This window comes from Zea mays, chromosome 4 (genome assembly GCF_902167145.1).
Source record: "Zea mays cultivar B73 chromosome 4, Zm-B73-REFERENCE-NAM-5.0, whole genome shotgun sequence".
Lineage (NCBI taxonomy): Eukaryota > Viridiplantae > Streptophyta > Magnoliopsida > Poales > Poaceae > Zea > Zea mays.
Genome location: NC_050099.1, coordinates 27,447,834 through 27,519,922, shown reverse-complemented (window position 1 = coordinate 27,519,922; position 72,089 = coordinate 27,447,834). Strand labels below are relative to the sequence as shown.

The 72,089-nt window shown below is 47.5% G+C and overlaps 1 protein-coding gene across 1 annotated transcript; it reads right to left on the bottom strand.

Annotated features, from left to right (window-relative positions):
• Positions 1 to 43,042: 43,042 nt before the first annotated feature.
• Positions 43,043 to 47,563, bottom strand: LOC100273418 (uncharacterized). The gene is made up of 6 exons (NM_001360248.1): positions 47,273 to 47,563; positions 46,076 to 47,141; positions 45,662 to 45,970; positions 44,407 to 44,697; positions 44,207 to 44,320; positions 43,043 to 44,099 (listed from the first exon to the last, which is right to left on the bottom strand). The coding sequence occupies exons 2-6, from the start codon at positions 46,925 to 46,927 to the stop codon at positions 43,371 to 43,373; spliced, it is 2,295 nt and encodes a 764-aa protein (NP_001347177.1). The 5' UTR covers positions 46,928 to 47,141; positions 47,273 to 47,563; the 3' UTR covers positions 43,043 to 43,370.
• Positions 47,564 to 72,089: the final 24,526 nt, after the last annotated feature.

Sequence of the window (72,089 nt, the reverse complement as noted above, 5' to 3'; positions counted from 1 at the left end):
GCTCCTTTCCCCTAGCCGATTTCCCTGCGCGCGCTACTCCTTCTAGCTCTCCCATGGCGGTCGCCGTGAAGCTCCCTGGAGCCTCCTCGCCACGTGCCCAGCCGTCGAGTTCCCCTGCGCGCGGAGCTTTTCCCTTCCTGCTTGCTCCTCCACTGCGTGCGCCGCTCCTTTTCCCCCCGCGCGCAATCTCCTCTGCTGGCCGTCCCTGGTGCTCCCTGTTCGGACCGCGTTCTTGGCTCCAGCTCGGCTCTGTCTTGTGCCGACGTCCTCTACTCCATCTTTTTCCCCAGCGCGCCCTGGTATTCGCTCGCTGCTGCACGCGCTCGTCCCTGCCTGCTCGTCGTGGACGCGAGCTGCCAATGCCGAGTTCCCTGTGCGCACAGCCATGTCCCTCTATATGCTGTGGCCGGTTCCCTACTCGCGCCACGGTTCTATCCTAGCTCCCTGTGCGCACCTCTGTTCATGGTCGTGGTGAGGTTGTGGCGTGGCGACATCGTGTGAGTTGCAGCAGCCGTCCTGGCCGCGGGGCAGTCCGCGCCATAGAGTTCGCCCGACCGCGACCTCGCTTTACTCCTCGCGTCGTTGCTCGCCGAGTCTTTCCCTAGTCCGCGATATCTCTCTGCCCGTCGTTGCGTCGTTCGTCGTCGTGTGTGCATCAACGTCGCTGATTCCTCCATGGTGCCTATCAACGAACTTCGCTTCATCAGTTTCTCGCCTTCGGTTCGGCTCATGTATGCCTGCCGAACACGTTCGCCGCTTAACCCTGTGTCGTTAGAGCTCATGATCTCGCTGTCGTCGGAGTTCTCACTGGATTCGTGTCCTCGCCAGCTCGCTCCAGACTCGATCTCGTCATCATTCCATGCGTCATCAAGAATTCCAAGAATCGGGTGAAGATGAAGCTAGCAGCGTGATATTCACCAAGTGCTCGACAAAAAGCTCGAACAAGTCATCGATCGTCATCCTCGTCTACACCAAGATCCGAGAAGATTAGGCGCGGAAGAAAATAAATCAGTACACGACCGGAGAATTCTCGATGTGGATGAAGATGAAGCGTGATTCGACGCAGCACTCACCCTATTTTCGGTGAAATGCTGAGCTAAAAGGCGTCGTCGATTTCGTGGTTTCAAGTCGGATTTAATTGATGGTGAGTTGATCTGTTATTCCCGTCAACTAAATAAATGGTTGGATTAAATAGATGCATCATTTGGGATGATTCTCTTGTCTATTATTTGATGTGGGGGGTAATGTTAGATTTCAGGGTTATATGGTAAGTATATTGGTAAAAATATATGTTGTGTAATGATTCTCTACTTGATAGAGTAAGTATAGTGTGATGTTTTATTAGTTAGGATATTTTAAGGATTAATTCAAAAGAGTGGTTGTTGGAGACTTGTTCTCAAATGCTATGAATTAAGAACAAGACAACATAAAATGTTAAATGTTAATGTTCTTCGTCCAACAAAGCATTACTCCCTTGGGGATTAATGGGCTTTGGACGAAGGTTGATGGCAATACAATTACGAAGGTTAAACCTTCGTAATTAAATTCTAACAGATTGTATACGATGACATAGAATATAAAATATCAAAGGTAAATGAATCACAAATAAACCATATTATATCCATTCAGTATATTTAAATGTTGAATACAATTATACCTCTGCCTTGGCAAAGGTTGGTTCCCGAATAATGCGATTGCAAATATAGGGATGCGTGAACAGTAAGGGAATACTGTTCACTATTTATAGGCACGGGACACAGCCTATGAGAAATTACAATTATGCCCCTCATAAGGGATTACAACAGCGACCTAAGCATTTATGGACTAGAGGGTCATTCTACTTTTAAGTCGGTTTGTAATACCGAAGCTTCATGAAGAGGAACCTTCGGTCATCTCATACGAACAGCTTCAGCTGAAACTGCTTCTTCCTACAAGACCTTCGGCGACGAAGCATAGTCCCAACAGTAGCCCCTTTCGCGGCGCTAGATCGTTTTTCGTAACGAGCTTGATCCGTGAAAAAAGTCTCTTAAGCTTCGGGAAGCCGAAGGTCCAAAAAACACCTTCCCTGAGCTCGTTGTCGAGAAACGATTCAGTTTCCCAGCGCGTAGCGGTCCCACCTTGCAGAGTTACTGTTTGGTCTCTGCGGTCCACCGCGCAGCGAGTGCAAGCGGCTGTCCGCCTGGTGTAAAAATCCTGGCGCTTCGCCTTCTTACCTGCAGCACTATATAAACAGACGAGTAGGTGTGAAGTTACCACAGCATTCATTGCTATTTGCACTCTTTTGCTGCCAAAATTTTTAACCATAGCCGAAGCTTGACTCTTGGAATCAAACGAAGCTCCAGCTTGAAGCCTGCTTCGTCAGAAGAAAAACTTTGGAAGAAAAAGTATTTAATTCCCACAAATTCAAAATTAAATGGCCAGAGTGCGTTCTACCGCTAGGGTTGAGCGTGAGGGAGGCGAAGCTGAAGGTTCGGAGACTATTCCCATCTCCGAAGCGATGCAACGATCCGGGCTGGTAACTTCGGAAAAAATCCCCAGTGCTGATGCAGAACAAGCAGAACAAGCAACTGCCGAAGCAGAAGAAGAAAACATTGAGGAAACTGATCCCGAAGATGATTATCGTATTGCCATGCCAAGTAAGCCCAGCCACTTGGACTTCGGAAAGTCTACTGTTTTGAAGGCTGATCTCTCCAAGATGGTAAAGTCGGGTTATTTCAGTGAAAGTCAGAAGAAGCTACTACACTTCGGGGGGGGAAGAAACTACCCCAAAGCCGGAGAAGGATGAAATAGTCATTTTCAAGAGCTTTCTAAAGGCTGGATTAAGATTCCCCCTGCATGGGATTATTGCAGAGGTATTGAAGAGGTTTGGTATCTACTTTCATCAGTTGACTCCTAACGCTATCGTTAGGCTTAGTGTTTATATCTGGGCCCTCCGAAGCCAGGCGGTGGAGCCGTTTGCAGACAGCTTTTGTCGAGTTCACGAGCTGCACTATCAGACGAAGGCTAGAAAAGATGGACTGCATGATAACTTTGGTTGCTATAATTTTGCTTATCGGAAAACCACAAAGTTTCCTGTAATCAGCTACCGAAGCAAATGGGCAGCAGGCTGGAAGTCGGAGTGGTTCTATGTCAAGGTTGATGACGACAAGGAGAAGCTTGTGCAGAGTCCGCTTGAACTAATCTTCGGAGAAACCCGACCTCGTTGCAACATGACACCAGAAGGTCCAACCCAACAAGCGTTGGATGAATTCAGAATTATTGCAGAGCATATCAGTACAAGAGACCTGGTTCAGGAGTTTTTGGCTTTCAGGGTTTTTCCTAGTTTAAAAGAATGGGAAATGTCGAAGCTAGAGGGGGAGAAGAAAGAAGGGGAACTTGTGCGGTTACCTTACTATTACAAGTTTAAGAAATACTTTAAAACACCTTGCCAAGAGTGGCTAGATACAATTGAAATAATGTGCAATGAAATACTCGACAATTACTCCAAAAAAGAAGATCAGTTGATGACTGCGGCCTTCGGCACCCGTCCGAAGCGAAGACTGAATCGAGTGCTGGACGCCTTGGGTTTTGAATACCCTGACTACGAAAATCTGAATAAAGGTTTCGGAGGCCGGAAAAGGAAAAGGATAGCCGAAGCCTTAAATGAAGATGAGAAAGAACCATCAAAAGAGAAGAAAATTCCGAAGAAGAGGAAAGTATCATCTCCGAAGCAAAAAGTATCCGATGAAGAGGAGACTCCCGCATCACGCTCTGCCACTGACGTGGAAGAAATTTTGAAGGTAATGACTGAATCCCTGCCTGCGAAGCTAAGTCCATTGGGGCCTCAACTGACAAAGTTTTTTCAGAAGGAAAAGGAACCCGAAAAAACGAAGAAAACGACTAAAACAAAGAGACAAAGAATCATCGCAGTGACAGAAGTCATTGACAAGACACCACCGAGAGCTTCAGCTCAGAAGATACCAGCGGCTGAGGAAATAACAAATATTGAAATCACACCTTCGGAGGTCGCGGCTGCCGAAGCTACCTCAATTGAAGATTTGAACTTGGAAAGCACAATCGAACACATCGACAAAATGCTGCTAGACATGGCCACAGAAGAAGCTACTACTGCCGCCGAAGAGGCCATGGCCGCAGTGTCTGGGAAAGAAAAGGAAATTGCTAACGAAGCTTCAGAGGACGAGGCCTTCATGTTTCAAAATTTAGTTGGAGAAAAATTGTCAAAAACCGAAATAGAAGAGCTTAAAGAGTATGCCAAATCTTGTGGATATAAACCAGGAGCACTCCTCTTCGGAGGTATTGATGATGAAAAATTAGACTGTATCCGGGATCAAACTGGAGCTAAGGTTATCGGTACTCTGTCAAAGAGTATCGGTTTTCCGAAGCTGGAAACGGACATTAGCCGCTACCGACGACAACATATCGTTGGTAGTTTATTTTATTCCAATTTTAAGGTGAACTACTTTTCCCTTGACTTTTATTGTTTTTAATAATGAAGACATGTCTAACGAAGGTTGTTTACGTGCAGAGTATGCTGTTGAGCAAAGCTTTGAAAATGCAGCAAGATCTGGAAGACAAAAAACACGAGGTTATAATTGAAAATTTAGAAAGCAAAATAAAAGAGCAATCAGCTACTATTGAAAAGAAGAACTTCGAGCTTCAGGCAACTGAAGGCTTATTGGCAGAAGCCGAAGCTAAAATAACAGAATTGAATACGAAGCTTCTCTACCAATCTGAACTGTTTGAACAAGAAAAGCAAGAACTTAATGCAAAACTTGAAGCCGAAGTTCAACAAAATTCAGATTTGAAAAAATTATTGGCAAGCCTTCAAGACAAATGTTTGGAATTTAGCAACAAATGTATTCAACGACTGAGAAAAATCTTCCACTCAGTTGGAGCTAGCAGTGAGAAATTCACCCCGTCAGCTGAAGATTTACCAAAGACCTTCGAACATATTGATGGTGAAATTGATGAGCTTGACGAAGTTATAGCCGGGCACGGTGACTTCTGCGCCTGGGTAGCTTCTCGGGGCACTGCTGCAGCTTTCCTAAAAGCTGGCTGCGATCATGGAAAATTTGTCAATAGGCCCAATTTCACTCTATCACCATCAATTCTAGATGACATTCCTGATCTCGCCCGAAGCATTTCTAATAGATTTGTAAAGATGATATGGACAAAAGGCGGGCGAGAAAAGGCTGGAGACGAAGCTCGGAGTCATCTTGAACCAGTAAGAAATCATACCTTGTGCTTACCTTTTCCTTCAAGCTTGGTTTTGACCTACAACAACTTAATTCATGTAGGATGACGAAGCCGAGACCGATGCTTAAAGAGAATGACGCCGAAGCTGAGGCCTCATGAAGATCAAATAGGAGTAGACTGTAGACAGACTCAAGAAACTTTTGAGATAACTTTTGTAAATATGACTAAACTTGTTCTTAATGAATTTTGTTCATTCCTTGTAATATGCTCTTACCCTTCCATTAATGTATGAGAGGTGCTTTGATGTGGACGAAATTATCTTTTTGAGCCGAAGGCGAAAAAACACCTTCCCTTCTTTTCGTACACAGCGAAGCATAAAAACAACTTTTCCCTTTTTTCCGAAACTCTTCTTTTCGTACACGACGAAGTACAAAAGACAGTTTTTCTTTTCCTCTTTTGCCGAAGCAGCCACTTATGCTATGATGATGGTTATCCTACATATGCCTGGATGAATGTTTATGAATGCAAATGTTATGATGTAATGTGATGTGCAAATGAATGTCCAAACACATATCCGAAGCCATAATCACAACCGTTATTTCCTTAGAAACAATCACATATCAGCGCTGACTTTTCGCTGTAAGCTCTGCATTCCCTTAGGAACGACTTTGGAACTTCTTCGCCTTTTACTTTCGGCGGAATCAGCGTTGACTTTTCGCTGTAAGCTCTGCATTCCCTTAGGAACGACTTTGGAGCTTCTTTGCCTTTTACTTTCGGCGGAATCAGCGTTTATTTTTCGCTGTAAGCTCTGCATTCCCTTAGGAACGACTTTGGAGCTTCTTCCCTGTTTTCTTTTCGGCACTCGATGGTGCGTTCTCAGCTTTTACATTTACATCCTTGGGGGATTTTGGTCTTATGGAGCTAAAAAAGGAAATTACATATGATGGCCCCATTAAAAACCTTTCTCCCCCTTCAGAAAGGAAAAGGGTGCCATAAGAGAAAAAATAAAAAATATATAAAAAATTACATCAAGTTATACATAATATCGCCGAAGCTCATCCGCATTCCAAGATCTAGGAATGTCGTTGCCGTCCATATCCTTCAATCTGTATGAACCGGGTCTTGACGAAGATACTACCAAAAAAGGTCCTTCCCATTTCAACTGCAACTTGCCGTTGGAAGACTGCTGTCGCATGGCGCACCGGACAGTCCGGTGCGCCACCAGACACTGTCCGGTGCGCCAGCCACGTCAGCCGGCCGTTGGGTTCTGACCGTTGGAGCTCTGACTGGTGGGGCCTCTGGGCTGTCTGGTGGTGCACCGGACATGTCCTGTAGACTGTCCGGTGCGCCAATTGCGCGTGCTCTGACTCTGGCGCGCACTGTAGCGCATTGAATGCGTTTGCAGTCGACCGTTGGAGCGAAGTAGCCGTTGCTCCGCTGGCACACCGGACAGTCCGGTGAATTATAACGGAGCGGCCTCCCATTTTCCCGAAGGTAGCGAGTTCAGCGTCGAGTGCCCTGGTGCACCGGACACTGTCCGGTGGCACACCGGAGAGTCCGGTGCGCCAGACCAGGGTGCCTTTTGGGATGTCATTTGCTTTTTTTGTTTGAACCCTTTCTTGGTCTTTTTATTGGCTTATTGTGAACCTTTGGCACCTGTAAAACTTATAGACTAGAGCAAACTAGTTAGTCCAATTATTTGTGTTGGGCAATTCAACCACCAAAATCAATTAGGAAAAAGGTGTAAGCCTAATTCCCTTTGAGTGGCGCCCGCGGGCGTCACCGCTGTCCGCCCGCAGGCGGGCATGGATTTCTCCAGAGGCCCTCCCACCACACACCCCAACGCACGGAGCAAGCCGCCCCTGTAGAAGGCACTGCTGACAGCTGTAGATCCGGCGACGGCCAACGCCCCCAACCTAGGCAAGCACAGGCAAGCCACGCCACCGCCACAGCGGGCCAGCCGCACGCGTGGGTGTCGACGCCGCTGGCCAGCCACGGCCACGCGAGCGCGCGGGCACCGCCGCTGCCACCACGGCCGCAGCAGCCACAAGGCCACCCGCCCATGCTAGACCACACTGAAGCCCAAGCAGGCAGCAGCAGCGCTGCGACCGCACCGCCAGAGCTCCACCGCAGTCACCACCTAGTAGTCTTCCTCGCCGCAGCCAGCGCACCGGCTACGCTGAGTCGCCCATGCCGTCGTGCGCCGACCCTCGCACAGATCTGCCCGGTGACACACACGTCAACGGCCTCCGCCTCGAAGAAGCACAGCTCGGCGTCGCCCTAGCCCCCACCGATAGCGCACGACAGCGGCGACCGGAGCAGATCCTCGAGCGAGGCGCGGAGGCAGGCCACGGCATCCTCATGGTGACGCCCTACCATGCCTGGCCGCCTGGGCCTCAGCCGCCGCCCGGCGAGCTCCGCGGCGCGTGCCACGGCGTGCCCCAACACGGCCACGGCCACCCATATGTACCGTGTCGCGCGCGCTCCACCACCGATGTGCTGTGCTAACTCCCACTAGATTCGCGCGAAACACCCCGCCGTCGCCATCCTAAGGGCCGAGCCGGCCTCCGGCAGACCCCTCCAGCGGCGGCAAGGGAAGGGGAGAGAGGATTTGCGGGCGACGGCGGCAAGGGGAGCGGGGCGCCGCCCGTGTCGCCCAGGCGGAGGCGACGCAGGGGCCAAGATATGTTCTGTGACGAATGAACTCAGAATGGATGGTTTTGTGGTGAAGATATGCCTGATAGTGGCTGGGTTCATGATGATGAGGACATGGTTGATGGTAAGTATTGTGCTTTTCTTGTTCTACATTTTTGTGCTAATGTAATAACAACATTTATATGTCTTACTTTGCATGGGCCGATGCATTTAGATGTATTTATTTCTAATTATGGTAAAAACAAGGCTCTTTATCGATACAACTTGGTTTGCCTACTGTTTCTTCTACACTTTCTCTCACATTTTCCTTCCTCAACCTCAAGGTTATAGGATTAATATCACTGGGTGACTTTCTGGAGTTGCATCGATGGTTCCTTTTGGTGAGAAAAGGTCTTACCGTTGGTCGAGAATGTAACTTTTGTAGAGCATGATGTTGAATCGTGAAAATTAGTTGATTACTTTTGATCTAACAAATAGAAGGTTGAATTGGGAAAGGAAATACTAAACACTTCAACCATTTTTCCAGAGCATCAAAATACCAACAAATTCAACTTAATTTTTTTAGAGCAGCGGTGTTGAGGCCTTCCTCTTCCGAAGGTCCTCAAAAACACATCTGACCATTTGTTTCTAGCATAATGTTGAGTATTACAGAGCTTCATCACAAACAAAAATTCATGATGGGAGTCTCCTTCAATGCCGAAGGTCTTCAAGACAAAGATATACCCTGAAAATAACGACAATGAACGCCGAAGCTATAGCCGAGGAATATCAGCTTCGGCTTAAAGTGGTGTCGAAGAGCAAGCATGATGCTGAACTGAAGAGGAAAAGACTAATTAGTTCCTAATAATTTATGTTACAGAACAAATGTTAATGTCATAAATGTATTTTTACCCGGGCTGCGTCCCGTGCCTATAAATAGGTGAACAATACCACTGCATTGTTGACGCTGGATTGTAATCGCTCTCGTATCAACACATTCGAACAAGCCGAATGTATCAATGTAATATAAATCTTATTAATATTCATATGTTTATCATGAAATGAATATATGAATCGATATATGAATGGTTAATATTTATCATTTCTATTAATGGTTATTCTTGCGAATGGGGAAGGTGCGTCCTTCGTGACCTTCGTCTGAAGATCATTATATCCAAAAGGAGATAATGCTTCGAAGGACGAATGACTCTAATCTTTAACAATTGTGTTGCCTTGTTCTTGATCTACAACATTTGAGAACAAGTAACCAACAAGCGGGTCTTTTAGATTTGTCGTAGGGTTGGTACGAGCATCTTACTATATGATTTATGCCGTCGCAACACACATATATTTAGACTTTATTTTTTCTGATATTCACATTGTAGTATAATTTGATTTGTATCAGTTTAGTTTTGTATTGGTTATTGCCAAAGAATTTGTGAAATATTGAGTTCGATAATATATGTGGTGTTTATTTTATGTAATTGTTATGCACTAACATTTTGTCAAATTGATTGTGTGCCGTTGCAACGCACGGGCACCTAACTATCTATGTTCAAATGTGTCTTTTTTTTAAAAAAAACAAATGTGTAATTCCATCGCCACTCTCTGTTGCAAACTGTAAATAAATTAATAATGTGGCATTGGAATCAAAGAATAGAGATGACAAATAAGAAACTATGTTAATACAAGAAAAATATGTAATTAGACAAAAATTAAAAGAAACTAGCTGTTGAAATTATAGTTTCTATATATAATGTCTACATAGTTTATAGAATTTCTAGCATTGAGAGTTCTAGCAGAGAGTGCTAGCTCATAAATGTTAGTTGTTATTTGTTAGTACGTATTAGCTAACAATTAGCTACACTAATAGTTAGATCTATTTAGAAAACGTCGACTTGCATGAGTGAAACTGTCACATGTATTATATCAAAGAAGACCTCCTCACGCACGTTTAGAAACCTTTCAAACTTTTGACCTACCCATACACCACCCGATTCACCCATACACAACAACATTGTAGTCTATGTAAAAACAACAATAACTGTGTATTGATAAAACCTTCTCACACATGTCAAGAAAATCTCCAAACTCCTAGTCCACCTATACACAACGACATCGTAGATCATGTGAGAGCGTTCGTGGCTAAGCCTTAGACTTGTGATTTAACGTGGGACTTGCTCTCGCAGAGAGTCAAACTCAGGATCTAAAGAGTGCTAAACAACTAAGCTAAAGACTCTTTCGCTAGAACTATTTAGATTTAAAGTAACTAATTATTAGCTTCATGGATTCAAATACGGCTTCGGGATCTGAGTTGATCTTGAAAGTTGCATGTTTGCACAAGCGTAAGATCTTTAATTTACATGTGACTCTTGTTTCCTTTTAAAACATGCTTTAACAGTATTTAAGCAACCTAGAAAGGGCTTATGAGGAGATTTTTTTTAAGAAAAGGAAAACGAAGAAGTTGTTTAAATCGTATGCGTTTGGTGGCATATTCTCACCACGTTAAGTGAAAGAACCAAATGATCCAAGAGAAAGTGAATTGAACTCTAAAAATTAAGGGGTTTTTCAGATATATACCATTATGAAAACTGAGTATTTAAAATGATGACATTAAAATTTGTTATATCCAGTGCAAGCCATTATTACATCAAGCAAATTGGTTCGTGCCATTACTTACGCTCACTGGTACACTGTAGATTCATATTGCCCATTTCACCCCTGGGTAATGGTCAAAACGGGCGTGTTTCTCCATCGTCTGCTTTCTTCGTGTTCTTCTCCTTCCTCAACGATCTTCTCAGTTATCGGCGTGCTTCTCCATCATCAGCGTTCTTGCAGAGTCTAAGGTGCATCTCCCTTCTTGTTTTTTGTGCTTGCTTCTCAATTGTACCTTACTTTGCTCGTTGCTACTCACTCTAGGGCTAGGGTTAGGGTACGACCGCAAGTCGAGGTAAATTGAGCTGGACGTCAGCTAGCAAGACTAACCTTCCACTTATTGGTTGCCCCACTTGTGGTATTCCTGTGGTGAGGCTACACAATAAGTAGCCGAATCAGTGGCGGATCTAGGATTTTAAGTTAGAGTATGCCGAGCTAATATTTTCATATACAATTTAAAAAAACAGATAAAAAATCGGTAGATAACTTCAAATTGCCAATCAATTCGGTACACATATATAAAATAGCTAGAAACCAGCACAAATTACAATATAAGTGGAGTTTGAACATATTTAATCTAAAACGTGCATAAAATAAGATTGCACACCTGTAGTAGATCAATATATAATCACTTCTTATCCTTCTTGTTTGGTCGGCGCCTTCTAATGGCCATAAAATTCTTGATTATATCATCTTCATCAATCTTGAAAAAAATATCTCTTTCAATGAACGTGACAAGACAATCATCCAAAAGACTATCACTCATCTTATTTCTTAACTTACTTTTGACTAAACTCATTGCAGAAAATACCCTCTCAACACTAGCTGTTGCCACAGGTAGAAGCAATACTAATTTGAGAAGCATGTAAACCAAATCATAAACTATATGTCTCTTTGTTTCAACGAGCTTAACTGAGAGATCAACAAGATTCCCTAGGCTTTTGAAGCTATCATCTTGTCTTATGTCATCAATATAGTTATCAAGTTGCAACTCAAGCTTTTGCAAATTGGCATTTGAGATGATGTCATTAGGATAGAACTCAGCAAGCCTACGTATCTTTTGGGCATCAAAGGAAGCAAATGAATTGATCGGGTTGAAGGCTGACATACAAGAAAGTAACTCCATATTAACCTCATCAAATCGATTATCAAGCTCTTGCTTAACTTGATCAATGACCGCAATAAATACTTCTCTTCTAAAGTGATCATCATTTGTTTGGTTTCGGGCAAACCGTGTTGATCTTCCATAAGGCACGTAATTACCATCCATATCTGGAACTTGGACACCATGTTTATTGCAAAACAAAGTGACCCTTTCAAGGAATTGATTCCAACCATCAGACCTCAATTGTTGCATTCTATTCTTTGCCACGGTAACAAGTGAGATTGCATTGAGGATATCTTGCTCTCTTCTTTGCAAACACTCAGATAAATCATTTGTGTATCCGAGAATCACAAGCATCAAGTGTGCACTGAAAACAAAGTCAAATGACTCAAACACTCCAACCATCGTATGTATTTTTGGCCAATCTCCCCTTTGTGAAGCATCATTACCAAGAGTGATGAGCACATCACGGATCGAGAGATACATAGCAATAATGTTGACAATGGTTTTGTAATGAGAGCCCCACCTAGTCTCACCGGGCCTAGGCAACCCCATCTCTTGATTTAATCCACTCCCAGTTTCAAGTTCACCACAATCAAGTGCTTTCATGATATTCTCAAGTCTAGCATTTCGAAGCATGCCGTAGCGCTTGCAAGAAACCCCAACAATATTTAGCAAGAGTGATACTTGATCAAAAAACCACACACAATCATTATTTCCCTTGGCAACAGCAACAAGAACTAATTGGAGTTGATGTGCAAAACAATGGATATAATAAGCAGACGGTGACTCTTTCATTATCAATGTTTTCAACCCTTTAATCTCTCCTTTCATATTGCTAGCCCCATCATAACCTTGACCACGAATTTGTGTTATAGTCAAACCATGACTAACAAGTAAACCTTCAATTGCTTCCTTAAGTGATAAAGAGGTAGTATCATCTACATGAACAACTCCAAGAAAGTGCTCACATGGCCTTCCCATTTTATCAACATAACGCAAGCAAAGAGCTAGTTGTTCTTTATGTGCTATATCACTAGATTCATCAGCTAGAATTGCATAGTGCTCATCACCAAGTTCTTCAATAATTTTTTTTCTAGTTTCTATGGCACAACATTGAATAATTTGCTTTTGTATATCCGGGCAAGTTAGGGTGCAATTACCTGGAGCATTCTTCAAAACATACTTATTCACTTCTTCACTATTTGCTGCAAGAAATTTCAAAAGCTCAAGGAAGTTACCTCTGTTGCTAGACTCTTCACTTTCATCATGTCCACGAAATGCCAATCCTTGATGCAAAAGAAACTTTAAACATTTAAGTGAATAAGTCAACCTGATCTTATAAAGACGAAGATCCTCATCACTCCATTTCTCAATGTGATAATCAATTGCTGCAGTAGGATTCACAAAGCCATTGTATCTCTCTTGAGCTGCTTTGTGTGCACTAGAACCCACATGTTTCAGTAAGGCTTTATTTCCTATATTCCAATTTCTCCAACCATCTGTAATGAATGTATCTGCACCCTTGCCCTTACATTTGTTATCTCTGAACAAGTAGCATACAAAGCAAAACACGGCATCCTTTTTAATACTATATTCAAGCCAATGATGATTTGCAAACCATACAAAATTGAATTGACGATCTCTATTCCCAATTTTCCTCTTTGGAAAATCATGTGCATATGGTTGCAATGGACCTTTGAGAATATATGCTCTTCGAATTGCATCTTGATCGTTAACATCATAGCTTTGAATAGCCTGTCTTTCACCTGGATCTTGTGGAAGACGATTAATATCATATACTGGTGGGGCTGATTGTGGCGGTGGTGAGACATTATCAAGTGGAACCGAAGGAATAGGAGGCGATATAGGATCCATAATTTTTTCCACTATTGTCTCTTTCTCTTGAGCCGCAGGCGAAGGAGATGAAGCAGCAGCAGCCTTCTTTGCTGCATGGTTTTGAAAAAGTGATGCAATATCGCTATTCCTCTTCATAGTTCAGCCACTGTAAAAAAAAATCAGCGCATCAACAAACAGTTCTTTAATATCTAACTAGCAAAGTAGCAATTATATTTGTTTCTAATATATATATATCATTTGGTACTAGTAGTATAGGCGTATAGTACTCTGTACTCATATGCTATATACGAACCACACATGAAACTAATTGTAAACTATTTTTTGGCATCACGTAATTTATTTGCAAGCCAATAAAGTCATAAAGAAATAAGTAATCAAATAATACGGTAGTATAGTACCTGACAGGCTGCCAAAGCCCAAAGACCAAACAACGAGCCCAATCGGCGGCGGCAGGCAGCCGGCAGTAGATGAAGATGAGCAGACTTGGCGCTTGCGGCGGTCGGTGGCAGTCAGATTAGCATGAGCAGACACGGCGCTCGGCGGCGGCAGAAACAGAAAGACGAGCGGACGGAACGGAAGTCGGACGATCGCAGGCTTCGCAGCTAGCCTACGCCTATCGCCCACGTCTGGAACCAATACAAGCTGGACTTTTTTTATTTTTCTTCATATATGGGCTGGTTTGGGCCTAATCTACAGGGTATGCCGTGGCCCACCCGGCATACCCTGTAGATCCGCCCCTGAGCCGAATTCGTATAGACAATTTTTCTACAAGTGTGAGAACAACTTAAGGGTGAGATTTCAGTTCTTATATTCTGTGGTCTTATATTAATTATGATCTAAATCTGCCTATTTTTGTTAACAGAACAATCACAGGTGTGTTTTTTTAAGGGGGAAGATGATTATGAACAATTTTTGTGACGTGCTGCTGAAGGCAACTTGGGGGGAGAATATGTGAATATGCGTCTTCTAAATGAGATGGAACAAATGAAGATGAGATTGAATGAACTAAAGGAAGATTTAGACCATATGAAGCATCAGTTGTCAAAAAATTAGTGTATGGATTTGTAGGTGTTGTAATAGTGTTAGGTATTGTGCTAGTTCCAATGCATGCGTCTTCTAAATGAACGGAAGTGAATCTGTATGTTTTTGGAATGAACTGAATTTGTGAAATTCCAATGCATGTGTTCTAATATGGACCAACTGATTTTGGGCAACTGAAATGCATGTGGTTCATCACAAATGTGTTTTTGCACAATTGAAATGCATTTGAGAATAGGATATGTACATAATAGGTTCATCACCAATCGCAACAGTATATATTACCCAAAAGTTTACCAAATATATTCATCATGAAAATAGTTCATCACCGGATCCATTACATGTAACTAGTCCATCACCAAAAGCATTACAAAGAACTAGTTCATCAACAAAAGCATTACAAGCAACTACTTAATAACGCTTGTTCCCAGATTTGATTACAACCAAATTACTGGTTCCTAGAAAGCCAGGAAGATAGCTTCCTAGCAACTTCGACAGGTGGTGGAGCACTACTAGATCCTTGAGATTCTCTGTTTTCATGTGTCTTCTTTTTTATTCTTTGAAATTATCTTCCTTCTTGGTGTGTTATGAGCAACAAGAGCAGATCCATGTCCCACTGACTGACTAGGACCACCAGTAGCTGTTGCATGTCCCACTGACTAACTAGGACCACCAGTAGCCATTGCATGTCCCACTACCTGACTAGGATCACTAGTATGAGTAGAACTAGTACCAATAGCAGCAATAGTAGTGGAACTAGGACCATCATCATTTGCTCTTTTTCCCTACAACCAAAACCATAACATTATTAGAGATCCTTGGACCAAATTTGAAGTATAAAATCTATTGTTACCTTTTATTAGGTTCAGTAGGTGCTTCACCATCTAAGTTAGCCTTTTGGGCATGGTTACATGTCTTCTAAAAGTGCACATCTTCTGCATCTAGGCCTTCTAGCTCATAGTTCAAGTGAACTCATTATCCTCTAAACTCTAGGCCTCACAGGTCCTGTTTTCTATATAGGTGGATATAGGTGGTACCCTAGATCCACATGTGGCCATTCAGTTCTACCTCTCATGGGTGATATCCTACCAGCATAAGCAAGTCTACTTGTGCACAAAATAGTAATCACTCATATAATCTTCAATTTTAACTCCTGTGTTAGCACAAATCCAACCTAGAGCATGGTTGCAGGGCTTCCCTGTTACTTGCCACACCCTACATGAGCACTTATGGTTTACTAAGTCAATTGTGTGTCTCCTTGTGATGTTTTCACTGCCATAAGAGTCACTTCAACAAAGCCTGTATCACTTCTTAAAACTTTGACAACTTTCAGTGACTTGGTTGAAATGATCAAGGCTGCCATGACAACATGAAGTATGGCCTCACCTGCCAATTTTGCTCCAATCTCCTTTCTTTGAGCAAACTTCTTCATAAACATTACTCTTATTGAGTCAACCAACTCATGGAAATGTAGGCTCTTGTGTTGCTTAATTTGATTGTTGAAGCTCTTACAAACATTATTTGTTAAGTAGTCACATTTGTTTTGTTTAGAGAATCACACTTGTATCAGATCCTTCCATGGTGCTCCTCCAAATAAGCAATTGCATCTAGACTTTGCTCATAAATCTATTACATGTGCCACTTGAACCTTTCTTCAGTATAGCTCCTAGCTATAGGGTATAGGTGACGAGTGAACACATGCCTTTATAATGCTTCATAAAGTTGGCATACTCCTCCGCATTAACTCCCATATACTCCTTGTGATGTCAAATAAGTTAGGCTCATCTTCAACATTTGTTGTTCCTCTGTTTCACCATTTGAGCACTTCCTGTTGTCATGGGTTGGAAGAGGAGGTGGGTCTGACTCACATGCAAGTGAGTCATATACTCCAACAATAAGGTCAATTTTTTGTCAACCTTGTACATTTCAAACATAAGTGCAGTTTGCCCATCACTGTTTAGTCTAATAACATCCTCATACACTTCTCTATCAAAATACCAAAGAGAAGGGGATTGAACTGGACCCCAACTTATCTTAGCCCTTAAACTAGACAACAGGAACTCCACTGTAAAGCTATCAACAACAACCCATTCATGGGTCAGCCCTTTCGTATAGCACTTCCTAGCTACCATTGCTATCTACCATGGCAAAGCCTTGTGAACAGGAATTATAAACTATGGTCTACAAATGCAAACCAAAACACAAAGATGAGAAAATCAATCAAAACTATCATAATAGTAGGCACTACATACTGCTCGAGGTCTAAATCGTAGAACTCAAATCGATAGTTGTCGGTTTAGGGTTAACTTACATTGCATCCAAAGAGTTGCTGAGTGGGGACACCATCTCCAAATCTGGTAAAAGTGGTGGGGAGCTCTAGATCCAGCATCAATGCATCGCTAGTTCACCGGTCATCATTGGTGCTCGCCGTTGCCGCCACCATGTCGACATCAAGAAAGGGAAAGAACTAGAGTAATGTCCTAGTAAGGGGACGGTGTTAGAAATATGACCTAGAGATAATCATAGAGATGAGCATATTTCTTTGTATCCATGATATATATATTGCTTAATTGAATATCCATGGAAGGCACCTTGTATTGATTAGCAATTATGTGAATTGTTTGTGAGATTCTTTACTTATATGGTTATTCTAAATGATGTCCCTAGTCAGAGTCGATGACTAGCACATGTATTAGTTGATGACTACATTTCACAAGTCATGAACATGGAGATGTTAAACTAATAATGTGGGCGCATGTATGACATGAGGCTGGACCGACCCAACGTGAGATATTGTAATATATTTCTCTTCTTGCAACATGAATACTGTATCCTTAGACCTGAGATTGTCGCATGTTCTCAAGATGTGAATTGACTTACTTAGGGACTATCAAACGCTATCCCGTAACTGGGTAGTTATAAAGGTAGTTTTGGGTTTGTCAGGAAGCATGCTGTGAGGCATGGTCAGTCAAGATGGAATTTGTCCCTCTCTTTGTGAGAGAGATATCTCTGGGCCCCTCGAGTGATTGGATCAAGAAATGCATGGCCGTGCTAGGGTTAAGAGTTAACCATTGAAAGGATTCCAATTCACAGTATTGAGAAAGAGAGGTCAGCTTAGAGCCAGACCAAATATCGTGAGACAAAGGGAACAGCATGTACGTAATGTCGCAATGGTTCGTCTGATATGATCTTTACGTACACATAGGAGTTGACATGTCTTGCTAGAGGCCGCTGTCAATTATTGGGCCAAGTAAGAGTACTCGGGCTATGTCTATTTGTACGTGAACCTATAGGGTCACACACTTAAGGGGAAGGAAGCCTAATTCGGATTAGATCCGAAATTAGACTGGGCTTTAGGGTTAATGATGGGCCTCGGCGTCAGAAGCCCACCATAACACCTATATAATGAGGGGCGGGGGCGCGGTTAAGAGATAACCTAATTCGCCACCTGCAAACCAGCAGCCGCCGCTCGCCTCTCGCCCTCGCCAAGCCGCTGTCGCGAACCTAGCAGTTCGGTATGCGGCGCTTCCTCCCTGTACGTGTGGATACCTCGGAGGTGCTGCATTTGGAGCACTTGGATGAACCGTGCGAGGACGTGAAGGACGTCGGCGACTGCACGGCACTGCTCGACGCGTTCGTCTACATCGAGACGTCTTCCGCTGCTCTGCGCGTCTAGTGGTAATCCCATGACCTATAACCGCAGTAGTTCTTGGTATTATGGGGTTGAAAATTTTGTTTTGCGCTAGTGTAGCCTCCCTGTAATCCTACAGTGGTATCAGAGGCAGGTTCTGCGTAGTTTTAGGTCTGGATCTAGGTTCATGAGATGGATCTACTTGATGCACGGTTTGATTAGATCAATTGGTAATAAAGGGTTGAAGTAGATTACATCGGATATGACTGGAGAGATCAGTTCGTCCTTCTCTGTTGTATGCGCGACTTGCCCCTACCGGCTGGAACCACCATCGGGGCTAACTGCGTACACAACCAGCAGATTGACGTAACAGATCAACGTCATGAGTGTAATCTCCTTCGGGTCGAAAGTCTCGGATTTGGGTTGATTTGATCAACCGCATGAGATTTCCAGTGGAATTTCCATACATACGATGCATGGAATCCTGTGAGGTTTTCAGGGCGCTACAATACATGTGAGGAATTTCCATACATACGATGCATGGAATTTTCAGGACCGCCGTGGCTATCTGCTGAAGTGGCGAACGTATAGAAACGTGTTTGTCTAACCTGTTTTTGCAGGACATCTTGTGATCGGTATGGCTATTGTGTATATGATGCATGTTAATAAATTATTCATGACCTGCGTGTCGTGACCAGGGCAATACGGCTGGAGCCACATGTATTGTCCAAATTTAATGTAATGACCTACGTGTCAACATGTGATGATCCAAAGCGTATATGTAATTTGTTTACCAGCATACGTTAGATAGGTCTTGAAGGACTCATCACCTGGAGGATGGCATACCTATATCATGGAGATGGAGATCATCGTGATGGATAGATTATTGGAGATGGGGATCACCATGTGACAGCAAGCCATACCGAATCACAACTGTTGTGTGAATGCCATTCTTATTGTTCTACTTGTTTATATTGCATATATGTCCTTGCGTGCGATGTTATAAGTAGGACGATCCCTCATAAATGTTTAAGCTTTAATGCCTCTCCAAACCTTGCACTATCATAAGTCTTGTACAATTGGTGGTGGGTCTATGAAATTAGGGTGCCACCAGTTTTCCTTGACTAGATAGGTTTGTATCGGATACGAACTGCAGAAAGGGTTGGTTAACTTAAACAAAGTCATCTTAATGGTTAAGGACTTTGAGGCATAAGGTTGGGAGCCGAGACATAGAGATGTCACCCAACAACAGGAGTCATATATATGATATGATTAGCAAGGAGTTGCTTACCGATCTACCTTGTCTTCTAGCGGTGATGCTAAAGCTCACTAGTAGACTTGTTAGTTGTGGGTTCTGAATCACTAAGTATCAATCGAGGGATATTGATTTTAGTGGGAGTAGACTATTAAATGTTTAATATGATTTACTCTGTCATGGATATTTTTGTCTTAGTATTTTGCATTATTTTGTTGTAGATAAATGGCACCTAGCACACCAACATTTACTTTGCGATCAATTCTTGAAAAGGATAAGTTAAATGGAACAAACTATACGGATTGGATCCGTAACCTGAGAATTGTTCTCAGGGCTGAAAAAAAGGAAGACGTTCTAGACACCCCACTGCCAGAGGATCCTGGTGAAAATGCAATTGCTGCAGCTAAAACCGCTTACAAGAAAGCAATGGATACTAATCTTGAAGTGAGTTGCCTAATGCTTGCTTGCATGGAGCCTGAGCTGCAGATGCAGTTTGAGACAAACCATGAGGTGCACGATATGATCGTGGCGCTCAAGGATATGTTCCAGACTCAGGCTAGGACTGAAAGGTTCAATGTGTCCAAAGCCTTTCTGGAATGCAAGCTAGCAGAAGGCGCAGCAGCTGGGCCACACGTAATCAAAATGGTTGGTTACAGTCAGAGGTTGGAGAAGCTAGGCTTCCCAATAAGCCAAGAGTTGGCCACTGACTTCATTTTGGCATCTCTTCCGCCCAGCTATGGAAACTTCATCACGAACTACCATATGCATGGGGCGGAGAGGGGCCTCAATGAACTATGTGGCATGCTGAAAACTGCAGAGGGGGACATAAAGAAAAGTGCTGGCAGCAGCGGCCATGTGATGGCGGTCCAAAACAAACCCAACTTTAAGAAGAAGGGTAAATCTCAAAAGAAGAAGGGCAAGGCAAAGGATACAGTATCCAAGCCAAATCCCAAGGCTGGACCAGCTGCAGATGCAGAGTGCTTTTATTGCAAAGAACTTGGTCACTGGAAAAGGAATTGCAAGCAGTACTTGGCCTCTATTAAGGATCGCGGCGGTAAGGGTACAACCACAGCAGGTACACTTTCTATTCACATTACAGAAATTTTTCTTGCTGATTCTTATATTAATTCTTGGGTATTTGATACCGGATCGGTTGCCCATATTTGCAATTCGATGCAGGGAATGATAAGAAGTAGAAGCGTGAAAAGAGGAGAAGTTGATTTCCGGGTAGGCAATAATGCAAGAGTTGCTGCGTTGACCGTCGGGACGATGCAACTCCACCTCCCATCAGGATTTATTTTGGAGTTAAATAATTGTTATCTAGTTCCTAGTATGAGTCGAAACATTATGTCTCCTTCATGTTTGATGAAGGATGGTTATTCATTTGCGAGTGAAAACAATGGTTGTGTGATCTCTAAGAATGGCATGTTTGTGGCTTTTGCATCCATTATGAATGGGTTATTCATTTTAAATCTTGATGATGCACCTATCTGTAATATTAGTGCTAAAAGGCCTCGGCCTAATGATTTAAGTCCTACCTACATGTGGCACTGTCGTTTGGGTCATATAAGTGAGAATCGCATGAAGAAGCTTCATTCTGATGGGCTTTTAACTTCGTTTGATTTTGAATCATACGAGACATGTGAAGCTTGCTTACTTGGTAAGATGACCAAGGCGCCTTTCACGGGTTTACCGGAGAGGACATTAGATTTATTGGAACTCATACATACTGATGTGTGTGGACCAATGAGTACGACAGCTAGGGGAGGATTCCAATACTTCATAACCTTCACTGATGATTTTAGTAGATATGGGTATGTCTACTTAATGAAACACAAGTCTGAATCCTTAGAAAAGTTCAAAGAGTTTCAGAATGAAGTAGAAAATCAGCGTGGCAAGAAAATTAAAGCACTGCGATCAGATCGTGGTGGTGAATATTTGAGTCATGAGTTTAGCAATCATCTAAAGAGTTGTGGAATTGTTCCATAGCTTACGCCGCCTGGAACGCCTCAGAGGAATGGCGTGTCTGAGCGACGTAATCGGACTTTATTGGATATGGTTCGATCAATGATGAGCCAGTCGGACCTACCTTTGTCGTTTTGGGGATACACTCTAGAAACAGCAGCTTTCACACTAAATAGGGTACCGTCTAAGTCCGTAGTTAAGACACCATATGAGATGTGGACTGGGAAGACTCCCAGTTTGTCTTTTCTGAAGATTTGGGGTTGTGAGGTTTACGTCAAGCGACTACAGTCGGATAAACTCACTCCAAAATCGGACAAGTGCATGTTCGTGGGATATCCAAAGGAAACTTTAGGATATTACTTTTACCACCGGTCAGAGGGCAAAGTGTTTGTCGCCCGGAACGGTGTGTTCTTAGAGAAAGAGTTTCTCAAAAGAGAGAAAAGTAAACAAAAGGTGTATCTTGAAGAAGTTCAGGATGAGCCAGTGGGACAAGATTCAACAAGTGATGCTAATGTAGCAGAACAAGTTGAGACGTCTATGGCAAGAGAATCACCACCACAACCACGAAGGTCAACAAGGCTTCGCGAGGCACGAGGAGAAGTGCTATTGTTGGGCAATGGGGAAGTGTTGTTGTTAGACAACGACGAACCTGCAACATATTCAGAAGCGATGATGGACCCAGATTCCGAGAAATGGCATGTCGCCATGAGATCCGAGATAGATTCCATGGGAGAAAATCAAGTTTGGAACTTGGTTGACCCGCCTGATGGTGTTAGACCTATAGAATGCAAATGGATCTATAAGAAGAAGAAAGACATGGATGGAAATGTTCACATCTATAAGGCTCGACTTGTTGCAAAGGGTTTTCGACAAGTTCAAGGAGTTGACTATGACGAGACATTCTCGCCAGTAGCGATGCTTAAATCTATTCAGATCATTCTAGCTATTGCCGCATATTTCGATTATGAGATTTAGCAGATGGATGTCAAAACAGCTTTCCTTAATGGAAACCTAGATGAGGACGTGTATATGATACAACCCGAGGGTTTTGTCGATCCGATCAATGCTGGAAAGATATGCAAACTTCAGAAATCCATTTATGGGTTGAAGCAAGCATCTCGGAGTTGGAACATTCGTTTTGATGAAGTGATTAAAGGGCTTGGTTTTCATCAGAATGAAGAAGAAGCTTGTGTTTACAAGAAAGAAAGTGGGAGCACTGTTGTATTTCTGATCTTGTATGTGGATGACATATTATTGATTGGGAATGACATTCCTATGCTGGAGTCCGTCAAGGCTTCACTAAAAAAGAGTTTTTCTATGAAGGACTTAGGGGAAGCAGCATATATTTTGGGCATAAGGATCTATAGAGATAGGTCGAAGAGGCTTATAGGATTAAGTCAAGATACGTACATTGACAAGGTTTTGAAACGGTTCAACATGGAACAGTCCAAGAAAGGTTTCATACCTATGTCACATGGTAAACACCTTAGCCAGATGCAATGTCCTGCGACGGCTAATGAGCGGGAGCGCATGAGTAAGGTACCATACGCCTCAGCGATTGGATCAATCATGTATGCCATGATAAGTACACGCCCAGATGTTTCATACGCTATAAGTGCTACGAGTAGATACCAGGCTGATCCAGGTGAGGATCACTGGACAACGGTAAAAGGCATTCTTAAGTACTTAAGAAGGACTAAAGATATGTTCCTGGTATATGGGGGTAAGGAGGAGCTCGTTGTAACTGGTTACACCGATGCTAGCTTCCAAACTGACCCAGACGAGTTAAAATCGCAATCAGGTTTTGTGTTCACAATAAATGGTGGTGCTGTTAATTGGAAGAGTTCCAAACAGGAGACTGTGACTGATTCTACAACAGAAGCCGAGTACATTGCAGCTTCTGAATCTGCGAAGGAAGGTGTTTGGATAAGAAAGTTCCTCATCGAGCTTGGTGTGTTTCCTAATGCATCTAGCCCATTGAACCTCTACTGTGACAACAATGGGGCTATTGCGCAAGCTAAGGAGCCAAGGAACCACCAGAAAAACAAACACGTACTGCGGAAGTTTCACCTCATACGGGAATTCATTAGGCGGGGTGAGATAAAGATATGCAAAATACATACGGATTTGAATGTTGCTGATCCTTTGACAAAACCTCTTCCACAACCTAAGCATGAGGCACACGTGAGATCTATGGGTATTAGATATCTTCTAGATTAACTCTAGTGCAAGTGGGAGACTGTTAGAAATATGCCCTAGAGATAATCATAGAGATGAGCATATTTCTTTGTATCCATGATATATATATTGCTTAATTGAATATCCATGGAAGGCACCTTGTATTGATTAGCAATTATGTGAATTGTTTGTGAGATTCTTTACTTATATGGTTATTAAGGTAGTTATAAAGGTAGTTTTGGGTTTGTCAGGAAGCATGCTGTGAGGCATGGTCAGTCAAGATGGAATTTGTCCCTCTCTTTGTGAGAGAGATATCTCTGGGCCCCTCGAGTGATTGGATCAAGAAATGCATGGCCGTGCTAGGGTTAAGAGTTAACCATTGAAAGGATTCCAATTCACAGTATCGAGAAAGAGAGGTCAGCTTAGAGCCAGACCAAATATCGTGAGACAAAGGGAACAACATGTACGTAATGTCGCAATGGTTCGTCTGATATGATCTTTACGTACACATAGGAGTTGACATGTCTTGCTAGAGGCCGCTGTCAATTATTGGGCCAAGTAAGAGTACTCGGGCTATGTCTATTTGTACGTGAACCTATAGGGTCACACACTTAAGGGGAAGGAAGCCTAATTCGGATTAGATCCGAAATTAGACTGGGCTTTAGGGTTAATGATGGGCCTCGGCGTCAGAAGCCCACCATAACGCCTATATAATGAGGGGCGGGGGCGCGGTTAAGAGATAACCTAATTCGCCACCTGCAAACCAGCAGCCGCCGCTCGCCTCTCGCCCTCGCCAAGCCGCCGTCGCGAACCTAGCAGTTCGGTACGCGGCGCTTCCTCCCTGTACGTGTGGATACCTCGAAGGTGCTGCATCTGGAGCACTTGGACGAACCGTGCGAGGACGTGAAGGACGCCGGCGACTGCACGGCACTGCTCGACGCGTTCGTCTACATCGAGACGTCTTCCGCTGCTCTGCGCGTCTAGTGGTAATCCCATGACCTATAACCGCAGTAGTTCTTGGTATTATGGGTTGAAAATTTTGTTTTGCGCTAGTGTAGCCTCCCTGTAATCCTACAGACGGTAGGTACAACAAAGTCAATAAGGGCATTTACATCTTCTCAGGTGAGTCCTATATGCATGCACGTAGGTAATGGCATCCACCACATATAACAAATTGTAATGTCATGTTTAGGATACTCAGTTTTCATAATGGTATATATCTGAAAAACCCAAAAATTAAAGCAACATTCTTTGTTTTTAGAGATCTTTTGGAAATATAGGCACCATGCTTATCAAGGCGTCCATTAAGCATCACCTTAGCATCGCTTTAGCGCTAAGGCATGCTCATAGGCAAGGCGTCTAGCTCTCATTGCGCTGGGGAGTAAGGCGTCCGCCACGGCGTAAGGCACCGACGGGGCGTCGGCAGGGTGTTCTTGGGGCGTCGGTGGGGCGACGCTTAGGGGATATGTAGGGTTTTGAAGGGATGCGGCTGGAAATAGAGAAGAGGGCTTGACCTATGTGGCAGCTGCATCTGCTACCTCCTTCCTCGTCAGCGCGTAGTGCTCCATCCATCGAAGGTGGGAGACTGCAGTGGAAGAACCAAGGGAGAGAGAGAGGAGAGCTGGGGGGGGAGAGAGGGGACTGGAGAGAGATGTAGCATGACGGAGAGATAGAGGATGGCGACTGCTACTAGGTTGTTGGCGGTTGTGACCTAAAACTGTGTTTTGGGCTGAGCTGAGCTGAGTTGGACTGGACACACTTGTTGTGAGGTTCTTTCTTTCCTTTTTTCTACTTCTACAAGGCTGAAATTGGATCTATTAGACCTTATAAAAGCGCTATCTTGCTTATTAACTTTAAATTAGTGATATATAAATAATGTTTGATCTATTTTTTTTATATTTATCTATATAACTAAGGTGTCACCTCGCCTTATGCTTTATCGTCTAAAAGATAAAAAGGGGGTCAGTCGCCTTATGTCGCCTTACCGCCTTAATAACTATGATAGGCACTCTCTTCTTCAGAAGATAATAGTCATGCTTCAGAGCTATAATATACTCCTCCCACCAGAAAAGATCATGGAGTTCAACTCAAGACTAGAGGAGCTAAAACATTTAGCCATCAAGCCTCTAAGACTACATGTCTAAATCAAGTCGATGAAAAATAGAAGAAGTTCCTATACTCGAGTGCAACATCTTGAGAGTTGATGGAAGTTCCGGTTGGAGCCAAAATTTCCGTGCTGGAGTTCTTACCTTTGGGGAGGTGGTTTGAGAGGGAAATGGGTTGGTTTTGTGAAGTTGGGTTCTAAGTTGGGCATGTTCAGATCACTGCCAAGCCAGATATAGAGGTAGCAGAGGTATGGTTGGATGTACAATGGTTGATTCAACTTAGAAGATAACTCAATGATAGTTTGTTGGTAGATTACCAAATCACTAATGGGGCCAAGCTCAACCAAAAGGGGAAAAATAAAAACACTAGGACAGGAAAGAGATAGGGTTGTTTGCATATTTTTTATCCATATGATTAACTATTTAATTTAGTTCAATGTGAATGTGATTACTTATTCTCAGATTAGAAGAGCTATTTAATTTGTTTATGAGGCCTCTACAAAATTGTCTTTAAGCAATAGAAGAACGCCAATATAACTCTAGATGCTGCTCGTATATCTTATGTTGGCTACTTCCAGCAACCTCCTTATCATACTCCCTATTTCAAGCTTTGCTCTATAAACAGTCCTACCGTGCAAAATAGTGGTTTGCATGCGCCATATGCACGCTCTGCTGGAGACGGCCTTATACTACCCTTACCTTTTTGTTTGTCGCTCGCTGAGTTAAAAATCTAAATGCATAGCATCATATGAAAAGTCTGACGTAATAATTAGCTATACTGTTCTATCACTAATTCATGTTCTATTTGTTTGACACCTTCTTTTGCTTCAATTATTATTTGGTGTATACTCTGTGACTTTTCTTTCTTTAAGGTAATTTTTGATAATGTCTTTGTTTTGCACATTTATTTTAATCTTAATGTAATGTGTGGATATAGTTCAAATCATTGACATATCTTGTTTCTCAAGCGTCCTCCGCCACTGATTATACCCCACTTGTCCCTTCAATTATGTCTCGACTAGGTCATATATCTGTTAATGACTTGTATGCACAAGCTCTTGATTTTGATAGTCAGCAGTCAATGCTTCTACGATTTGACCTGCAGTACATGTCCTCTGTTAACTTGGCTGCACAAGGACAAAGTCGAGGTAGAGAAAACTAAGGAGGGCACTTGAGCTTTTCACATCGTCGAGGTCATGGTCGTGACCAGGGATACATTAGTCATAGAAGAGATCAGATCAGGTGTCAAATCTATAACAAGCCAAACATCAAGCTTCTGAGTGTTGGCAACATTATGATGAGGATTATTAGCCAAAAGACAAATTCCTTGGGGGCACTATGTCATCCTCATATGGTGTTGATACAAATTGGTATGGAGATACATAGATCATAGATCATATCACTACATAACTCAACAAGCTAACTACCAAGGTTAGGATTAGGCGCATACGACCAAATGGTCATCATCAACATCATCAACATAGCCTTTTAGTCCTAAGCAAGTTGGGGTAGGCTAGAGTTGAAACCCAACAAGAAGTCACCAAAAAGAGAAAGACACGGGAGGGGAAAAAGCTTTTGAGAAAACTAAAAGGGAAAAGACCTAATCACGGTTCGGGCACGTGGATATCTTCTTTCCGAGCACTTCTATCCAAACACAACTCCTTTGTGATATTTCATTCCTTCAAGTCCCTTTTGATTGCCTCCTCACATGTCAAGTTTGGTCGCTTTATACCTCTCTTCACATTATTGTCCTATCTTATAATTGTCGGGGACCACAATTAGGGGTACCCTCAAGACTCCTAATTCTCAGCTGGTAACCCCCATCAGCACAAAGCTGCAAAGGCCTGATGGGTGCGACTAAGTCAGGGATCGGTCCATTCGAGGGACGCGATCGCGCCTCGCCTGAGCCCAGCCTCGGGCAAGGGCAGCCGACCCTGGAGGATCTACGTCTCGCCCGAGGCCCCCCTCCAGCAACGGACACGCCTTCGGCTTGCCCAAGGCCCATTCTTCACCAAGAAGCAACCTTGGCCAAATCACCACGCCAACCGACCAAATCGCAGGGGCATTTAATGCAAAGGTGGCCTGACACCTTTATCCTGACGCGCGCCCTCCAGTCGACAGAGCCGAAGTGACCGCAGTCACTTCGCCGCTCTACTGACCGGTCTGACAAGAGGACAGCGTCGCCTGCGCCGCACCGACTGCTGAGCCACTCGACAGAGTGAGGCTGACAGCAGCCAGGCCCGACCTCAGGCGCCATAGGAAACTCAGCTTCGCCAGGCCCCAGGGCTCGGACTCGGGCTCAGCCCCGGAAGACGACGAACTCCGCTTCGCCCGACCCCAGGGCTCGGACTTGGGCTCAGCCCTGGAAGACGACGAACTCCGCTTCGCCCGACCCCAAGGCTCAGACTCGGGCTCAGCCCCAGAAGACGACGAACTCCGCTTCGCCCGACCCCAGGGCTCGGACTCGGGCTCAGCCCCGGAAGACGACGAACTCCACTTCGCCCGACCCCAGGGCTCGGACTCGGGCTCAGCCCCAGAAGACGACGAACTCCGCTTCGCTCGACCCCAGGGCTTGGACTCAGGCTCAGCCCCGGAAGACGACGAACTCCGCTTCGCCCGACCCCAGGGCTCGGACTCGGGCTCAGCCCCGGAAGACGACGAACTCCGCTTCGCCCGACCCCAGGGCTCGGACTCAGCCCTGGCCTCAGCCGACGGTCTCCGCCTCGCCCGACCCAGGGGCTCGGACTCGACCTCGACCTCGGAAGACAGACTCGACCTCAACCTCGGAGGAGCCTCCACATCACCCAACCTAGGGCACGGACCGACCACGTCAACAGGAGGCGCCATCATTACCCTACCCCAAGCTGACTCAGGCTACGAGGAACAAGACCGGCGTCCCATCTGGCTCGCTCCGCCAGACAAGTAATGATGGCGCCCCGCACGCCCTATGACGACGGTGGCTCTCAGCCCCCTTACGGAAGCAAGAGGACGTCAGCAAGGACTCGACAGCCCCGACAGCTGTCCTTCCGCCAGGCTCCGGCGCTCCTCCGACGGCCACGACACCACACGAACCGGGTGCCAAAACCTCTCCGGCTGCCACGATGGCATGTACTTAGGGCGCTAGCTCTCCTCCGCTAGACACGTTAGCACACTGCTACACCCCCCATTGTACACCTGGATCCTCTCCTTGCGCCTATAAAAGGAAGGACCAGGGCCCTCTTACAGAGGGTTGGCCGCGCGGGGAAGGACGGGACGACGCTCGCGTGAGGCCGCTCGCTCCCTCCCGCGTGGACGCTTGTAACCCCTACTGCAAGCGCACCCGACCTGGGCGCGGGACAAACACAAAGGCCACGGGATTTCCACCTCTCACGCCCGTCTCCCTCCGGTTGCCTCCCCCCTTCGTGCTCCGTCTCGCGCCGACCCATCTGGGCTGGGGCACGCAGCGACAATTTACTCGTCGGTCCAGGGACCCCCCGGTCTCGAAACGCCGATAGTTGGCACGCCAGGTAGGTGCCTGCTGCGTGCTGACGAACAGCTTCTCGTCAAGCTCCAAATGGGCAGTCTCCAGCAACCTTTCCAGCCCGGGACGATGCTCCGTTTTGGGAGTCTTGAGTTCATGTCCCTCGACGGCAGCTACGACATGATACTCCTTCCCCTGCCGTACGACAGCGACAATGGCGGTCGACAGCCCGCCCGCCGGCGGCGGAATCGACGACGTCTTCCCCGCGTGGTGGAAGAACAACATTCGAGCTCACCCCGTCTCCTCCCCCGCCGACGGAGGAGGAGGCGGGGCAACCAAGGCCAAGCAGGAGGCGGCACCTCGTCGGCTGTCGAGCGAGCCGATGGCGCCGGCGCCCCGACGGGGGGCACGCCGAGCATCGACCTCGCGTCTGAGACGAAGACGAGCGTCGTCTCCCCGCAACACGCCAATCCCAAGCAAACGGACGACGCTAGCACGCTCGCGAAGGACTTGCTAGGCGTCACCCTCGTACCTGACACGATGGTGCAGTCAGTCCCTGACGTGACTTCGTCACCGCCCGTCGACCAAGAGGTACCAACCGATTCCCATCTCACGCCTTTTGAATTCAGCCTCGACCCGCCAAGCGGCTTCGCTTTGGCGGGCGCTCTCGTAGAGGCGAGTCCAAACCCTCTGGGGTATCGTATGCGGTCACCCTGGGATCGGCAGACGGACGTCTCGACCTACGGGCCCTCGGGGTCCGAGGAAGATGACGAGCCCGACTTCTGTTGGGATTTCTCCGAACTTGGTAACCCAAGTGCCATGCGGGACTTTATGACCGCGTGTGACTACTGCCTTTCCGACTATTCCGACGGTAGCCAAAGCCTCGGCGATGAGGACTGCGGCCCAAGTCGTGAACGTTTCCACGTCGATCTAGGGGGTCCCTCCAAAGGCAACCATCTTGGTATGCCGAAGAACGGTGATCTCCCTAGGCCTGTGCCTCGCGTTGACATCCTACGGGAGCTAGCTGTGGTCCCCGTTCCGGCGGGGGGTCATGACCCACAGCTCGAGCAAATCCGCGGGGTGCAGGCCAGGCTCGACGAGGGAGCAGGAACACTTGAGCCGATCTGCCGGGACGTCGGGCAGGAATGGGCGGGCCAACCTCCGGCCGGAGAAGTGCGTCATCTACCCTAGGGTATCCAGCACCGCATCGCCGACGATGTCAGGGTAAGGTCGCCACCCACTTCCAGTGGAGTCGGCCAGAACCTGGCTGCAGCGGCAATGCTTCTCCGCGCGATGCCGGAGCCATCAACCACCGAGGGACGGCGAATTCAGGGAGAGCTCAAGAATCTCCTGGAGGACGCCGCGGTCCGACGGGCCGAAAGCTCCGCCTCCCGAAGGCAGAGGTACCCCTCGGAACATCGCGCAGCGACTTCCCGATTCATGCGGGAAGCCTCGGTCCACACCGGGCGCACGCGCAACACAGCGTCTGCGGCCCCGGGTCGCCTCGGCAACGAGCACCATCACCGCAACTGTTGGGCCCACCTCGACGAGAGGGTGCGCCGAGGCTACCACCCCAGGCGTGGGGGACGCTACGACAGCGGGGAGGATCGGAGTCCCTCGCCTAAACCACCTGGTCCGCAGGCTTTCAGCCGCGCCATATGACGGGCGCCGTTCCCGACCCGGTTCCGAACCCCAACTACTATCACAAAGTACTCGGGGGAGACGAGACCGGAACTGTGGCTCGCGGACTACCGGCTGGCCTGCCAACTGGGTGGAACGGACGATGACAACCTCATCATCCGCAACCTCCCCCTGTTCCTCTCCGACACCGCTCGCGCCTGGTTGGAGCACCTGCCTCCGGGGCAGATCTCCAACTGGGACGACCTGGTCCAAGCCTTCGCCGGCAATTTCCAGGGCACGTATGTGCGCCCTGGAAACTCCTGGGACCTCCAAAGCTGCCGACAGCAGCCGGGAGAGTCTCTCCGGGACTACATCCGGCGACTCTCGAAGCAGCGCACCGAGCTGCCCAACATCACCGATTCAGATGTCATTGGCGTGTTCCTCGCCGGCACCACCTGCCGCGACCTGGTGAGAAAGCTGGGTCGCAAGACCCCCACCAGGGCGAGCGAGCTGATGGACATCGCCACCAAATTCGCCTCTGGCCAGGAGGCGGTTGAGGCTATCTTCCGGAAGAACAAGCAGCCCCAGGGCCGCCCACCGGAAGATGCCCCCGAGGCGTCAACTCAGCGCGGCACCAAGAAGAAACGCAAGAAGAAGTCGCAAGTGAAACGCGACGCCGCCGACGCGGACCTTGTCGCCGCCGCCGAGCACAAGAACCCTCGGAAACCCCCTGGAGGTGCCAACCTCTTCGACAAGATGCTCAAGGAGTCGTGCCCCTATCATCAGGGGCCCGTCAAGCACACCCTTGAGGAGTGCGCCATGCTTCGGCGCCATTTTCACAAGGCCGGGCCACCCACGGAGGGTGGCAGGGCTCGCGACGATGATAAGAAGGAAGATCACCAGGCAGGAGAGTTCCTCGAGGTCCGCGACTGCTTCATGATCTACGGTGGGCAAGCGGCGAACGCCTCAGCTCGACACCGCAAGCAAGAGCGTCGGGAGGTCTGCTCGGTAAAGGTGGCGGCGCCAGTCTACCTAGACTGGTCCGACAAGCCCATCACCTTCGACCAAGCCGACCACCCCGACCGCGTGCCGAGCCCGGGGAATTACCCGCTCGTTGTCGACCCTTTCATCGGCGACGTCAGGCTCACCAAGGTCCTCATGGACGGAGGCAACATCCTCAACATCATCTACGCCGAGACCCTCGGGCTCCTGCGTGTTGATCTGTCCTCGGTCCGGGCAGGCGCTGCGCATTTCCACGGGATCATTCCCGGGAAGCGCGTCCAGCCCCTCGGACAACTCGATCTTCCCGTTTGCTTTGGGACGCCCTCCAACTTCCGAAGGGAGACCCTCACGTTTGAAGTGGTCGGGTTCCGAGGAACCTACCACGCAGTACTGGGGAGGCCATGCTACGCGAAGTTCATGGCCGTCCCCAACTACACCTACCTCAAGCTCAAGATGTCGGGCCCTAACGGGGTCATCACCATCGGCCCTACGTACCGACACGCGTTCGAATGCAATGTGGAGTGCGTGGAGTACGTCGAGGCCCTCGCCGAATCCGAGGCCCTCATCGCCGACCTGGAGAGCCTCTCTAAGGAGGTGCCAGACGTGAAGCGCCACGCCGGCAACTTCGAGCCAGCGGAGACGGTTGAGTCTGTCCCCCTCGACCCCAGCAGCGACGCCTCCAAGCAGATCCTGATCGGCTCCGAGCTCGATCCCAAATAGGAAGCAGTGCTCGTCGACTTTCTCCGCGCGAACGCCGACGTTTTCGCGTGGAGTCCCTCGGACATGCCCGGCATACCGAGGGATGTCGCCGAGCACTCGCTGGATATCCGAGCTGGAGCCTATCCCGTGAAGCAGCCTCTGCGCCGATTCGACGAAGAAAAGCGCAGAGCCATAGGCGAGGAGATCCACAAGCTAATGGCGGCATGGTTCATCAAAGAGGTATTCCATCCCGAATGGCTTGCCAACCCTGTGTTTGTGAGAAATTAAGGAGGGAAATGGTGGATGTGTGTAGACTACACTGGTCTAAACAAAGCATGTCCGAAGGTTCCCTACCCTCTGCCTCGCATCGATCAAATCGTGGATTCCACTGCTGGGTGCGAAACCCTGTCTTTCCTCGATGCCTACTCAGGGTATCACCAAATCAGGATGAAAGAGTCCAACCAGCTCGCGACTTCTTTCATCACACCCTTCGGCATGTACTGCTATGGCACCATGCCGTTCGGCTTGAGAAATGCGGGTGCGACGTACCAACGGTGCATGAACCATGTGTTCGGCGAACACATTGGCCGAACGGTCGAGGCCTACGTCGATGACATCGTAGTCAAGACGAGGAAAGCCTCCGACCTCCTTTCTGACCTTGAAGTGACATTCCGATGTCTCAAGGCGAAAGGCGTGAAGCTCAATCCCGAGAAGTGTGTCTTCGGGGTTCCCCGAGGCATGCTCTTGGGGTTCATCATCTTCGAGCGGCGCATCGAGGCCAACCCGGAGAAGATCGCGGCCATCACCATCATGGGGCCCATCAAGGACTTGAAAGGTGTACAGAGAGTCACGGGATGCCTTGCGGCTCTGAGCCGCTTCATCTCGCGCCTCGGTGAAAGAGGCTTGCCTCTGTATCGCCTCTTAAGGAAGGCCGAGTGCTTCACTTGGACCCCTGAGGCCGAGGAAGCCCTCGGGAATCTGAAGGAGCTCCTCACGAACGCGCCCATCTTGGTGCCCCCCGCTGCCGGAGAAGCCCTCTTGATCTACGTCGCCGCGACCACTCAGGTGGTTAGCGCCGCGATTGTGGTTGAGAGACGAGAAGAGGGACATGCATTGCCCGTCCAGAGGCCAGTCTACTTCATCATCGAGGTACTGTCCGAGACCAAAATCCGCTACCCACAAGTTCAGAAGCTGCTACACGCGGTGATCCTGACGCGGTGGAAGTTGCGACACTACTTTGAGTCTCATCCGGTAACTGTGGTGTCATCCTTCCCCCTGGGGGAGATCATCCAGTGCCGAGAGGCCTCGGGTAGAATTGCAAGGTGGGTGGTGGAAATCATGGGCGAAGCGGTCTCGTTCGCCCCTCGGAAGGCCATCAAGTCTCAGGTCTTAGCGGACTTCGTGGCTGAATGGGTCGACACCCAGCTCCCCACGGCTCCGATCCAACCGGAACTCTGGACCATGTTCTTCGATGGGTCGCTGATGAAGACGGGAGCAGGCGCAGGCCTGCTCTTCATCTCGCCCCTCGGAAAGCACCTACGCTACGTGCTACGCCTCCATTTCCCGGCGTCCAACAATGTGGCTGAGTACGAGGCTCTGGTCAACGGGTTGCGCATCGCCATCGAGCTAGGGGTCCTACGCCTCGACGCTCGCGGTGACTCGCAACTCGTCATCGACCAAGTCATGAAGAACTCCCACTGCCGCGACCCGAAGATGGAAGCCTACTGCGATGAGGTGCGGCGCCTGGAAGACAAGTTCTACGGGCTCGAGCTCAACCACATCGCCCGACGCTACAACGAGACTGCGGACGAGCCGGCTAAAATAGCCTCGGGGCGAACAACGGTTCCCCCGGACGTCTTCTCCCGAGACCTGCATCAACCCTCCGTCAAGACCGACGACACGCCCGAGCCCGAGAAGGCCTCGGCCGAGCCTAAGGCGCCCTCGGCTCAGTCCGAGGCACCCTCGGCCCAACTCGAGGAACCCTCGGCTCAGCCCGAGGCACCCTCGGCCCAGCCCGAGGCACCCTCGGTTCGGCCCGAGGTACCCTCGGCCCCCGAGGGCGAGACACTGCGCATCGAGGAGGAGCGAAGCGGGGTCACGCCCAATCGAAACTGGCAGACCCCGTACCTGCAATATCTCCACCGAGGAGAGCTACCCCTCGACCGAGCCGAAGCTCGGCGGTTGGCGCGGCGCGCCAAGTCGTTCGTCTTGCTGGGAGATGGGAAGGAACTGTACCACCGTAGCCCCTCAGGCATCCTCCAGCGATGCATTTCCATCGCCGAAGGCCAGGAGCTCCTACAAGAGATACACTCGGGGGCTTGCGGCCATCACGCAGCACCTCGAGCCCTTGTTGGAAACGCCTTCCGACAAGGTTTCTACTAGCCGACGGCGGTGGCCGACGCCACTAGAATTGTCCGCACCTGCGAAGGGTGTCAGTTCTACGCAAGGCAGACCCACCTGCCCGCTCAGGCCCTGCAGACGATACCCATCACCTGGCCTTTTGCTGTGTGGGGTCTAGACCTCGTCGGCCCCTTGCAGAAGGCACCCGGGGGCTACACACACCTGTTGGTCGCCATCGACAAATTCTCCAAGTGGATCGAGGTCCGACCCCTAAACAGCATCAGGTCCGAACAGGCGGTGGCGTTCTTCACCAACATCATCCATCGCTTTGGGGTCCCGAACTCCATCATCACCGACAACGGCACCCAGTTCACCGGCAGAAAGTTCCTGGACTTCTGCGAGGATCACCACATCCGGGTGGACTGGGCCGCCGTGGCTCACCCCATGACGAATGGGCAAGTAGAGCGTGCCAACGACATGATTCTACAACGACCTCAACAAGTTCGGCAAGCGATGGATGAAGGAACTCCCCTCGGTGGTCTGGAGTCTGAGGACAACGCCGAGTCGAGCCACGGGCTTCACGCCATTCTTTCTAGTCTATGGGGCCGAGGCCATCTTGCCCACAGACTTAGAATACGGTTCCCCGAGGACGAGGGCCTACGCCGACCAAAGCAATCAAGCTAGTCGAGAAGACTCATTGGACTAGCTGGAGGAGGCTCGGGACATGGCCTTACTACACTCGGCGTGGTACCAGCAGTCTCTGCGACGCTACCACGCCCGAGGGGTTCGGTCCCGAGACCTCCAGGTGGGCGACCTGGTGCTTCGGCTGCGACAAGACGCCCGAGGGTGGCACAAGCTCACGCCTCCCTGGGAAGGGCCGTTCGTCATCGCCAAAGTTCTGAAGCCCGGAACGTACAAGCTGGCCAACAGTCAAGGCGAGGTCTACAGCAACGCTTGGAACATCCAACAGCTACGTCGCTTCTACCCTTAAGATGCTTTCAAGTTGTTCGTATACCTCGTTCCCACGCAAAGTTTAGTCATCAAGGAAGGGTCAGCCTTGCCTCGGCAAAGCCCGACCCTCCCTCGGGGGCTAAAAGGGGGGAACCCCCTCTGCGTCGAAATTTTCCTCGAAAAAAGATCTTTTCTGCCAGAATGCCTTTCATGCTTTTCGACTACTTCGAAAGTGGATCCTGAAAACGACGGAGTACACGTAAGCAGCCAAGGCTGACCGAGCCGAGGGACTCCTACGCCTCTGGGATACGGATACCTCACTCATCACCTTCTGCGATAAGTAACTCGCGTTCGGATAGGTGATTCTGCGGACCGAACAAGTCTTCACGCTCGAAAGCTCCTCTGCCGGAACGATTCTTCGGGCCTTCTCGACTGCGTCGGTGACAGAACCCTATGGACGGGTAAGAGTGCGCATAAGCGGCAAGGCCGACCGAGCCGAGGGATTCCTACGCCTCCGGGATACGGATACCTCACTCATCGTCTTCCGTGAAAAGCAACTCTTGCTCGCACAGACAATTCTGTTACCGACAAAGAAGTCCAGATACTCGAAACAAGGGGAAAAGAAACGTAGCTTTACAACACGACGATGGTGTGTTTGGGCCTCGGCGGCCGCAGAAAACACACGCTACAAGATAATCCGATCCTGCAGGCTCGGATCTTGACAGTTGAAGGGAGCAGCAGCACCCTCGGCGTCAACTACACCTTCGGCGAGGTCCGACCTAGCCTCGGACGGCGACGCGGTCGGAGGATCTCCACTCTGAAGGACGACATCATCACCACGCCCAGGCCATCGCCGCCAGGGTCTTCTCCAGGAATCCGGCTCGAGCAGACGGCTCGGCCGGTCACCCCGAGGCCTCGGCCAGCTGTCCCCCGAAGACATCAGCCCGGCCCGAGGCCTCGGCAACTCAATTCCGGCGTCGGTCCCGCCAGTGGACGACCCGGCCAGGCTCTGGCCGACCAAGTCTTCTTTTCGAGCCAACTCTGCCTCTGTCCGTGCTGACACCGCTACCCCTGGCTTCGGCTCATCGAAGAGCGGTCGAGGGGTTCCTTTAACTAAGCAAGAGAAGCCTCGAACAGCAAGGCCGACCGAGCCGAGGGACTCCTACGCCTCCGGGATACGGATACCTCACTCGTCACCTTTGCACGGGGCGACTCACGCTTGGTGAAGCGGTTCAGATAACTAACAGACTAGTCTTAGTGCTCGAAAATGAGGAAAAAACACGGCCCCATGCCAAAAATACATACATGTTCAGGCCCCGACAGCCACAATGAACAGAAGACCGGCATTCAAGGTGCCATTACAAACGGAACTCCGGTTCCACCTCCGCAGGCACGAACAACCCCACACGATTGGGGGGCCTGCGGAGCAACAGAAGGCCGACGAACGGCTCGCCGTCGCCCGCTCCAGCAGCGGCGACGACGACGACTTCTGCTCCGGGGGGCTGAACAGCAGCAGCGATGACCTCAGGGCGGATGCTGCTGCCATGAGGCCCTCGCCCATGCCCTCACTCGAGAGGCAAGGATGGGCAGAAGGCCGTAGAGTTGGAGGTCAGTCCGTGGGCGGCACCAGCTATCTCGTCGGCGGAAGAACCTCTTCCAGCTGCCGTGGCGGAAGGCGGCGCTGGGAGCGGCTCCGAAGCCACTCGGATCAGAGAGCCAGGCACGCGGCAACTGCCAGCGCCACGAACGGCGAACGCCCTTCCCCCCGATCACTGAGGGAAGGAGCGGGCCGCCGCCTGCGCAGAGGCCGACCCCAACTCGGCACACTCCCCTCCCCAGCACCAATGATGAAAATCCTTGAAGCTGAGGGAGGGGCAGAGGCCGCAGCCCGGCTTGATTTTCCCCGCCATCGAGCTGGAGGTCACCGTCTTGGGTGACCACCGGCGAGGGGGTACAGCCGGGCTGCATGATGAAAATCCTTGAAGCCGAACGATGGCTGAAAGGTACCAACTTCCACGAAGTTGCGTTCCTCCAACGACAAGGCGGAAGGATTGCAAGTGTTCTCCATCTGGGGGCTCGGAAGGTGGAAAGGCACGGTGCATAAGGGAGCGCGAAGACATGGTCGCCTTTCAAGGGGGTCACCCTCCTTTTAAAGGCGACTCTCCCTACTTGTGTCCCCAGCCGTCGTGGGCTGAGTCTTCTCCAACACGCTCCAAGGTCCTCCCCCTATGGCGCGGGGGCTGGGTCCCACGCGTCATGCAAGCTGGCCCAGAGCAGAAGAAGCCAAACCGCCGCGCGCGGTGCATGCAACCGCCCAGCGGTTACAAGTGTCCCTCCACTTTCGCCCAGACCAGCGGGTGAAAGGGTGGACAGCCGTGCAGGCGGCATGCAACCGCGCCAAGTGGGCGCACCCCTCCGACTTCCAACGCACCCAGCATGGAAGCCCAGGCCCACGCGTCATGCAACCGGCGCGCCGGTTGCTACGTGCGAGCAACTGCACCGCCGCTCGCACCACTACCACGCCTCCTCGATTGAGGAACCAGTACCACGACTCGAGGCAACCCTGCGTACGACCCAACAGTGCCAGCTAGGCGCGACGGTCAATACGGCCAAAAATGGGCCGGCAGTAATGGCGGTGGCAGGCGGGCAGGAGCAGCGGTCACGTCGTCAGCCAAGCTTATGTCCCATCCAGGGGCAGCGAGAGATCCCTCTCTCACGGCGTGAAGACGGCGCGCCTGTGTTCCGTTCCTCGAACGGCTCGCGCACGCGTAACGGCCGCCTCGCGAACCACTCGCCCTGTCGCATTAACTCCGCGGCAGGACAGGCGGCGCCTCTGGCAGGGGAAGCAAGTGACGCTTCGCCTTCACCATAATGACCGCGTCAAAAAAGGTACGCCACGTCATTCGATTTTGTATCCTTTTCCTTTTCCTCTTTCTCTCTCTTACAATAGGGACCGGGAAAGGGGGATACCCCGAAAAGGATCCTTCTCTGTGAAGGAAACAGGCTCCGAGCCTCCCTACTGATCAGAGGTTCAAAGGCTGGCCCCTCAGAGGGGTTTAACAGCCGCCTCAGAGCGCGTGGGTTCCACGCCCACTACTGGTCAGAGGTTCGAAGGCCGGCCCCTCGGAAGGGTTCAACGGCCGCCTCAGGCCACTCGGGCTCCGCGCCCACTACTGATCAGGGGTTCGTAGGCTGGCCCTCGAAGGGTTCACAGCCGCCTCAAACACAGAGCAAGGGATGACCCTGGGTACGTTCGATACATAACCAAGGCTCGGGCTACGCTCCCGAGGTACCCTAGGACATTTTCGAGACCAGCGGGAACGATCTTGTAACGGAATCCCATCAGAGGGAGGCATCGAGCCCTCGGACCCCGTCGAAAGGGGACCGGGTCCGGCAGATCACCCGCAGGTACTTTTGAGCGCGCCTCCGGGCCTCTAGCCGACCCCTAACAAATGGGGCACGGGCGTCCACTCGGATTACCCGCCAGTAGCTCACCGAAGACACCATGATCGGCGCCCTCCAAGGGCAACATGGCGCTTTCCCCCCTCCTCCTTGCGGAAAGGCGACGCAGGGGCGTATGTAAAAAAGTCGAGTCTGTCCCTGACCGTCCTCTCGCCCTGTGCAGAGGCTCGGGGGCTGCTCTCGCAAACCCGGCTCCGGCCAAACTGTTGACAACGTCAACATACCAGCCCGAGAACTTGGGACCTGACCGTGCACCCGGGCTACGGCCAGCTCGCATGAGGGAACGACCAGACCAGCCGAAGCATTGCGCAAGGCATTAAGACCTCGGAGGAGTCAAACCACTCCTCCGAGGCCTCGGGGGCTACACCCGGCGGGTGCGCTCGCGCGCACCCACCGGAACGAAACGCAACCGAGGAAGGCTGGTCCCCTTGCAAAAAAGTGCGACAAAAGCCTCCAAGCGAGTATTAACACTCCCTTCGAGGCTCGGGGGCTACTGTCGGGGACCATAATTAGGGGTACCCTCAAGACTCCTAATTCTCAGCTGGTAACCCCCATCAGCATAAAGCTGCAAAGGCCTGATGGGTGCGACTAAGTCAAGGATCGGTCCATTCGAGAGACGCGATCGCGCCTCGCCCGAGCCTAGCCTCGGGCAAGGGCAGCCGACCCTGGAGGATCTACGTCTCGCCCGAGGCCCCCCTCCAGCAACGGACACGCCTTCGGCTCGCCCAAGGCCCAGTCTTCACCAAGAAGCAACCTTGGCCAAATCACCACGCCAACCGACCAAATCGCAGGGGCATTTAATGCAAAGGTGGCCTGACACCTTTATCCTGACGCGCGCCCTCCAGTCGACAGAGCCGAAGTGACCGCAGTCACATCGCCGCTCCACTGACCAGTCTGACAAGAGGACAGCGTCGCCTGCGCCGCACCGACTGCTGAGCCACTCGACAGAGTGAGGCTGACAGCAGCCAGGCCCAGCCTCAGGCGCCATAGGAAACTCTGCTTCGCCCGGCCCCAGGGCTCGGACTCGGGCTCAGCCCCGGAAGACGACGAACTCCGCTTCGCCCGACCCCAGGGCTCGGACTCGGGCTCAGCCCCGGAAGACGACGAACTCCGCTTCGCTTGACCCCAGGGCTCGGACTCGGGCTCAGCCCCAGAAGACGACGAACTCCGCTTCGCCCGACCCCAGGGCTCGGACTCGGGCTCAGCCCCGGAAGACGACGAACTCCGCTTCGCCCGACCCCAGGGCTCGGACTCGGGCTCAGCCCTGGAAGACGACGAACTCCGCTTCGCCCGACCCCAGGGCTCGGACTCGGGCTCAGCCCCAGAAGACGACGAACTCCGCTTCGCCCGACCCCAGGGCTCAGACTCAGGCTCAGCCCCGGAAGATGACGAACTCCGCTTCGCCCGACCCCAGGGCTCAGACTCGAGCTCAGCCCCGGAAGACGACGAACTCCGCTTCGCCCGACCCCAGGGCTCGGACTCAGCCCTGGCCTCAGCCGACGGTCTCCGCCTCGCCCGACCCAGGGGCTCGGACTCGACCTCGGCCTCGGAAGACAGACTCGACCTCGACCTCGGAGGAGCCTCCACATCGCCCAACCTAGGGCACGGACCGACCACGTCAACAGGAGGCGCCATCATTACCCTACCCCAAGCTGACTCAGGCTACGGGGAACAAGACCGGCGTCCCATCTGGCTCGCTCCGCCAGACAAGTAATGATGGCGCCCCGCACGCTCTATGACGACGGCGGCTCTCAGCCCCCTTACGGAAGCAAGAGGACGTCAGCAAGGACTCGACAGCCCCGACAGTTGTCCTTCCGCTAGGCTCCGGCGCTCCTCCGACGGCCACGACACCACACGAACCGGGTGCCAAAACCTCTCCGGCTGCCACGATGGCATGTACTTAGGGCGCTAGCTCTCCTCCGCTAGACACGTTAGCACACTGCTACACCCCCCATTGTACACCTGGATCCTCTCCTTGCTCCTATAAAAGGAAGGACCAGCGCCCTCTTACAGAGGGTTGGCCGCGCGGTGAAGGACGGGACGGCGCTCGCGTGAGGCCGCTCACTCCCTCCCGCGTGGACGCTTGTAACCCCCTACTACAAGCGCACCCGACCTGGGCGTGGGACAAACACAAAGGCCGCGGGATTTCCACCTCTCACGCCCGTCTCCCTCCGGCTGCCTCCCCCCTTTGCGCTCTGTCTCGCGCCGACCCATCTGGGCTGGGGCACGCGGCGACAATTTACTCGTCGGTCCAGGGACCCCTCGGTCTCGAAACGCCGACAATAATGCTTTTGTGCATCGGTGTCTCTGGGGTCTCCAGTGGACATGCCCAAACTATCTCAATCGGTGTTGAATAAGCTTTTCTTCAATTGGCGCTACTCCTAGTCGATCATGTATGTCATCATTTCTCACTTGGTCCAATCTTGTGTGCCCACATATCCTGTGCAACATATGCATCTCTGCGACACTTAATTGTTGGATATGTCATCTCTTTGTAGGCCATCACTTAGCTCCATATAACATAACATGCCTAATCGCTGCCCTGTAGAACTTGCGTTTCAGCTTCTGTGGCACTCTCTTGTCACTTAGGATTCCTAAAGCTTGACACCATTTCATCCACCCCGCTTTGATTCTATGGCTGACATCTTCATCAATATCATCATCTCTATGTAGCATTGATCCCAAATAATGGAAAGTATCTTTCTTGGGTACTACCTGGCCTCCCAAGTTTACATCTCCATCCTCACTAATTGCAGTACCAAAGTCACATCTTATATACTCGGTTTTGGTCCCGTTAATTCTAAAACCTTTTGACTCTAGGGTCTGACGCAACATGGAATCCAATACATTGTTAGGATCTAGGGCCATCCCCTTGCTCCAATTAGCTCAAACTAAAAGATCAGAGAAGGGAGAGCTAGACCACCTTTGAGATTGGAGGAGGACACCGTGTGTGCAAACCCATGTCCATATGATGGGGGCTTGAATAATGAGCTGCTAGATCGAGGAGGCTCCTATGATCGACATCGAGTCAGTGTGTTGGTGGTGACGGTGCTTCCTCTCATTAGCCACGTAAGGCCTTGTTCGTTTGTGCCGGATTGGTGGGTCGGAACGATTCCTAACCGGATTGCTTCTCTAATTTATATAAATTTTGATTAGCTGGAACGATTCCGGGTGCAATCCGACACAAACGAACAAGGCCTAAGAGTAGACCAGGTCTTGATAAAGGGATGAGGAGGTACCTCGTAGCCGTGAATATTGTTCATGTGTCTGTCTTGTTCCTTGTTTTTAATTTACGCGGTGTAAAGGGAAGATGCAAACGATAAATTTATTGTGTCTCCAATCAAGACATGAGGCGACGATGGAATCATATCGTTTATCGTGCAAGCAGATTTCATGTCTACATGGATTGGAGTGTATTGAAATGGATTAAGATGAATTTTAACTCGCTATATATTTAAATCAACTCAATATCATCCAATCCAAATAGATTAACGGTAAAACGAACAAACCCTTATGTGTGCGCCCTGATTTGCGTTACATATCACCAAGTACATCTGCTTGGCTTTATAAAGAAAGTAGTTATGCTTGGTGCCTTGCTTTGAGATTCAGAAACATATTCTCCAGGGTGGCTGTTTCTATGTTCTATTCCACAAAAACATCAAATTAGATTATACACTACCTCTGTTTTCAAATATTTGTTGTTGGCTAGTTTATTTTTGTACTAAAACGTGACAAATTAAAAAGAACGGAGGGAGTACTTAACAACTACACAGGATGGAACTGACTCGTGGACATTTGAAAGGATACAAGATTGATTTATCCATTAAAATGTTTCTGTTACACCATATCGATCATAATGTAATGTTTGAAAGAAAACAAGGCTACTGAATACATGCATGAAGTAGTACTGATATATGAATGTAAGGAACAACCGGACTGCCTCCCCTAGTAGCGCTAGCAATATACCAACAAAGAAGCACTAGCTACAGAAGAGTAGAGTTCACCACACAGACTCTTTGTTGATCTCTGAACAAAAAATATCAAAAGGATAAAATTAACGGAAGAAAGTCTAAAAATTAATCCGATCCGTCGATCCACTGCCACGGTGATGCATGGTTACACCGCCTGCACGCATGCCCTGTGCATGTGGCTTGCAGGCCGTGCATGCCGAGCCGGCCGCTAATTTAAGTTTATTCTTCTGTGGCGGCGGCCGGCTAGCTGACCTGCTCGCCGATGAGGTCGAGGCCGACGGCGAGGAACGTGACGCCCTGGAAGAGCAGGAAGTAGAAGTGCAGCCCCTGCTTGGAGAGCAGGCTCCGCGTGGCGGCCGTGAGGAGGAGGCACGCAAGCGCGAGCTCCTTCTTGAAGATCCGGTTTGGCGGCTTCTTGGCCTTGTTGCTGCTCTTCTTGGGCGTGGCCGGGGCCGCGGCGGCAGCCAGAGCCGCGGCGGCGTCCTCCTTGTTGGCCCACTCGGCGGCCTCCTGCTCCCTCAGCCTGCCCCACTCCTGGAGGCCGCCCTCGGAGACGCCGCGCACGAGCTTGGCCGCCGGCGCCGGCGCGTGGGCGTGGGCGTCGGCCTCGGCGAGCGCGAGGATGTCGGAGGCCGACGAGGTGCGGCCCGCCTTCTTGGTGACGATCCACTCGTAGGAGCTGCCCAGCTGGAACAGCCCGGACACCATGGCGTTGAACTTGGTGACGGACATGGTGTTCTCGAAGAGCAGGTAGGGGATGATGAACGGGAAGGACTTGGGCGCCGGCAGGATGTTGAGGATGGACATGAGCACGGGGATGTAGCAGATGACCCAGATGGGCAGCTCCGCTTCCGGCACGAACATGGTGAGCGGCAGGATCACGCAGAAGAGCGTGAAGGAGTAGAAGGGCAGCACCAGCTTCCGCAGCAGGAAGAAGAGCATCACCAGGTTCGCCTTCTTCCAGAACGGGATCTGTACGTGTGCGCGCGCGCATGCATTCGTTCATTCCCATTAATAAATGGTAGTGGATCTGCACACATCCATCCATGCTAATTGGTGTGTTGGATGCTCATCCTTACCTTGGACCTAAAGACGGTCGGGATGCAGAGGCGGAAGAGCTGCATGGGGCCGGAGTGCCACCTGTGCTGCTGCTTCCTGTAAGCCTCGTAAGACTCCGGCAGCTCGCAGAGGACCTGCATATACACATGTCATGCTTGGTTGGGTCACAAGTCCAACTAACCCTATATCTAGCTACCTGCTGAATATGGGCAAGACAAACCTTGACGTCGTTGAGGAATATGAACTTCCAGCCGTTGAGGTGAGCGCGGACGGCGATGTCCATGTCCTCGACGGTGGTGCGCTCCATCCAGCCGCCCGAGTCCTCCAGCGCCTTGATGCGCCACACGCCGGCCGTGCCGTTGAAGCCGAAGAAGTTGAGGTAGACGCCATTGACCTGCTGCTCGACCTCGAAGTGGAAGCACAGGTTTATGTTCTGCAGCCGCGTCAGAAGGTTCTCGTCCTTGTTCACGAAGCTCCAGCGAGCCTGGACCAGGCCGAGCTCCGGGTTCTCCTGCACCGTTGTCGGCCGTCGTGTCAGCATCAGCGGCCCATGCATGCATGCAGTGATGTTTAGTTTGGAGATTTGTCAAAGATAAGATTATTATTTGTCTCACTTGCATGTACGTGGATCCAGATTAATTATAATACTGTATCTATATGTATAGTCCTACACGATCGAGGCCATTAAGGTGTCCATTCTTTTGTCATTAATAAACTCCTATTGTGCACCAACCAATGGCCTAAGTCAACTGAATCTGAGATTTGGATATATATATATATATATATATATATATATATATATATATATATATATATATATATATATATATATATATATATATATATATATATAGATTTGGAGTGACTAGGGCATGTACAACCCTGAGCCTTTAGTCTTCTTTGGATCGGTGTTCTAAGACAGCTAAGAAACTATATAATACAACATAGGTCATTAGATTATAAATGCAGTCAATTAAGATATATATATATATATATATATATATATATATATATATATATATATATATATATATATATAAAGAGTCATGTAGAGACGAACTCTTTGCGAAGAGTCGATTTCTTGATTTTTCACTTAGCTCTAGAGACCACTTATTTAATTTGGTTGTACATGTCCTAACATGCTGACAGTTTTCTTTCTCGTGGCTAAATGGTGTTTCAACATGTCATGGTATTTGTTTTTTTTCATTGAGAAATGCGCTAAACTGAGTAGAATTACTGCTAGTTACTGATCTTGAAATCATGGCATTAATTAGGCTCATGAACCAAGTTGTAGATCACATGTTTATGGAATAGTTTACGTACATCAAACTACATCGATGATCTTGCTACTAGAAGCACAGAAAATATAATATACTTGCACCGACGACGTTGAGATCTGAGCTAGGATAGCTATATAGGATATGGGATGCAGCATGCTGACTGATGAGAGCTAGATCGATAGATAGAATCCGTACCTTGAAGTGTGGCACGGTGAGCTTGAGGAAGTCCGGGTTGGGCTGGAAGTCGGCGTCGAAGATGGCGACGAACTCGTAGTCCTTGACGTAGTCGCAGGCCATGGCGGATTTGAGGTTGCCGGCCTTGTAGCCGGTGCGCGACAGGCGGTGGCGGTAGATGACGTTGACGCCGCGCTGGCTCCACTTGGTCACCTCCGCCTTGATCAGCATCTGGCACACCTCGTCGTCCGAGTCGTCCAGCACCTGGATCAGCAGCCGGTCCCGCGGCCAGTCCATCTGGCACACGTGCGAGATCGACGTCTCGTAGACCTGCATGTTTCGTTGATGCATGCGTCCGTCACGTCCTAAGAAGCACTACTGGCTGATATATCGGTCGATCTAGCTGCGTGACTGACACGCACTACTGTCTCTAACCTCTTTCTCGTTGCACATGGGCATCTGGACGAGCACCATGGGGAAGTAGCGGTCGTCGTCGGCGTCACCGTTCTCAACGTCGTCCACTCTCTTCCTTCCAGTAGTTCCTCCACGGGGCTTGCCGCCGGCGGACGCGGGGATACGAGGCTTGATGCCGCGGATCTTGATCCAGAAGCACGCGAGGCATTGCACGATGCGGTCCACGGACTGCACCATGAAGAGCAGGATGCAGAAGGTGGACAGCTTCTGGATGGCCCAGGCGATGTAGTCGACGCGGAACTCCAGCCAGGCCACGTACGCGCGGTGCAGCCAGCCCTGGATCTCCTGCCGCTCGGGCACGCGGAGGTGGTCCGGCAGCTGGCGGAGGTTCTCGGGGAGGTGGCGCAGGTGCTCCGGCAGGTGCTGCAGCTGCTCCTCCAGCTCCTGCAGGTTCCCCGGCATCAGGTGCTGCGGGAACTGCCAGCCCTTGAGGTGCGCCACGGTCTCGAAGGCCAGCATGGCCAGGGAGAGCAGCAGGAACGCGCGCAGGAACCGCAGCATGACCCGGCCACGGCCCGAGGCCTCGGCGTCGGGCTCGTCGTCGGCGTCGCGGCTGCGGCGCACGCGGCGGTTCACGGCGCCCAGGACACCCCAGAAGCCGCCCGCGAGCCAGGCCACGCACCCCACGGCGCGGTGAGCGCGCAGCAGCAGCACCCACGTGAACTGCTTCGCGTTCTTGCCCCGGGCCTTGTCGGAGGGCGGCATGCCCGGCCCGTCGATCTCCACCAGGGAGTAGGGGTTGTCCATCTTCACCACCACCGGCGTGCCGCGCTGCTCCTCGCTGCCCCACCAAGAGCTCGGCGGCGGCGCCATATATGGATGCACGTACTTCACCCGCCCGTTGGGGCTAGCGGCCGCCGATCGATCGATCTCCCGATCAGTGGGCGCGCGCGCTCCCGAGAACGCAACAGACTCCTCTGCTGCTTGGCCTTTGTGCTAGTGAAGTGATGGTGCTAGCTGCTAGCTAGCTAGCAGCAGCAGCAGCGATCTAGATCTCCAGTTCCTTACCACAGATGAACTCAATCACCTGCAAATACCATATCCTACCAGTTATTACGAACTCGAATCTCCAATCAAAGAGAGAGAGAGAGAGAGAGAGAGAGAGAGAGAGAGAGAGAGAGAGAAGTGACGTGGTATCAGATCATCCATTACACATACCTTTGTAACCTGATGAGAAGCCTAGCTTCTTCTGATCTTCGGATCCAAGAAAGGTACGGTGTGGCCAGTAGAGTACTGCCTCGGACGACGAGGCAATGCACACAGAGCCACACACACTGACTTTCGCACGCACACACTCTCACAAGAGCACACACTCTGTTGTCTAGAGACGAGCTCACACACACAGTGGCTAGCTGGTTGAGCTTGAGGATAGTAGAGATACAGTGGAGAGTAGTAGTGAGTAGGGTTGCTACTGCTGTACTACCGGCTCCAGACTCTAGACTCCAGAGTGAAGCCTCATGGAGTCCACCAGTAGGGTTTTATAGAGTGAGATCTGCAGTGCAGTGCAGTGCAATTGCAACAGCTAGTTCAGTACGTACACACTAGCACCGGCCACTGCGTACACAGGTACTGCCAATCTCTATTTTCTTTACTAGAAGAAAAAAAATTAAGAAATCAGGAAAATTTGAAAAAAAAAATTCAGTCTCCTTTCAATTTTTTTAGGTGCAGTAGCATAGTAGAGGCTGCAAGAGCTTTGACCTGATTTGTGCATTAAATTCATGCTAGGGGTGTTGCACGCTGCCTTGACTTGGGCGGGCGATCGAGCCAGGAATCTTCGATTCATTGCCAGCACCGTGTTCGTCGATCGAGCCCATGCCATGTGGGGTCTTTTAATGAACCACAGACCGACCCGCAAGCCCGTTGCATGCGCTTGCATCTCAACAGCTAATTAAGTACTGGAGCTTAGTATATTATACAACTGCTAATCTATACTACTATGTGCTACAAAACGCGTCCTACTGAGTGTGAATTAACCGTTAGGCTCACAGCAAGTTGCGGCTCTCGGCATCAAATGATCGCAATTAAGAAGCTTCGTCAGAATATTTTGGGATTGCATTGGACTAGACAACTAAATTATATTATGGAGATAATTTTCTATCCTTTGACGGAATTTCTCCTGATTGGCATAATGCTCTCCTTTGTGTTTCATCCTACGGTCCGGGTATGCAACTTGAAACTACTATATATAGTTAAGCTTATTGGACTAGACAACTAAATTATATTATGGAGATAATTTTCTATCACAATATTACTAGTGTTCGGTTGCGCACTGTGTTTGGTTGGATGTATCAGGTGCGATGATGAGATACATGAAACCGGTAAACTTTTGACAGCTATAACAACTTTTAGCGGACTAAAGGTAGCCACGAATTATTTTCGACGGGTAAACAAGAGTCGCCAAAAATAGTGTTAATTTCGACGGTCTCCCCTCATGGATGCCGAAATTAAACGGTTATAGGGTTTTGGAGACAAGCGTTGTCTGCCTCCCATTCTTCGCGCAGCCAAAACGTCTTCCTCGATCTGGCCCTCGCCCCCGCCCCCGCACCTGCCACCGGCCGGACGCCGCCGCGCGCTGTCCCACCTGCGGCGTGCCCCTGCACCGTCCTGTGTCCTCGCCGCGGTGCTCAGCTCACGCCATGTCGTGCTTTGCTCATCAAGCCGTGCATCGCCATGCTGCTCCCAGACTCCCAGTCCTCCCACCGCGCGCCCGTCTGCTCGCCGCACCGTCTGGCCTACCTGCGCCGCCCAGCCTCCCTTCCTAGCTACTCGCCGCGTCACTCCGCATCTCTACGCTGCCCCACGACGCTCGTTGCACCTTGCTGCTCCTGCTTCAAGCGCCTTGTCGCTCTTTGTGCCACGCCTGCACCGTCCTCCGTCGTCGCCGTGCTGCTCCTGTGTCGTGCCCGCGCTGTCCAGCATCGCTCCTGTGTCGTGCCCGCGTCATACATCGTCATGTCGTGCTGCTCCCCGTGCTGTCCCGTGGTGCCGTCCATCACTGCACCGCCTCGTGCCACGCTACTCCCCGCTCCTCCTCGCGCCTCGTCCATTGCCTCCTCACACCACGTTGTGCGCCATTGGTGGTGTAGCACATATAGTGAGTCAGAGTCAATATTATTTCTATTTTTTGTTACATCCTATGTTAATATTGGTTTGTTAGCTTCGTTAGTTGCACATATTCTCAATTTATGTTCTTTATTGAATGTGAAGTCATGAATACATTTGTCCCTCCTTAAATTTGTAGCGAAACGCACAAAACTAATTTGGCATAAAATTTACGGTGTTGCTCAAGTGCATCATTTAGTTCTACCTTATCACACCCGAATTTAAAGGATGAATCGGATGCGTCTTATATGTGCGCTAAAGAAGACCAACACATACAATGATTCAGTGTATAGAGATAAATGTTACAAACTTTATTAAATAGCGGAAATGTCTTACAAAATAACTGATAATAAATAAAACAAACTAATATCATTATTATCATTTGACGCCATCAAGCTGACTAGGAGACAACACTTAGACCTCGTCGAACTCTCGTAATAGTCTTCCTCCGAGGCCACCTGCTCTTCACCTGTGGGGGGATTTTATTGCAAAAGTGAGCTCAGGGATGTTCATCGCTCAGCAAGTGTTGGGAATAATGTGCATGAGCTCATTTACAGTTGGGGATCATGTATAGTGTAAGGCTGATCAATAAATAATGGTTAAGTCACAGAGTTGCTTTTAATAAGTTGATCAAATTTTATTAGCAGTTACTAAATATAAGTAAATATCATCCCAAATAAATAAGAGATCAAAATTAATAATAAAACTCACAATGCGATGCAAATGACCAATTAAGTTTAATTCCATAAGTTACTCATGTGAGGGTCCGATCCGCTCATGACCGTGAGCACAACTAATATACCAGGTTTACACTCTGCAGAGGTTGCACAACTTTACTCACAAGACGTGATCCCTTTGTCGCCTCGGGTTGATCGGACCTTTAAACACTTCCAAAGTGAGTAGGCGAGGGTACACTCCGAGGCCTTTACAAAATTCCACTAGAGGAGAGAACCTACTACACTTTTTGGGCCTAAAGCGGTATAGGAATCCCTTGTCCGAAAAGCTCAAAAAACAGTCCGGCCTGAGAACCTCCCTACATCAGCACTCCTCCACCCCGCTTTCCCCTTTCGGGGAAAAAGGTTAATTCACACTAGCTTTTCTAATTAATCAGCCAAGGACATCACATTCCACCCTTGTGGTAGTGGTAGCACTATTTTTCCGAGTGGTCGCTCCATGTTCCAATTAACATAATAATGTTATCATGAACAAAAATAATCCATTGACAATAAATAGCATGATCATGAATAATATGTATCTTAACACCCAAAATCACATAGAGCAATAACAGATACTACCCAAAAGTTCAGTGGTGAGCAAGGTGTAAAGTAAATCAAATTAGGATAACCTATTAGGTCCCATCAAAATTAACCTTATTGAGTAAAGAAGAGTGATCAATGGCACAACTTGCCTCAACAAGCTCCTGCTCAGTATTTTTGAAAGTAGCCTAGAGGGGGGTGAATAGGCTAATCTGAAAATTTTCAATACAAACTTTGAAAGATTGTTAAATCTACAGTTCAACTGCAGCAGGCCGGTTCAACTGCTACGCGGGCAAGTTGAACCACTCTGAACCAATCCAACTGTTTTGCAAACTCTAGACTATAAACTAAGCGAAAATGTATGTTGTGAATCCTTTCGAGAAGAAGAATGTAACTAATAGTCAAAGTGTAGAGAGTGAATGTATGAAAGCTATTTCACCACAAGATCCACACTACGAGAAAATCTATATGTCTATCTTGCTAACAAAATATCTCAAGCACAAAGCAAGCAAGAACACGAGACACAAGATTTATCCTGAGGTTCGGCCACACCACAAAGGTGTCCTACTCCCCGTTGAGGAGCCCACAAAGGGCCGGGTCCTTTTCAACCCTAATCCTCCAAAACCCGACCACCAAGGTCAAGGGATTCCTTATCTCAAATGTTTCTCACAAGAGCGGGATTACAAACTTCTTGGGGTCGTCCACAAATTTTAAGACTCCCAAGAAACCTCAAATCGTCTTGAAACCTAGGGTTTCAAGAACACCAAGAATGCACAAGAGGTGCTCAAGATCTTAAATGAGATGGGAGAGGAAAACCAAAATCGTGAGCACAAGCACAAACCTCACACCAAAGAGCTCCTCCAACCAAGTTGAATCTAGAGCAAGATTTAAGTGTGTGAGAGAGGAGAGATGAGTGCTTTTGTCTCAAGTTAGGTGAGCAATGAATGTGGGGGTGTTCAGCGGCTTTAAAGAGAGGGGTGTGGGGTCCTATTTATAGTCACGGCTCAAAAACTAGCTGTTTGACCCAGGATCTCGTCTAAAACTGGTTGAATCGCCCCTGGCATGTCAGGTAGACTGTCTGCCAGTCTGACTAGGTTGACCAAACCGGTTGAACCGGCCTATAGGGGCGGTTGAACCGCCCCTGACAACTCTGCGACCTGTTTGCCAGTCTGACTTGCAGACTGTTGGTCAGAGGGGTTAAAGACCAGTTGAATTGCCCCTCACCAGAGAGTTTTGGAGAGAAAGCCCCAGTTCAACTGCATGGAGGCAAGTTCAGATGGTGTATGGTCAAAGAGGTTCATAGTTGAAGTTGAAGTTCAGCTGGAGTTGAGAAAGCTCAACTGTAGTTGAGACAGCTCAACTCAGCTCAAGTTCAGCTCAGCTGAAAAGCTCAACTGTAGTTGAAAAAGCTTAACTCAGCTGAAGTTCAGCTCAGTTGAAAAGCTCAACTCAGCTGAAGTTTAGTTCAGCTGAAAAGCTCAATAGCAGTTCAAAAAGTTCAGTTGTTTTTCAACAAGAACACTCTAGGTTTCTCAAACCTAACCACGGCCGACCATAGAACGTTCAAGAGATTTTGGTTTTCAAAAATAGCTTTTGAATTTGAAGGCTTGAGCTATAGCAAACGCCATTACCTGTGCAAAAACTACTAAGGAAGAATTACATCATGCAACTCAAGATATACATAGAGTTTTACACGTCCGTCGCATGAAGTCCTTTCAAGGAAAATGCATAGTGTTTCTTTTGTCCTTGTTACTTCCTTTAGTTCTTGTACGTTCTAAACATATACTGGGGAACAAACTTGTTAGTACCCTTATTTGTTTTGTCATTAAATCACCAAAACCCTCATTTGGGCTCTTCGGTCACTTGCTCGTCTACTCGCAACAGTACAAACAAACAATGTGTATAGGAGAAATTAACATCACACCAAACATGAGAACAAACTGCGTAATAATGTTCTACGTGTCGTCACGAGATCGTAGGTTTGTGAACCACTAAGTTCGGAGTTATAGTTAAGAAGATATGGTTTTCCAAAGCTTTAGGTGATTAAATTTTTTTAGATAATGGAAGAGAGTTCCAACTTTCCCCTCATAACGAGGTTAGGGCCAAGCAAAGCACCACACTCGTGTTTATAGGACCCACATCTGATACAAATTCATCATACCAAGTGTTGGGAGTATGCTTCGTAGCCGAAGATCCTAAAGAAATAAACACCTTCGGCAGATCCTCTCTAAAGCAGCGCCGAAGCTATCGACTATAAAGCTTCGGCACAGTGACATGTCTCAAGACGAAGGGGTGAACCGACTTAAAGATGAAATGACTTAAAGACCCATGATATTCTGTGTCATTATTGTGGTTCATTGTAAAGGGCATAAATGTAATTATACGCAGGCTGTGCCCTGTGCCTATAAATAGGTGAACAGTACCCCTGTACTGTTCACGTGCTCTCCTGTAATCGTGTATTGGGCATTTGTTTTTGCTTCACGCTGGTATTTTTGCTTTCCTTCGAGCCGAAGGTACATTTGTAATTTGTTATCATTTTTACAATAATGAAATACAAATGAGTTAATAATAATAATCATGTGTTTAAATTATTTTACATATTTTTTACCCTTCCTCATTATTTGTTGTGTTCATGAAGGTATAACCTTCATAACCTTCGTCCGGAATCCATTATATTCTGAGGGAAATAATGCTTCGAAGGACGAAGGACTATAACATTTAACAATTTCTATGTTGCCTTGTTCTTGATTCATAGCATTTGAGAACAAGTCCCCAACATTGGCGCCCACCTCCGGTGAACTCACTTCCGCTTTTTTGAGCTGATGGCTTCGATCAAGAATCAAGCTGGAACTGCTTCGGCTCCGAAGCTGGTTCTCCCGATAACAGGCGGTTCATGCTCAGAGCCGGCCAACAAGAAACAAAAGAAGGAGGCACAGAGAAGAGTACAACATGTAGGGGTACAAGGACCCTTCATCAAATCAAGATGGTCTCACATCCCAATTACCTTTTCTCAAGAGGATCTTCAGCTCAAGGATTACCCACACAATGATGCTATGGTTATCTCTTGTGTGATCAAAGGATTTCTGGTCCATAATGTTTTGGTTGATACAGGCAGTGCAGCTGATATCATATTTGCTAAGGCCTTCAGACAGATGCAAGAGCCCGAAGACAAGATCCATGATGCCACGCATCCCCTTTGTGGCTTCGGAGGAAGGCAGATTGTAGCACTCGGAAAAATCACAATGCCAGTAACCTTCGGATTTATCAACAACACAAGGACTAAACAAGTTGTATTTGATATTGTTGACATGGAATACCCTTACAATGCAATCATTGGTCGTGGTACTCTCAATGCCTTCGAAGCAATTCTTCATCCAGCATATCTTTGCATGAAGATACCTTCGGACCAAGGACCCATTGCTATTCATGGAAGTCAGGAAGCTGCCAGAAGGGCCGAAGGAAACTGGACAGACTCAAAAGCAATCCATAACATAGATGGAGCTGAAGCTTGTGAGCAATACAAGTTCAGAAGGGAGAAAGCTGCTTCGGCCGATCAGCCAAAGCCCATGCTCTTATGCGAGGACATAGCAGAGCAGAAGGTGCTGTTGGGATCCCAACTGTCCGAAGAACAGGAGAAAACCTTGATAAGGTTTCTGTTCAACAACAAAGATGTTTTTGCATGGTCAGCTAATGATCTTTGCGGAGTTAACAGGGATGTTATTGAACACTCGCTCAATGTTGATCCATCCTTCAGACCCAGAAAGCAGAGGCTTCGGAAGATGTCTGATGACAAGGCCGAAGGTGCTCGGAATGAAGTGAAAAGACTCCTCAGTGCCGGAGTTATCAGAGAGGTAAAATACCCAGAATGGCTGGCTAACACTGTTATGGTAAAGAAGGCCAATGGTAAATGGAGGATGTGTATCGATTTTACTGATCTCAACAAGGCCTGTCCGAAGGACGAGTTTCCATTGCCAAGGATAGATTCCCTAGTTGATGCAATAGCTTCATCAGAGCTTATGAGTCTGCTGGATTGTTATTCAGGCTATCATCAAATTTGGATGAAGAAGGATGATGAGCCAAAGACCAGCTTCATAACCCCTAGTGGAACATATTGTTACCTTCGAATGCCTGAGGGGCTCAAGAATGCTGGAGGAAGCTTCAGCAGAATGACAGCGAAGGTTATTCAATCTCAGATAGGCAGAAATGTGCTAACTTATGTTGATGATATCATTGTAAAAAGCACGAAGCAAGAGAATCACATTACTGATCTGCAGGAGACCTTCGCTAATTTTAGACAGGCCGGTTTAAAGTTGAATCCAAAAAAATGTGTCTTCGGGGTGAAGAAAGGGAAATTTCTTGGATGCCTAGTTTCAACAAAAGGGATTGAGGATAATCCAAATAAAATCGAAGCTATCCTTCGAATGGAACCACCAAGTACAAAGAAGGGGGCTCAAAGATTAACAGGAAGACTGGCATCTCTCAACAGATTCATATCTAGATCAGCAGAGAGAAATTTACCATTTTTCGAAGTGCTGAAGTCAGCCGAAGTTTTTTCAATGGGGACCAGTCCAGTAGAGAGCCTTCGAAGAGCTGAAGCAATATTTGATAGACCTAACAACACTAACTCCACCAACGCCAGGGGCTCCTCTGTTGCTATATGTGGCAGCTTCGCACTCAGCGGTGAGTACAACACTTGTTCAGGAGAAGCTTGAAGGCCAAGTCAAAAAGCAAGCCCCAATATACTTTGTATCCGAAGTTCTTAGTTTATCAAAGAAAAATTATACAGAATTGGAGAAGGTGCTATATGCTGTTTTGATGGCCTCCAGGAAGCTTCGGCACTACTTTCAAGCATACAATATAATTGTTCCTTCTTCACAACCGTTGAAGGATATTATGAGAAATAGAGAAGCTACTGGAAGGGTTGGAAAATGGGCTGCGGAGCTCAATGAATTTTGTATTGATTATGTGCATAGATCTTCGATTCAGTCCCAAGCATTGGCAGACTTCATTGTTGACTGGACGCCAGGGGCTTAGGAAGAAGAAACGAGTAAAGATGCCGAAGTTTGGACAGTATTTTGCGATGGATCTTGGGGAACCTTCGGAGCAGGAGCAGCTGCTGTGTTGGTCGCACCCTCCAAAGTTAAAACTTGTTACGCAACAAGACTTGATTTCAGTTGCACAAATAACATTGCTGAGTACGAAGCTTTGCTCTTGGGTCTTCGGAAGTTAAAGCCAATGGGAATCAGAAGGGCGGTTCTTAAAACTAATTCCCAGGTTATTTCTGGTCATATTGACAAAAGTTATAAAGCAAGAGATCCGAAGCTTGAAAAATATTTAGACACGGTCCGAAGGATTGAGGCTTCCTTTGAGGGGTTTTCTGTTAAAAATATTCCTCGTGGAGAAAATGAATATGCTGATTTATTAGCCAAGTCAGCAGCACAGGGGCTGCCCTTACCTTCGGAAGTATTTTTCGAAACAATAAAAGCACCTTCGGTTGAGCTTCTTGAAAGAGCAGTCCTCAACATATCCCCTGTCTATAGTGAAGACTGGAGAACTAAGATCATCTCCTTCCTTCAGGGTAACTTTCTCTCAGATGACGAAGCTTATAACAGGAGGATAGAGGCAAGAGCTCGACCATATGTTATAATAGAAGGGGAGCTATACAAGCGTGGAGTCTGTTCTCCGTTACTCAAGTGTTTATCCAAAGCCGAAGGTATAGAACTGATGAAGGAAATACACGCAGGCCTGTGTGGATCTCACATTGGATCTAGGCCTTTGCTTGGAAAAGTTTTTCGTCAAAGATTTTATTGGCCAAAGGCAGCTTCAGATGCAGCGGAATTAGTCCAAAAGTGCGAAGGTTGTCAGAAATGTGCAAGAGATCAAAAACAACCTTCGTCTCTAACTCAGTTAATACAACCCACTTGGCCGTTGCAAAGGTGGGGCCTTGATTTGTTAGGTCCGTTACCACCAGCACAAGGGAACTTAAGATATGTTGTAGTGGCAGTGGAATACTTTTCTAAATGGATTGAGGCAAAGCCTTTAGCCACAATAACTTCGGTCACTATTCAAAAGTTTTTCTGGCAAAATATTGTTTGTCGTTTCGGAGTACCGAAGGCTATTAATGTAGATAATGGGACACAGTTTGATTTCGAAACTTTTAGAGAATTTTGTGATCAAATTGGCACGAAGATCCATTTCGCATCAGTTCGACATCCGGAGTCAAATGGACTTGTTGAAAGAGCTAATGGCATCATAATGACAGGAATAATGAAGTTAATCTTCAATCAGCCCAGGGGAAAGTGGCCAGACGAATTAATCAAAGTGGTGTGGAGCCACAACACAACAATATCAAGATCAACAGGCTTTACGCCATTCAAACTATTGTTTGGTGACGAAGCAATAACTCCGGAAGAAGCCAAAGCAGGATCAATAAGAATAGTAGCTTCAGCAGAAGGCGAAGCTGAAGCTGATTACTCTATGGAAAAAGATGCTATAGAGGGGATCAGGCTTCAAGCTGTGGAAAACATTAACAAATACCAAGCTGAAACAATAATATGGCGTGATAGAAAGGTTAGGCTAAAGAATATCGAACCAGGACATTTGGTGCTTCGAAGATTAGCCAACCCAGAGACAGTAGGCAAATTACAGCTGAAGTGGGATGGACCTTTTCTGGTAGTATCTTCGTCAAGACCCGGTTCCTACAGGTTGAAGGATATGGACGACAACAACATTCCTAGATCATGGAATGCAGATGAGCTTCGGCGATATTATGTTTAGCTTGATGTAATTTTTTTCTATTTTTTCTTGTGGCACCCTTTTCCTTTCCAAAGGGGGAGAAAGGTTTTTAATGGGGCCACAACATGTAATTTTTCTTTTTCCTTATTTCAATTCGATAAGAGTGATATCCCCCAAAGATGTAAATGTAAAAGCTGACAACACACCATCGAGTGCAAAGGAAAAAGAAAAGAAAATAGGGAGAAGCTCAAAAGTCGTTCCTAAGGGAATGCAGAGCTTACAGCGAAAAATAAACGCTGATTCCGTCGAAAGTAAAAGGCGAAGAAGCTCCTAAGGGAGGCTTACAGCGAAAAATAAACGCTGATTCCGCCGAAAGTAAAAGGCGAAGAAGCTCCTAAGGGAGGTTTACAGCGAAAAGTCAGCGCTGATACACCGAAAAATAAACGGTGAAGCCAAAAAATAAGCGGCAAAGAAGGTTTAAGTCATTCTCAAGGGAATATGGCTTCGAATATGTATTTGAACATTCATTTGCATGATACATTACATCATGACATTTGCATTCATAAACATTCACTTAGACATACATAGGATCATCATCAGCATAACGTACAAGCATGCTTCGGTCCCAAAAGGAAGGCAATTTTATGCTTCGCTGTGTACGCAAAGATGGGAAGGTGTTTTTCGCCTATGGCTCAAAAGTATTAATTTCGTCCACACCAAAGCATTTCATACATGGACGGAAAAGTAAGATTATATTACAAAGTAAAACTCAGATTACATCATATTTTGTACAAGTCATTACAAGAGTTTTTTGAGCTACTTTTACAAGACCATTCAAGCTTCGGCACTATCTCTGGAGCTTCGTTCTTCTATTCTGCAGCTGCAGCTTCGGCCTGGTCAATCTGTACGAAAGTATTATAAGCCAAATTAAAAAATTCAAAGGAAAAGGTAAGAATAAGGTATGATTTTGTTACCAGCTTGAGGTGACTCTAAGCTTCGTCACCAGCTTTGCTCCGACCACCCTTTGTCCATACTAACTTTATAAATCTGTTTGCAATACTTCGAGCCAGATTCGGAACATCATCTAAGTCTGCCGGTGACAGGCTGAAGTTGGGTCTATTAACAATCTTGCCGTGTTCATAGCCAGACTTCAAAAAAGCAACAGCTGTGCCCCGAGAAGCTGCCAGGGCACAAAAGTCGCTATGCCCAGCTATAACTTCGTCAAGATCATTAATTTCACCTTCAATGTGCTCGAAGGCACCAGGCAGGTCTTCGGCCGAAGGAGTAAACTCTTCACTACTGACTCCGACAAAATGGAACACTTGCTTTAGCTGATGAATACATCGAGTGCAGAACTCCAAACATTTATTTTGAAGATTCTTCAAAGATTCTTTCAATTCCAAGTTTCTTTGAGTTTCGGCTTCAAGCCTTGCATCAAGCTTCAGTCTCTCTTGTTCAAAATTTTCTGACTAGGAAAGAAGCTTCGAATTTAATTCTGTTATTTTTGCTTCAGCATCCACTAATAAGCCTTCGGCTGTTTGTAGCTCGAAGTCTTTCTTCTCAATGGCAGCAGATTGCTCCTTTATTTTGTTTTCTAAATTTTCAATTATAACTTCTTGCCTTTTATCCTCTAAATCTTGTTGCATTTTTAATGCCTTGCTCAAAAGCATGCTCTGTGCACAAATAGCCTTCGTTAGAAAATATTTTCGTACCACAAGTAATAAGAGTTAGACACAAAATGTTTACCTTGAAATTAGAATAGAATAAACTGCCGACAATATGCTATCGACGGTAGCGGCTGATATCCGCTTCAAGCTTCGGGAAGCCGATACTCTTCGATAAGGTACCGACAACCTTCGCACCGATTTGGTTTCGTATATAGCCTAACCCTTCATCATCAATACCACCAAAGAGAAGCGCCCCCGGCCGATATCCACAAGATATAACATACTCTTTTAATTCCTCTTTTTCAGCTTCAGTCAGTTCCTGGCCAACTAGGTTTCGGAAGTCAAAAGTTTCATCTTCCGAGGTATCTTCGGTTATTCCTCCTTTCTCGGGTTTGGCAGCCGTGGTCTCTTCGGTGGCTGCAGCAGTTTCTTCAGCGGCCATGTTTAGCAGCATTTTATCTATATCAGCGGCTATGCTCTCTAAATTAATACCTTCGGAGTTAGCATCTTCGGCTCTGGCCTCTTCTGTGGCAGCCTCCGAAGGTACAGCTTCAGTAGCTATCATGATTTCAATTGCCGGCATCTTCAGAGTTGGAGCTCTTGGTGGTGTTGTTTCAATCACTTCAGTCACGGTAACAATCCTTTGTATTTTTGGCCTAGATGCTTTTGTCTTTGTGGGCTCCTTTTCATTATGAAAAAGCTTCGTCAGATGAAGCCCCAATGGACTTAGTTTGACAGGCAAAGTTTCAGTCATTACCTTTAGAATTTCCTCTATTTCAGCATCAGAAGATGTCGCAGAAGTCTTCTCTTCTTCATCAATTGATTTTTGTTCCGGGATTGATTCCTTTCTTTTCTTCGAAGTTAACACTTTCGATTCAAACTTTTCTTTCTTCTTTTTTGATTGATCTTCGTCGTCTTTGATCAAAGCGCCAGCTACTCTTTTCCTTTTCTGCCCTTCGGCACCCTTGTCGAGTCGCTCATAATCAGGATATTCAAAGCCTATAGCATCAAGCACTCTATTTAGCCTTCGTTTCGGCCGGGTGCCGAAGGCTGCTGTCATCAATTGATCCTCCTTTTTAGAATAATTCCCAAGAATTTCAGTGCACATTACTTCGATTGTTTCGAGCCATTCTTGGCAGGGTGCTTTGAAATATTTCTTGAACTTATAGTGGTAGGGCAGTCGGACAAGCTCCCCCTCTTTCTTCTCTTTTTCAAGCTTCGGCATAGCCCATTCCTTCATAGTTGGAAATATTTGTAAGCCAGAAATTCCTGCACTAAATCTCTAGTGCCAATGTGCTCTGCGATAATCCTAAATTCAGCCAACGCAGTTTGGGTTGGACCTTCTGGTGTCATATTGCATTGGGGTCTGGTTTCTCCGAAGATCAGTTCAAGCGGACTCTGGACCAGCTTCTCCTTGTCATCATCAACTTTGACGTAGAACCATTCCGATTTCCAGCCTGCCAGCCACTTGCTTCGGTAGCTGATCACAGGAAATTTTGTAGTTTTCCAATAAGAAAAATTGTAACAACCAAAATTTTCATGTAGCCCATCCTTCCTGGCCTTGGTTTGGTAATGTAGCTCGTGCACCCGGCAGAAACCTTCGGCAAACGGTTCCACCCCCTGGCTTCGGAGAGCCCAAATATAAACACTAAGCCTAACGATAGCGTTAGGAGTTAGTTGATGAAAGTGGATCACAAACTTTTTTAGAACATCGGCAATCATCCTATTTAAAGGAAATCTCAAACCAGCTTTGAGGAAACTCTTGAAAACTACTATTTCATCTTTCTCTGGCTTCGGAGTAGTCTCTTCTCCACCGAAGCGAATCAGCTCTTTCTTATCTTCGCTAAAATAACCCGACTTCACCATCTTAGGAAAATCAGCTTTGGAGATGGTCGACTTTCCGAAGTCCAGGTGGCTAGGCTTGCTCGGCACTGCGATGTTGTAATCATCTTCAGAATCGGTCCCTCCAATATCAGCTTGCTCTGCTTCAGCAGCAGGGACGTCTTCCGGTGTCACCAACCCAGATCGCTTCATTGCTTCTGAGATAGGAACAGTTTCCACGGCTTCGGTCTCGTCTCCCTCGCGATCGACTCTTGCAGTAGAGCGAACTCTGGCCATTTGATTATGACTTACTTGAAATTTTTGGTGTTGGCTTTTTTGTCTTTTCCGAAGCTCTTACACTTGCGCCGAAGCAGATTTCGTTTGAGCACAATGATCAAGCTTCGGCTATGACTAAAAATTTGGCAGCAAAACAGTACAATAGCAATGAATGCTGTGGTAACTTCACACCTACCCGTCTGTTTATATAGTGCTGCAGGTGGGAAGGTGAATCGACAAGGTCTCCAGCACCGAACAAACAGTCACCCGCACTCACTGAACGGTGGGCCACATAGCTCGAGAAGGTGAATCGCTGGCAAGCGCGTAATTGGTGCAAGATGGGTCGCACAAGCGACGATTATTTTAATCGTTTCTCGTCAACGAGCTCAGGGAAGATGTTTTTTGGATCTTCGGCATCCCGAAGCTTAGAAGATTTTTCACGGACCAAGCTCGTTACGAAAAACGATCTAGCACCGCGAAGGGGCTACTGTTGGGGGTACGCTTCGTAGCCGAAGATCCTAAAGAAATAAACACCTTTGGCAGATCCTCTCTAAAGCAGCACCGAAGCTATCGACTATAAAGCTTCGGCACAGTGACATGTCTCAAGACGAAGGGGTGAACTGACTTAAAGATGAAATGACTTAAAGACCCATGATATTCTGTGTCATTATTGTGGTTCATTGTAAAGGGCATAAATGTAATTATACGCAGGTTGTGCCCTGTGCCTATAAATAGGTGAACAATACCCCTGTACTGTTCACGTGCTCTCCTGTAATCGCGTATTGGGCATTTGTTTTTGCTTCACGCTGGTATTTTTGCTTTCCTTCGAGCTGAAGGTACATTTGTAATTTGTTATCATTTTTACAATAATGAAATACAAATGAGTTAATAATAATAATCATGTGTTTAAATTATTTTACATATTTTTTACCCTTCCTCATTATTTGTTGTGTTCATGAAGGTATAACCTTCATAACCTTCGTCCGGAATCCATTATATCCTGAGGGAAATAATGCTTCGAAGGACGAAGGACTATAACATTTAACAATTTCTATGTTGCCTTGTTCTTGATTCATAGCATTTGAGAACAAGTCCCCAACACCAAGAACAAACGACTGAAGAAAGAACTTATTAGAACTGAATTCTATTAGAAAAACTCCATCCATATTTGGAATAAAACTGCATAGCCACCGTCTCAAGGCAGCGACACGCCTGATTTATCTTGTTCTTAGCTTCCTCATTGTGTAAAAACGCCCAACACCTAAGCCAGTGTGACATCCGGAATAGTACTTGCAAATAAGTAAACATAGTGGTTTTATTAAAGACTAGATCATTTCTACTTATCCAGATAGCCCAGTGTTGGGGACTTGTTCTCAAATGCTATGAATCAAGAACAAGGCAACATAAAATGTTAAATATCAAAGCCCTTCGTCCTTTGAATCATTATTTCCCTTCGGATATAATGAATCTAGGACGAAGGTCATGAAGGACATACCTTCATGATCATGATGAAGAAATGGACAATATTCATGCAAAGTATAAGGAGTAACATAATTTATATGAACATGATTATCAACCTATTTTTATTTATATCACTTGTGTGAACAATAATAAATTGTAAGTGTACCTTCGGCTTGAAGGAGTAAGAATATAGGTGTGACGCAAAAGTAGATGCCAAGTCAGCGTCCCCAGTACGGGAATACTGTTCACCTATTTATAGGCACGGGTCGCAGCCCATGCAAAATTACATTAATGCCCTTTACATTTATCAATAACTTTATAGTAATTCTTCAAGGTTTGATTCGGCTTTTCATCTTTAAGCCGGTTTCCTCTTCCTGCCGTTATACCGAAGCTCTTCTGCACACAGCTTCGTGATTGTCTTATCCTTCGTCGTGATCGCCGTCCCAGTCAAGCTTCGTCTTAACCATGTTCTTGTATACTCGCAATCTGTCTTCGAAGGTACCTGCTCACATATTTTTCTTGGAAGACATAGTCAAATTACGTTTTTGAGGACCTTCGGAAGCCGAAGGCCCCCAACAGTAGCCCCTCGCAATATTAATTTGCTGGAATAACAAATTTATATTGCGACATGGACGAAGGCTTCGAGCCGAAGGTCCGAAAAAACACCTTCCCTTTGCTAGAATAGCAACAGTCAATGGCAAATGGGGCCTTCCAGCCTCCGACATAATGGGTTTATAAATACGGGCTCGCCACAATTTATTCGGCACGCTCCCTTGCCATCTGTTTTGCCTGCTCAATTAGTTTTCTGCCCACAAATATTTTGTTGCCTTCCTAGTTTTAAGCTTCGGAAGCGAAAGGCAAGAATTCCGAAGAGATGTCTGAGGAGAAGAAGGTTGCTGCCGAAATGAAGTTGAGTCTTTCTGAAGAGATGCATCTGGGTTTTCTTCGATCTATGTCGAAGACCAATACAGAAAAGATCACTAAAGAAATTTTGGAAGGTTTATCTGAAGACACTGGTGATAGCGACAGTTATGATGCGGATAGTGGTGGTGAAGACTCCGAAGATCGCCCTTGGCGGCCAAGCCATGCGGTTTTCGGCAAATCAAGTATTAAAGAAAATCATCTTGTCAACATGAGGGGAAGATATTTCCGGGATTTGTCTGTTGTAAGGGCCGACGAAGGAGAGAATACTTGCCCAACTCCTGAGGAAGATGAAGTCGTAATATTTCGAAGCTTCTTGAAAGCTGGACTACGATTTCCCCTGAGCCACTTTGTTGTGGAGGTGCTGAAGATATTTGAAATCCACCTTCACCAGCTTATCCCCGAAGCGATCATAAGGATGAATATTTTTGTGTGGGCTGTGAGGAGCCAAGGCTTGGAACATGATGCAAAAAGCTTCTGCAACATGCACGAATTGTTATACGAGACAAAACCCTGGGGTAAGGAACAATATCACAACAACTTTGGCTGCTACAGCTTCGGCTCTCGGTCTGGGTCAAGCTGCCCAGTGCCGACCTTTCGAAAGAGATGGCCTGGCGATTGGACGACGGAATGGTTTTACGTGAAAAATGACTTGAAATCTCGAGAGGATATAAAGAAGATCATTATGTATCCCATCTGGCAACGCTTCGGCCTGCGAAGGCCGAAGGTGGAAATGAATGAAGCAGCCGAAGAATGCCAGAGAGCCTTCGGAGTTGTCTGCTCCTTATTGGGACGAGGGATTTAACACAAGAACATATTGCCTTCAGAGTGTGTCCTCTTGCGGATAATTGGGAAATGCCGAAAGAAACTATTAAAGAAACTGACGAAGGTGGGCTAGTCCGGCTGAAGTACACATTCAAGTATGGAGACAAATTTGTTGAACCAGATGATGATTGGTTAAAGAGCATTGAGACTGTAAGTGATGAATTGCTTGGGGTATATTCGAAGGCCGAAGATACTGCTTTGTCAGCGGCCTTCGGAGGCCGAAAGAAGAAAAGACTCAACCGGGTATTTGATGCAATCGGGTTCGTCTACCCCGACTATCATTATCCCATTCGAGGGCAGAAAAGAAAAGGCACAACTTCTGCGAAGGAAGAAGCTGCAGCTGCTCCTAGTGAGCCAGGACCAAAAAGAAAAAGGATAAAGGTTCTCACACATCGGCAACGCTATATTGAACCAGCCTCGGTGCCTGAGTTCACCGGAGAGACCTCTTCGGCCACCGAGGCTGAAGAGCCAACCCTGCTGCCAGAAGTCGCAGAAATGGCCGAAGCGCCAACAACAAAAGAATTGGAGGAACCAAAGGTTTTATTACCAAAAACCAAAGAGATGGCCGAAGCGCCATCGACAGAAAAGATGGAAGAAGCAAAAGGATCAACTGAAGGAGCAAAAATATCAGAAATTTTAAGTCCTTCAGTAGAAATTGAAGTAGCAAGAATTAAAAAGGGGCCAACAGTGACCCCAAAAAGAAAAAGAATGGTCAATGTGTTGGATGTTTTGGAAACAATTAAACTTCCAAGCACAACTCCCAAGAAGACTGCTGAAATTTCTGAGGCACCTGCGGAAGTATCCGTTGCTAAGGCTCCGAAGCAACAGACCGTAGTTGAAACTGAGCCCTCAGAACCAACCACGGTAAAACCTTTGGAAGCAGAAGAAGCAAGAATTGAAAAGGCAACTGAAGAAATAAAAATGTCAGAGCCTATTTTGGTCGAAGAAATTGATACTGCTGTCCCTGAAGCATCTTCCAAAATGTACGATTATATTATGCGTCATGCTTCGGGGAAAAAGTAATCAGAAGAAGAAGTTTTTGAAGCCAATCACTATGCCAAAGAATTGAAATATCCGAAGGGGGCATTAGTATTCAATGGGACGGATGAAGAGGATTTCCTATATTGCCTCCCAGACAATAAAGAATTATCCGTCTGCCGGGAGATGTCTAGAAGCATGGGGTTTCCGAAGCTCGAAGCTGGATTAAGTGCCATGACGAAGGAGGATCTCGCGGACAGTCTTGCGTACAATAGCCTGAAGGTATGGGGATTGTTAACTCATTCTTTTATTCTTATACGAACTCTTTTACATATAGGGCTTAATTTTAAGCAATGCATTGAGAGCACAAAAGAGTGCCGAAGACGAGAGCTATGAAATTGCATTCAACAACCTACGATCCGAAGTTATTAAATTGAGAAATGAAGCTCTGGAAAAGGATAAAATTCTGCTTACATTGATAGATAAGGTAAAAAAGGATGAAGCTGCCTCAAAGGCCCAGGCCGAAGTCCAAAGACATGAAATTAAAGATCTTCAGAAACAGCTAGCTAGAGCTAAAGAAGAGCATATACTTGAAGAAACAAAACGAGAGCTTAGTGATCAACTGGCCAATCATTTAGAATTAAGTGTCAAAGAGCTTCGTGCCTCCCAGAGGAAATGCTATGTTAAGTCCATAGAGTGCGCCAAAAAGATAAAATCTAGCTTCGCCAGCGTTGGTGCGTTTTCTAGTGAAGAGAACTTTTCAAGAGGCAATCCTGAAGGTCCAATGGAATGGATTAGTCACGAAGCAGAAGCCTTCGAGGAAATTCTGAATAGCCGCGGCGACATCTGCGCTTTTTCGGGTGCTAGAGGGATTGCTGCTGTCTTGGAGAAGAAAGGCTGCGAGCACATAAAATCCTTAGCGCAGACCGAAGCTACCTTGTCCACTGATGACATAAAAGACCCCTCGCCCGAAGCAAGCGTGATCGGTGGGAAATTCTTCACCGATATCTGGGATAACGGCGGCCGAGAATTGGCGCAAGAAATTATCCAAAAGAGTGAAAAAGGCATCCATGATGCTAGAAAAGTAGCGGAAGCTGTCGAGAGGAGTACAGAGCCCGAAGGGCAAATAGGTATTAATTAGTGGTTTTTATCATGCTGTAATTTTTAATTCCAAACTCTGTTCTCGGTTTGTAATAGTAATATAGCCGTATCTTTTCTCCCCTCAGAACCTGCTGAGGCATCTCCGGGCCCCCACCCGAAGGGGGACGATGAAATTAGAGAAATGGCCGAAGCTATTATGGATAAGGTTGTCAACCAACTTTTGAACGAAGCTGCAGAAATAGTGCTTAAAGAGGATTGAATGCCATTGTAGAAACATTTGAAATGTAAAAATGTGTAATATATTGTAACTTTAAATGTGATATACAATCTATTTATAGTTTAATTCTTTACGATGCATGAAACTTTGCATACATACCATTTTTTGAGCCTTCGGTGAAAAAAACACCTTCCCTTCTTTTCATGCTTCGTGAAGAAAATCTTCTCTATAAGAATTTGCTTACTTTTCTGATAAAAATGTCCAAGCTTCGTGAAATATTCTTCGAAGCTGTAAAAAAGTTTTGTGTTGCTTTTCCGAAGAGGCTACACTTCATGCGATTTTCTCTTTCCCAAAATATGTTCCGAAGGTCAATATTGTATCCCCTTCTTGTTCCAGATGCATTATGTTGTATGATGCTTATGTTATGCAAAATGATGTGATGATGTTATGTTATACAAAATGATATTTGTGTCGTAGATACATATCCCTGTGATAAAGCACACACACTTTTTATATCAGCGCTGACTTTTCGCTGTAAGCCTCCCTTAGGAGCTTCTTCGCCTTTTACTTTCAGCGGAATCAACGTTTATTTTTCGCTGTAAGCCTCCCTTAGGAGCTTCTTCGCCTTTTACTTTCAGCGGAATCAGCGTTTATTTTTCGCTGTAAGCCTCCCTTAGGAGCTTCTTCGCCTTTTACTTTCAGCGGAATCAGCGTTTATTTTTCGCTGTACGTTTAGAAAACTTACACCGCGCTCCCTTAGGAACGACTTTTTACTGCTTCGAACAATTTGTACTGTGTCCATTAGATCAAAATTTTTGATAATACAAAGATCCTTCAAATTAGTATAAGTTCGTATGCTTTGGCAACTCGAGCCTATGGAAAAAACATATTTTTATTATGGTAAAAGACGGAAGTATTACAAGAAATTGAAATTCAATTAAAGACATTTAAACTCTTCATAATTGTTCCTTATTATCAAAAGGGTAATAGGGAATGTAAAAAACGCAAAAGAACTGCTGTTGAGGTAGGATATTCGTCAGTAAATGTGCTTCGACTCTGGCACAGTGCTATTGACTGTGCGAGCTTCGGACTCCTCTCTGAAGTCCCGCTGAAGGTTAGTGCGCTGACTCCCTTCTGGCTGCTGACCTCTTTGAATCGGCGGTGGTGGTGGAGGTTGCTGCCAGGATGCTTGGGATTGGCTTGCCGAAGCAACAGAAGCTACAGGGTGGTTGCCTACATACTCTGGAATATAAGGTGAGTGATACGAAGCAGTATGCATGACCTGCTTCGGCTGACTCTGTTGCGCTGCTGCTTCCGCTATTTCCTTCTGCTTCTGGATGGTAACATGGCACATCCTGGTAGTATGGCCCTTGTCTTCACCACAGAACAGGCAATATATTTTTCTTGGCTGGTCTCCAAACCTTCCCCCGAAGCCCCTGGCACCTCTGCCCCTTGGCGCTGGCGGCCGAAAAGAAATCTGTTGTTGGGCCGAAGCTTGTGAAGAGTGTTGTGGCCTTTGCTGCTGGCTTCCTCGATCATCAGTTTGAGCAGAGTTGTGGATTGACCTAACATGCCTCGGGTGAAATCTTCCTCCGAAGCCCCTGGTCATTTCAGAAAACCTGAATGCTTCCTCCCTTCTTTGGCGGAAGTCATTGTCAGCTCGAATGTATTCATCCATTTTCTGGAGCAGCTTCTCCAACGTTTGTGGTGGCTTCCTGGCAAAATACTGCGCTGATGGCCCCGGCCGAAGCCCCTTAATCATGGCCTCAATGACAATCTCATTGGGCACTGTCGGCGCCTGTGCCCTTAGGCGCAGAAACCTTCGGACATACGCCTGAAGGTACTCTTCATGGTCCTGGGTACACTGGAAGAGAGCCTGAGCAGTGACTGGCTTCGTCTGAAACCCTTGAAAGCTAGTTATCAGCATATCCTTCAATTTCTGCTAAGAAGTGATTGTCCCTAGCCGAAGAGAAGAGTACCAAGTCTGAGCAACGCTCCTGACGGCCATGACAAAAGATTTTGCCATGACTTCCGTATTGCCACCATACGAAGATATAGTTGCTTCATAGCTCATTAGGAATTGCTTAGGGTCTGAGTGACCGTCATATATGGGGAGCTGAGGTGGCTTGTAAGACTGTGGCCAAGGTGTAGCCTGCAATTCTGTTGAGAGAGGAGAAGCATCATCAAAAGCAAAGTTTCCATGATGGAAATCTTCATACCAGTCATCCTCATTGTGGAAGCCTTCCTGATGAAGCTCTCTGCGTGGAGGCCTTAGGCTTTGATCATCTTGAACAAGATGACGAACCTCTTCAGAAGCTTCGTCTATCTGTCTCTGAAGATCAGCTAGACGAGCCATCTTCTCCTTCTTGCGTTGAACCTGCTGCTGAAGGATCTCCAGGTTTTGGATTTCCTGATCTAGGTCATCCTCCGGAGGTGTTGGACTGACAGCCTTCCTCTTCTGGCTTCGGGCCTCTCTAAGAGAAAGGACATCCTGATTGGGATCCAGCGGCTGTAAAGTACCAGCCCCTGTTGCTGAAGCTTTTTTCGGCGGCATGACGAAGGTGATGCTTGCCGAAGGTATTCAAAGCTCAAGAAATGGAAGTGAGCTCACCGGAGGTGGGCGCCAATGTTGGGGACTTGTTCTCAAATGCTATGAATCAAGAACAAGGCAACATAAAATGTTAAATATCAAAGCCCTTCGTCCTTTGAATCATTATTTCCCTTCGGATATAATGAATCTAGGACGAAGGTCATGAAGGACATACCTTCATGATCATGATGAAGAAATGGACAATATTCATGCAAAGTATAAGGAGTAACATAATTTATATGAACATGATTATCAACCTATTTTTATTTATATCACTTGTGTGAACAATAATAAATTGTAAGTGTACCTTCGGCTTGAAGGAGTAAGAATACAGGTGTGACGCAAAAGTAGATGCCAAGTCAGCGTCCCCAGTACGGGAATATTGTTCACCTATTTATAGGCATGGGTCGCAGCTCATGCAAAATTACATTAATGCCCTTTACATTTATCAATAACTTTATAGTAATTCTTCAAGGTCTGATTCAGCTTTTCATCTTTAAGTCGGTTTCCTCTTCCTGCCGTTATACCGAAGCTCTTCTGCACACAGCTTCGTGACTATCTTATCCTTCGTCGTGATCGCCGTCCCAGTCAAGCTTCGTCTTAACCATGTTCTTGTATACTCGCAATCTGTCTTCGAAGGTACCTGCTCACATATTTTTCTTGGAAGACATAGTCAAGTTATGTTTTTGAGGACCTTCGGAAGCCGAAGGCCCCCAACACCCAGCATGCTGCTGAAGCACCTGTAATAATTAAATTCTTAGTTTTTAATGGGACCCCAGTTAACCAGGCACCAAAAATATATCTCACGGATCTTGGTTTAGATAACCCAAAGCACCACTGTACCAACCTCCAAACAAACTTTGCGAAGTGGCAATCGATAAATAAGTGTTGTATACTCTCATTGGCTGTACAGAAAACACATTTCTTATTACCATGCCAATTTCGCTTTGCTAAGTTGTCCTTAGTTAGTACCACCCCTTTTATAAGATACCACATGCAGATCTTAATTTTCAAAGGAACCTTTAACTTCCACAAAGCTTTATTGTAAAAAACTTGTGGATTGTTTAGAAGGGCACCATACATGGCTTATACCGAGAACAAGCCCGAGCTAGTCAAATTCCTGTTGGGGGCCTTCGGCTTCCGAAGGTCCTCAAAAACGTAATTTGACTATGTTTTCCAAGAGAAATATGTGAACAGGTACCTTCGAAGACAGATTGTGAGTATACAAGAACATGGTTAAGACGAAGCTTGACTGGGATGGCGATCACGACGAAGGATAAGACAATCACAAAGCTATGTACAGAAGAGCTTCGGCATAACGGCAGGAAGAGGAAACCGACTTAAAGATGAAAAGACAAATTAGACCTTGAAGAATTATTATAGAGTTATTGATAAATGTAAAGGGCATTAATGTAATTTTGCATGGGCTGCGACCCGTGCCTATAAATAGGTGAACAGTATTCCCGTACTGTTCACGCGAACGGGGCATCTACTTTTACGTCACGCCTGTATTCTTATTCCTTCAAACCAAAGGTACACTTGCAATGTATTACTGTTTACACAAGTAATATAAATAAAGATAAGTTGATAATTATGTTTATCTAAATTATGTTACTCCTTGTATTTTGCATGAATATTGTCCATTTCTTTATCATGAACATGAGGGTATGTCCTTCATGACCTTCGTCCTAGATTCATTATATCCGAAGGGAAATAATGATTCAAAGGACGAAGGGCTTTGATATTTAACATTTTATGTTGCCTTGTTCTTGATTCATAGCATTTGAGAACAAGTCCCCAACATTGGCGCCCACCTCCGGTGAACTCACTTCCATTTTTTGAGTCTTGAACACTTTCGGCAAGCATCACCTTCATCATGCCGCCGAAAAAAGCTTCAGCGACAGGGGCTGGTACTTTACAGCCGCTGGATCCCTATCAGGATGTCCTTTCTCTTAGAGAGGCCCGAAGCCAGAAGAGGAAGGCTGTCAGTCCAACACCTCCGGAGGATGACCTAGATCAGGAAATCCAAAACCTGGAGATCCTTCAGCAGCAGGTTCAACGCAAGAAGGAGAAGATGGCTCGTCTAGCTGATCTTCAGAGACAGATAGACAAAGCTTCTGAAGAGGTTCGTCATCTTGTTCAAGATGATCAAAGCCGAAGGCCTCCACGCAGAGAGCTTCATCAGGAAGACTTCCACAATGAGGATGACTGGTATGAGGATTTCCATCATGGAAACTTTGCTTTTGATGATGCTTCTCCTCTTTCAACAAAATTGCAGGCTACACCATGGCCACAGTCTTACAAGCCACCCCAGCTCCCCATGTATGACGGTCACTCAGACCCGAAGCAATTCCTAATGAGCTATGAAGCGACAATATCTTCGTATGGTGGCAATACGGCAGTCATGGCAAAATCTTTTGTCATGGCCGTCAGGAGCGTTGCTCAGACTTGGTACTCATCCCTTCGGCCAGGGACAATCACTTCTTGGCAGAAATTGAAGGATATGATGATAACTAGCTTCCAAGGGTTTCAGACGAAGCCAGTCACCGCTCAGGCTCTCTTCCAATGTACCCAGGACCACGAAGAGTACCTTCAGGCGTATGTCCGGAGGTTTCTGCGTCTGAGGGCACAAGCGCCAACAGTGCCCAATGAAATTGTCATTGAGGCCATGATTAAGGGGCTTCGGCCGGGACCATCAGCGCAGTACTTTGCCAGGAAGCCACCACAAACGTTGGAGAAGCTGCTCCAGAAGATGGACGAATACATTCGAGCTGACAATGACTTCCGCCAAAGAAGGGAGGAAGCATTCAGGTTTTCTGAAATGACCAGGGGCTTCGGAGGAAGATTTCACCCGAGGCATGTTAGGTCAATCCATAACTCTGCTCAAACTGATGATCGAGGAAGCCAGCAGCAAAGGCCACAACACTCTTCTCAAGCTTCGGCCCAACAGCAGAATTCTTTTCGGCCGCCAGCGCCAAGGGGCAGAGGCGCCAGGGGCTTCGGGGGAAGGTTTGGAGACCAGCCA

Coding starts and splice junctions, on each gene's coding strand:
- LOC100273418 (NM_001360248.1), bottom strand. CDS start 46,927: ATGGCGCCGCCGCCGAGCTCTTGGTGGGGCAGCGAGGAGCAGCGCGGC. Junction 45,971..46,075: donor CCATGTGCAACGAGAAAGAG/GTTAGAGACAGT, acceptor CGAAACATGCAG/GTCTACGAGACGTCGATCTC. Junction 44,321..44,406: donor TATTCCTCAACGACGTCAAG/GTTTGTCTTGCC, acceptor GTGTATATGCAG/GTCCTCTGCGAGCTGCCGGA.